We start from the raw sequence: 72,089 nt of genomic DNA on the forward strand, positions 1-72,089 counted from the left end.
TTGTAACTAACCTGTGAACATTTTGTTGTGCATCATTACCAAGGATTCAAGCTGTTCATGAGCACAATAAATAAACAAATGAATGAATGAATGAATTTTACAAATCAGTGCGGATGTTCCATATGGCTGATCTTATGGATCTGTAATATACACCTTTATTATCTCAATCCGCTTTTCTTAAAAAAGTGTTATTCGTCGTTTTTTTTTTCTTTCTTCTGAAGCTAATGAAACATTTTCAAGTTTATGAAAAGATTTTCTTTAAATATAGTAAAAAAAAAAAGAAATAAAACTAGCTTGCCTGCGCAATATCGTTATTTCAGTAATCTTTGGGTACATTGAAATGCACTTACCTTTATCAGAGACCATAAATCTTGCTAGAAAAAGAAAAAAAAAGAGAGAATGGTTAACGTAAGCATTTCTTCTCTTAAAAGGGCACACGGTAGCTGCTGTTCTGTGCACCATTTGCCACGTTTAATTTTGACGCAGTCGGTGTGGAGGAAGATTTAAAATTTATGTGCCAACCGGAAGACGAATTAGCACTCGGCGCTTTCCAATAACTTGCTCTATTTTCAATCTTCTATTTTATTTTATATGTTCGTAATATATAGTGATGGGACGAATCACCGGAGATTCGGATTCGGACAGATTCGGAAATTTCCGAACTTCCCGCGACGAATATTCGGCAGATTCGGAGATTCGTCAGGTTCGTCGCTGGTTGCAGTCGACAGCGTGAAACTTGTCGTAAACCTCGCGAATACGGTCAGTTGTGTTTTCTTTTTAGGTATTGTTACTGCATATTACCAGATTTCGTCTTGTTTATTTCAACGTATATTATGCACTGCACTGTTAAACCCTGGCACGCGACCGGTCCAGCTGAGCTGATCGGTGTGGTTGACGTAGGCCTAACCAATGCACAGTCTCGGTTTCTGTGCGATTTCGCGGCGATCGGCAAAATGTAGCGAAAGGCAGTGTATTATTCATAATGTGGCGCAGCGCACAATAAATATATTCAGGTAAGGAAATGATTCGCCTCCTTCTTTAGAGCTGCGTGTGTCTACCTGTGGCGCGAGAGCGAGATGAATGTTGCTCGTCTCAACTTCGACCGCGTACCGGCACGCACGGTTCCGGCACCGGCGGCAAAGGAAAACCTCGCTAATTCGCACTTGTTCTCCGCTCTCGGCAGCAAGTCGGCCGTGAAAGGTTATGCGTTGCACATCTTCGGAAGCAACACAACAGATACTAGAAGAAACGGACAAAGGGCTTAGTCCATTTCAGGTGCGCCGTTCGTGGTTTGCAAGACGAACTATCTGGAATACTAATCTGCATTTCTCGCAGGAGCTTAACCATACTCAATGCTCCTGGAACTACCTGTCCAAGCAAGTGTTGTCAGAAATAAATAATAGTTTTATTGCACTCGCTGCTTCTCTTGCAGAAAAATGAACACGTCGAAACAGTAAAAGTTAAAAGGACTAGGAGTGGTTCATTAACACTTAAACAATCGCCACTCGAAGGTCAGCTTTTCCAGGAATGTTTCTTGCGGTTCAGACTGTTCCAGCTGTGCTTGCCTATGCCTCCATGCCCTGCTCATGTGAATGAAGCTGATGGTGGCCACATTCTGCAGTGTGAGGCGGTTCCTTCTGACGATCTTGACGGCCCCTGCAGGGTAGATACGCCCCCTGTGTACACACACTGATTGGCAGGCAGGCAAGATATCCAGTGGCTAAGGTGTACAGGTCAGGGTACAGGTACACCCCTAATCACACTTAGCTACAACAAGCAGTCCGTGGTTCTCCTGTCCTCCCAGCACCCACATAGAAAGTGCACTCCAAAACGTTGCGCAGTTTGGAAGAACAAGTTCACTGTATTTGTGTTTGTAAGCAGGTGTGCTTACAAATAACTGTATTTGTAAGCACACCTGCTTACAGTATTTGTAAGCAGGTGTGCTTACAAATACGCATGTGGCGTATTTGTAAGCACACCTGCTATGTCGGCGATTAGAGGACGGAAAAACCACGGACTGCTTGTTGTAGCTAAGTGTGACTATACCTGTAGTTTTTTTTCTTCCAGTATAGATGATGAGATTGCTTCGCAAGTTAATTAAGCATTCCACTTCCTCGTCTTCCAGGTAAGCATCAGCTTGTGCACTGATGACCGTTGTGGTTTGTCTCTTCCGTCGTGGCCCTTGAGTAGTGTGCTTAGTTTTACTGCAGTTGCCGCTTATCGTTTGCAGGAAAATTAACAACTTGAAACAGTATGTTGTAGGCTATTGGGAGTGATGCAAGGGCACTTTAGCAGTCGCCACTCTCAAAGATCATCTTTTCCAGAAAAGGCTCTTCCGGTTCAGACAGTTCCTCCTCAGCTGCGCTGGCCTGTGCTGTCTCTGCTGCACTGCTGAGGCTGTTGGCTACTCTTGCAGGCAGAATGTTGGGGATCCATTCCCTGTTCATCCGAATGAAACTGAGGGTGGCCACATTCTTCGGTGTGAGACGGTTCCTTCTGTCGGTCACGATGGCTCCTGCAGAGCTGAATACCCTCTCGGAGTACACACTGGTTGGAGGGCAGGCAAGGTATCCAACAGCTACGGTGTACAGGTCAGGCCACAGGTACCGCTTTTTCTCCCAGTAGACGGTGGGATTGCTGTGTGAGTTGTAGCATTCCACTTCCTCGTCTTCCAGGAAGGCATCAAGTTGCGCCTTGACGACCGTTATGGTTTGCCGCCTTTCCTGTCGTGGCCTGGGAGTTGTTGTGCTCGATGTCTTATACCATGAATGAAAATCACTGGGTGGTGAGCTGCCTGAGGAGGTGCTGGGGGCGCTCTGGGGTGATGATTCAGCCACACTCTTGTCCTTGCATGCCTGGCTATGGACATCCTGGAGTCTCTGCTGCAGGTAGCTTCGCACAATTTCCAATTTTGGGGATGCAGAAACCTCTTCGCTTGTGTGAGTGGAAAGTGTGTCCCTGAAACGAGGATCCAGTAGGGTAGCAACCCAGTACTGAACATCTGTCTTCACAGCATTCAAATGTCGACTGAGGCTCAGTTCATTGAGCAGACATGACGCAAGGCAGAAGGCCGGGGTGTCCAGCTCTGCACCTGTCATAGTGTGGGTGACTGTTCTCTCGATGAATGTGAGGAGGGGCAACACTTGTCCCAGCGTCGACGTGTCCATGCAGAGGAGGCGTGTTGCCTCCTCAAACGGCTTCAAAACAGTTGCCATGGCCTTGAGCAGAGCCCATTGCCGTGGCGCAAGGTAGTGCTTCGTGCTGTCTTCGAAGAACTCGCTGACAGCTCTCCGCTGCTCAGAGAGTCTCTCAACCATGTAGAATGTGCTGTTCCATCTCGTGGGAACATCTTGCAGAAGTTTGTGAACTGGCAGCCCGTGACGAAGTTGGATAGCTTCCAGTTGCCTCTGGGCACTCGCAGAGTGTCGGAAATGGCCAACAATGGCACGTGCTGCCTTGAGAGTCTCCTCCAGCTCTGCACCAGACTTGGTCAGCGATGCTTTTACTACCAAGTTAAGGCAGTGGGCCATGCATGGTGCGCGCTTCATCCCTCTGTCGTTCAGTGCTTTCACCACATTTTGTGCATTGTCGCTTGTTACAATGCCCACTTTCACCCCCAAAGGGACTAGCCATGTCTCTATGACATCCTCGAGCTTCTTGCCGATGTTGTACGCCGTATGCTGCTGTCCAAACCCGGACATGTCGAGGACGGCATTGTTTCTGGTCAGGGATCCTTTGGAGTCTGGAGCTATCCAGTGTGCCGTCACAGACATAAAGTCATTGACTTGGCGGCTCGACCAAATGTCGGTTGTCAGGTGGACTTCCCCCACGCACTCTTTAAGTTGTACCTTTAAAGCCTCTGCAATGACAGTCTCCAGCGCTGGGATGGCCGAGTTTGCAAAATAGCCCCTGCTCGGAATGTTCCATTTCGGAACACAGAACCGCATAAAATCTATGAATGCAGGGTCTTCAACCATGGAGAATGGCTTCATTGACTTTGCTATGTATTCTGCCAGTTGCTTGTTGTGCGCCATTGCCAATGGGTGCGTCGAAGTCCAGCACTGCTTGCGATTCATGGCCTCTAGTAAGGTCAGCTGGGTTTGGGGTGATTTTGCAACACAGGATGTCACGAATGATGCTGCTGGTGTTGATGCAGACGTTGCTGTTGGCGCAGCAGGAGTCCTCTTTAACAAGTGGGGATGGTTTCGCTTCATATGATTATGAAGTGCAGTTGTTCCAATCTTTTGGCATCCACCTTCTTTTCCAAGCCGTACAGTCTTGCGGCATTGTTTACATACTGCCTGATACTGGCCTGTTCTCTCGAAATGGACCCATATTGATGATTCTTTTGCACGCTTGGCGGGTGGGGGCAGGTTCCGGTCCTCGTGGATATCTGGACTGGGTCCACTCTGTGGCGCTCTGCTGCTGGAACTCGGTGTTTGGTCCACTTGAGCGTCCACTGGAGGTGTCAGCGTTGGATCTGATAATTAAAGTTTAAAAAGAGTAACAAATAGTTATGTAGGTGATTACCATGTACCTCATAGCTACTGTTTTTTTGGATCACTGCAATTGGATCTACACAATTTTTGCATAGAGTAACGCTGGTGTGCATGATGTAGTTATGAAACTTCCATTATTTGAGTGCCTGCAGTTCCATATTTTACATAGTGAATAAGCTCCTCAAAGACAAGAACAGAAAACCAAGACGACATTGAGCACTACTTACAACTGTATTGTTTATTGAAAAACGCTATCTGTACACAAAACTGGGCTCCTGGCATAAGGCGAACTCATCAGTTAGATGCAGCGACGATGCACTTCTGCCTACCGTGTTTGCTCACTAGTCAAGCCCTTAAAGCGCAGAAAAAATTGCAGTCTAGAGAAGCAAAGGCTGACTAAGAATAATTATGAGCAAGAATCAGTTGCCATTCTAAAAAAGAGGTTACGCTGATATCAGGCGGTAATATCTTGTGTGCTGAATTTACGCCCTAAGCAGTTGTGTCGATTGGCAGCGTACATCTAAAAATGAGATCTGATGAAATATAATTTGACTTGGTTACTTTTGGTAATACAGCTTTAATATTTTTATGAGTTTTTTGGCATATCAGTATTAAAGAGGACATTTGTGTAGCCTTGACCACCACCCTGGGTGTGCGAGCTCACAAGTGCCCGTAGCTTTGACTACACCGCCAAGAAAGTTGTCCCCAAGTATAGACTTTATTCTAGCAGCTAGATGTATGCAAAATATATAATACCTTGAATTATTGCAATCTCGAAGCCCTCCAGTCCTTCTATTCCTCTTAAGACATACACAGAACCTTGGTTGGAACTGGTCTCTTGTGCAGGTTCAGGAGTTTCAGGAGGCCCCGTTGCTTTGTCACTCTCCGTGGCTTTGTCAGGAATTTCCCTTTCAGAATTAAAAAAGTTTTTTTTATTATTTTAGTATAAGTTGTTTACACAATGCCTATGTGCCACATCAGTCACATTTTAAAACAACCGAAACATACTTTGGGGTGGCACAACACAGGTTATTCTGCAACATGCATTGCAACATGAGAAACATTGTTGCACCATTACAGTGTCCAGACAGAGAGAGTTCGGAATAGCAGGGTATTTAGACATTCCACTTAAATGTGCCCGGAATATGACTGAGGCCTGTTGCAGAAAGGTGCCATGTAATTCAGGTTAGGGTTGCACATCAAAATATCCAGATAGTTCAAGTAATCCTCAGCCCACCGCCTGGGCGTGCCAGATGCCCTTAGTTGGTTTTGCATGTAAACCCCAAACCTACACTGTATTCCACTTAAATGCATGACGAATAATTACCCATGCTGCATATCTTTTCCTCTTCTGAAATATATTCATGTAATCTCAATGCCAAATTTGATTGAATTTAGCTGAATAAATATAAGACTTAGTACATTCTTTGTCTGGAAGGTATTAAAATTTACATTAATAGGTACACCCAATGCCGCCCACCTCAGTCTTGGGTACTTGTTGCTCTATTTAGCTTCCGAATATAGTGCTTTGCGAGCATGTTGTTTAGGAGGTAAGTTGAACCACCTTTGTCAGGTTAAGGTATTTAACGTTTATATTATTAATTAATTCACTTATTTATTTATAGACAAGCTACCAAGCAGCTACGATCGATGTAGTTCTGGCAATAAAAATACATTGCATTAATATAATTTGAGGTGAAAACGACCGCATTTTTGTTTAGTTTCAATTGTGTGCACATGTTATTTTGTGCGTACTTAAACTTCAATACGACAATTTTCCCACATTAAAATGCACGTTTAATGCTGCACACCTGTTCACGTACCAGTTATGCTCAAATAAAAAATTAAAGCTCATTTACTTACAGTAAGATGGGGGATTCCCTGTCTGCCGAACGTCCCGAAGAATCGTGTAGCTCCATTGGCTCCATCCTTGAAGTGCGAAACCGTAATACCCGCCGAAGTCGGAGCAGTCAGAGCTTTGGGAAGGGGAGGAGGAGGAGGAGGGGGGGGGGGGGGGGGGGGGGGGGGCGCACTTCGATGGTTTTCTATGCGTGAACTTTATTTGATGAAAGAGAAACACAACACAGGGGTGTCCAACGCAACTTTATTGTTCGGAAACAAACACTAACTAAATCGGATGTCATTAACCAGAAAGGTACAAATGCAGTACAGGAGACTCCAACACTACAGCGCAAGGAGTTTCAGATTGTTTCCCGTGTTCCGATAACAGTACCTCAGTGGACACACGATGGAGATAATCGAATCGAACATAATCACTTGCGTGGTGTGTGCCACTATGACCGTAATTATGGGCACGAAATCTGTCCGTACCGAACAGCACGTACGGCATCGATCTCTTGCGGCGATGAAAACATGCGGACATGCGCTTGCATTTCCACCTGCACCATAAGGGGTATTCACACGAGGGAGAAATCTCGGGGATTTCTCCCCGGCACGCGCATGCCACGACGAAAACGCTAGGCTTTGCGATGTGCAAAAGCAAAAGCAAAAGCACCAAGCATGCCTATTTCGGTCGTAATCCAGAACCGAAACCAATTTTCCCGCGATGTCTGGCTACCATTCTCGACAAACATCCAAAATATTATAAACGAAGCGGAACATTTTATTTATTACTATACTAATATATTGCAACATTATTTTGTGCACTTCGTAGAATTTAGTGAATTTAATATCACGAAAAGTTAAACACTCGTCAACGTAATCTGGCAATCATGGCAACGCTCCGAATTTTTCCGAACTTTTCCGAATCTCTCGAGATTCGGCTACTCTTCCGAATCTTTCCGAATCTTCAGATTCGGCTCCGAATCTCGATTCGGATAAAGATTCGTCCCATCACTAGTAATATAGGAAACCCGAGTCACCTTTTTTTCGCGAAGATTGCGTACCTGCGGCTCTATTCGCAAGAAGCTTTATCTTCCAGTGAAGTCCAGCCAACGTTACTAAAACACTCAGTTGGGAAACTCCCATAGAGACAACTTTGAAAAAGTGGCTCCAATCTGTCTCCGAGCACCGAGCTAATAACGAAAACAACGCCACCATTTTTCCCCCAACGGCCACTCGAGGAACTGCACGTGACTTCTATTTTGGCTTTAAGAACAGATACAGCGGTAGAGGTTACAGGGGTGCCACCCCCGTCTCCCCGGCGGACGCGCCGCGTTCAACCGGTTCAACAACCGAAGTTAAAATGCACCTAGGTCTGGACGCGCTACCCGAAAGGCCCGCTGAGACATGGTTGTATGAAAACAATATTAATTGTTCCGCAAAACCTTGCGAACTAAAGATGATAAAAACATCACGCGCCCATCATTTGGTACTAAACTCCAATAAATTTCATACAAAAAGAGTCTTTTCCGTTTGTTTTTACGCAAAAACAGGCTTTCAAAAAGCTCGAGGTGCCCACAGTACAGACAAACGAAAAAGAGTGGCGCTGTTGTCGCATTTAGCTCGGTCTCGGTGGACGCCAGCGGCCCAGGTTTCGACGGCGAGTTTCCCAACTGAGTGTTTTAGTAACGTTAAGTCCAGCCTAAGGCCACAAAATGGGTTACGTGTAGATTATCGCGGATAATCTAATCGTAACCTATTTCCGCTTTCCTTGTGGCCGCCGCCATTTAGGTGCAGAGCGTCCCCCAAAAGGCCTCGCGCGAAGTGCCGTAAACTCAACGAGGTAGAGGGGCTTAGAGTGATAAACCGGAAGTTCGGAAGTGGCACCCCCCCGGTTGCCGCCATATTTTACGCAAATGTGACCACTCGTCACGTGACCTCCCAAGAGCCGTGACGTCACAGGTAAGATGGCAGCGCCCAGAGCTGGCGGATGCGAGTTTATTCGGTGCGCGGTAGCCGTGATGTGCAGCTGCTTTCCGACGACTTCGGGCTTCTTCGTGCTCGCTGACGCAGGTATAATGTGAAAATATGAAGGAATGAGACTTTATACCGTTTTTGCGCAAGATCGCTCTGGATTATCTGGATATTAACGCCTGTGAGACAGCATCAGCTCTGCATCGCCGTACCGGTGCTCGGATTCCGGGATGTGTCCGAGGATCGATAGAACTTTGAGTGCTTTTAACATGAAATTTTCGCATTCTCTTAGCTTTGTTTGAACGTTGAAATATCTGAGAATCTACGCGAAATGTATACATCGCGTTAGGGCCTAAGGGAAGTTGTCTCAGCCCTCCGTCACCGAACAACCATAGCAACTTTTAGCGAGGAAGCTCCTGCGATTTTAACCTTTTGTGCTAATCCACGATTCTACATTCGATCGCTTTTCTTCCTTTTTTTTTGTGTGTGTGTGTGAGTGCGAAGTGCACCCTTATTTTCAGCTACGAGGTTGGCGTTTTATTGAGTATGGGGAAGAATAAATCGTTGCAGGCACCTGCTTCAAAGCTATTCGACTTGCTATAAGAACAACTGTTTTGGTGCATGCAGAGATTAACTGCGCATTTTTCCTGTTTTGTAGGATTTATTGCAGCTATACTCTTTTCCATCAAGAGTGCATTGTATTAGTCGGTCAATTATTTAATTGTTCTAATTACCTGGATAAGATGATTCATATTTGTGTTCATCCCTTGCCTGGAGAGCAGTCTTGTTGAAAAATGTTGACTACCATTCCTTTCGGTCTCTTCAATAGACTCTTCTTAAAAGTGTGGGCTGTCTATACTTCGCATCACCGTAACTTGGAAAAGGCCAACCGCCACAGCCCCCTCGAGCCAATCAGAGAGACGGAGCGAAGGTGTGTGACAAATCTGTGCAGACGAGCACTCTGGTGATATGCTGTCATGTATGCCTCTCTCCAATGTGTGTATTGACTCACCGAGACCGTAGCCTTTGCCGTCTGCCAAATTCTGATGAAACAAATTACAGTAGCTACTACTGTAATTACCCCAGGCTTTCATACTTTGGGTATTTGTTCGACAAGAATGTTATGTCCGCCATCCCTGTGAATTCGGCTCAGCACCTATTGGACTCGAAGGCTGCATTGGCGTTAGACGTGAACTGGGGCCCATTCGTGTGCTTTGCGCCGAAAAAAATGGTGACGGTTGTGTTGCTTGATAAGGTTCTGCAAAGGGTCTATTGTGTCATACATATAGGAAGTGTCATGCTATATAACAATGCATCCACACATACTATTAAACTATATGCTCAGAGATGTGTTTGTTTTTCCAATTAACAAGTTACAGCAGCGTGCTTTAATGCTATTATCATGTGTGTAGTTTTAAGTATCCTCTCTGCAATGCCTACGAAGGCCCCTGGAAGGAATAAATTAATAAATAACATTTTCACATCACTGGAGTTGGTTTTTGGATGCACCACATGTTCAGGAAAGGTTGAACGAGTGCAGCCCCTTGCAAGAAGTCTGCCAGTCTGGTATGACCCCTTAATTAATATTGAAGGGTCAGAGAAGCGAGTGTCCTCGTAAGGTTCAGAGCGTGCAATGGACACAATTTTTGGTGTGTAGACTCTCAAGGCATGAAGGCAAGCAGAAATATGTTTATCTGGTTAGTGTATCAAATATGTTTATTTCCACTTGATTACATAATTATTGATTCTTAGTAAATGGTTCCATAACGAGTTCTTTCTGCGACAGTCTCGTGTCAGGCGTTCAGTCGTAGTACCTGTGGACCTTGTTGTCGGATGACGCTCCTGGCACGTCGGTGTTCAGTTTGGTCGAGTGGCAACTTTGACCGACTGATGCTGTCTTGTAATCATACGTCATGTGCACTGAAGCTGCAGGGCTGGCTTCTAATCCGAAAATTTTCCTGGTAGTTTTCGGCATCAATGTAGCAAGCTCGGGCATGTATTGCTTATGTGGCTGTGCCTTTTGCTGTACCGTTGACTTGAAAGCTGGCAACAATTTTTGTTTGCTATCCAAGTCTGGTGATGCTTGCAGTTCACTTTTGAGAGCAACCAACCATTCTATTCCTTCAAGTCACTCAGGGGCATTCTCCCTCAAAGTTGGAAATTGTGTGCTTCGTGGAGTGGACACAGAAAATTGGTGTCAGCAAATTTTTAGGTATTGTCCTTGGACGACAACCGACACCAAATCCACTGTCACTGCATCGCCGCTCACCTGCTTTGTCGTGCTTACCTCTTGTTGAGTGATGGACATGAGGAGCTTTGGGGTAATCAGGGATTCAGAATCTTCGATTCAGCACCTTCGGCATCAGGGACAAAGGTCGCCGAAGGTAATCCTTAATCTCCCGTGGTCGCTCCTCGAGACGTAATCGAGGGTCGTTTGGCACGAACCCTCGCCGACCAATTCATTGGTACGGGCTGCTTTGGTAGACATGGTCGGCTTCATGCAGTGGTAGCAAAGTGGTTTTCGGTCGCACATTCGCATCACCTACGTTTTCCTCGGTGTACTTTGTTGAGCACAGTCCTACACACGATGTCGGGAATGCTTCGGCGTTAGAGTGTCTCATTGAATTGGCATTGAATACTAAGGGGCAGCCGGTGGCGGTCGTCGTGCCATTGTGGCGTAAGTTGCCCTTGGTTTGTCAGATGCCGCTTCGCTCGCAGAAGTCTCGGTTGAAATACCTGTCAAACTTGTTCCGAAACAATCTCGGCAATCAAAATAAAAGCCGGGCAACTGATGGCAGGAAGTAGCTTCCTGATCTCCTCCCAGACAACGTCGCGGGTGATGTCGTGGATGCCTGGGAGGCTGGCGTCGAAGTAGTAGCTGGAGAACTTGAGTGTCGAGACGCCGGGAAGTTGTTCATAGTGGCAGGCTCGGGCATGCAGTGCACATTCCATGTTGGAAGCCTCAGTGATATGAACACTTCGACTGTTGGGGGGTTGCGGACAAGGCTGCCGAAGGTGTTGTCCCTCACGTGAGGCGCATGGGATTCTTAGGTTCTTGTCTTCTGTAGCATCAAGGTCGGCGTGGGCGTGGGCGCTCGATCAAGCGCAAAACATCCTCCACGAGTGCGGTGGCGCTCTCATTGGGGCAGTGTCCTGGACAGAATCAAGAATGCGGCTCTCTTTCGTTGATGTTGGCTGACGGATGCGCGCTTCAGCTTGATCTTGCAAACTTCCCATGACGTTAAGGAGGATCCATGGTTCTCAGACCAGTGCCGGCAGTTTCTTCCACGAGAAGTATAGGTTCTGCAGGAGCTGGTTGTCTGTCCACCCAATGTGGCGGGCGACACTGTCATATTGTTCAATCCAGTCCTTGACGTCTTCATACAGCTTGCGTGAAAAAGCGTCGGAGTGCGATTTGCGACGGGCATGCAAACAATGGTGGGAGGGGACACGGTTTGCTGCTACAGGTTTGTCATTGTTGGCTTAGTCAGCTTCGGATTTTCTGACAGGAGACCGAATTCCGGTAATTTTTTTTGGTAGCAGCAACTGGCTCGGATTTCAGGTGCTTCGTGGTGTATTTCCGAGGTTACTCCTTGTGGTACTCGGTCGTCTTGCGGTTGTTCTGCCAGGCTCGGGTCAGGACTTTGCTTACGGCTCGACAGGGGTAGAAGACGCAGAATAGTCCGCCAGCCGTGTCCCATTATCGGGTAACTCGGCTGAAGAGCCGCCGGGTTCACACAGAATGAAGGGCTACGGGTAAAGTGCCCAGCACCTCCACCTGAACATACGATTACAGCTGAGCATGACCTGCAGTGTCCCAGAATAGTGAATATTGATAGAAGATAGGACTGGAACAAGGATCCGTGACAGTATAACAAAACTAGCAGAAGAGAATCTATCCTGACCACTGAAGAAGCTGCATTGCTTTAGTGGCATTCTGTCCGAATAAATCCTCTCCTTCGGGGTTTGGCGACTGCCGTGGACGAACTGAACTGAAATGGATGTGGGACCACTTTTCTGGTAATGAGCCACTGCAGACTGTTGCCACAAAGCGGCGTGAGCTGGGTACGTAACACGCTCGGTGAAATGTCCGGACAGCGCGTAACGAGTGTGGATGAAACGTTTGTGTTGACGAAACGTGCGACAGACCAGCGGGATCAATGCCAACTGCAATACCTGGGCTCCGCGAAAGTGCACGTCTATGCCGGAACAATTTCGGAAGCAGCACAGCATCACCTAAAGCATGGCACAGGAACTACCAGCTTGAAGGCAGCTCTTTGGTGCGCCGCACACCTGCGCTCCGTGAAAGTGTACTTCTACGCCGGAACAATTTGTAAGCAGCACAGCATCATTCAGCACGGCACGGGAACTACCAGCTTCAATGCAGCCTTCCGGTGCGCCGCACAACCGAAGTGAGCCCTCGGTCATTTGATCGAAGCTGCACCACGATTGCACACCGCCAAGCACGACTCACGCAATTTCCGTCGCTAAACTGTCTATCCAAATATATTGCACACGCTTCACTGCAAACCTCGAAGATTCCGATGGTCAACGAGAGCACAGAAACGTCGCCTTAAATTTTATCCTACCGGTATCCGAATCAATCCGAGGTCCGAGCAACGTAGGTCAGATTGTCTCTTCCGTGGCAATATCCCGGTCGGTCACCAGCGAAATGCACACCGTTTCTCCGCATTTTCACGTTATACCTACGTCAAACACAACGCTGAACTCTGAACTCGCTTTCGACCGGCCTCATATGACGGCTTCCGCGTCTGAAATCAATTCGCCGAGACGAACGACAACCAACAAAGCATCCGACAAGCTCCGGCCCAGCTGGGGCCAGCCGCTGCATGGGCGCTGCCATCTTTCCTGTGACGTCACGTATTTGGTTTGGTCATGTGACGTGTGGTCAAATTTGCGTACAATGGCAGCCTCCTTATGGGGGTCACTTTCGAGTGCAGACCGGAACCCCGGTTTATCGCTCTAAGCCCCTCTACCTCGTTGCGTAAACTCCTCCTGGCCCCCACTGTATCTCCACGTGACACTGAAGGCCTTTTCCCCCGAAACGTCATCCACTAGTGGAGTCGCGTCGGCGTCGCCGCCAGCTCATCTCGCAGCGTCTCACAACGAGCGCAACGCTGCATGCACGCGGCGACGCCAGACGCACGCGACTGCCGCTTTGCGTCGCATTCTGGTCGAGCTTCACAGCGTGGTTGCCGCTTGGGGCGGGGTCGAGGAGCCACTAACGATGACGTCATGCGTAGGCCTTATTTGTCTTTTAGGTTGTATTGGCTTGTCCGCTCGCCGTGGCCTCCAAGGCCGCGCCCCCTGTCGTCTGCTAGAACCGGTTTTACCTAGGGTTCCCGGCATTCCTTTCGGCGCCGCGAACGGCGCTGCACCAGCCTTGCGAAACATCTATTTACAATCGTTTCGATATGAGAAAAAAAAAAAAAAAAAAAATGGCCGCGATCTTTTATTTTTAATGTCCTTTATTTCATTAAAGGGAATTGGTGTGTCACGTGGCGTATATTTTCCCGCTAAATTTAGCGGGGAAGCTGAATGGTTGTATAGGTCACGTGACGCCGATTTCCCCTGCTAAATTTAGCGGGGAAACTGGATTTGTGTCTAGGTCACAAGACGTGAATTATCCCGCTAAATTTAGCGGTCAAATGAATTGATTGGTGTATAGGTTACGTGACGACACTTTCCTCGCTAAATTTAGCGGAAAATGAGCAGACGGCCGGGCGGACAGAACATTGGGATTGGGGGTCGCGTTAAAAGGCATTTCGTGCTTTAATAGGACTTCCCGGAGGTCCGAAATCCATTTCCTGTGATAAGAGAGTGCACTTTCAGCCAACACCACCCAGATGAACTCAAAGCCTCAGCGCTCCGAGCGCTGACGCTCATTACGTCACGAAGACAGGGAGCTTTTCCGATACATTGGATTCCTCATGACGGGTATCGCCTTTTCGACGAAAAGCCATCGCCGCTGCGTCGAAAAGCAGTCTATGCGGAGGGCAAGTTCGTCTGCTTCTTGCGCAGGGGGTAGCGGTGACGTCAGAACGCCGAGTCCTGATTGGCTGATCGCGACCCCCTATCTGAGCGTCGTCTGCTCCTTTGCTACGTCGTCTGCTCGCAACGTCGTCTGCCTCTGTCTTACCTTTCCTGCGACTTTCGGAAGTGCAGAGGCCAAATTTACGAAACGATCTTACGCCAAAAATGTGCTTGAGACAAAACTTAAGAACAAATTCGTATTCGCGTAACGAAATTTTCGCAAGTTTTGCGCAGGTTACGGCGAAATCCTATGACAGCTCAACTCAGCATGGCCGACAGCGTCGCGGTCGCGACGACCCACGGACGTTTATTTTTCTACGTGAGCTTCTGACGCGTCCTGACTTCAAGCAGCAAGAAAAAAGTAAAAATTACTTGAAACAGAGCACGATGAACAAGAACGCTGGATCCATAAACACCCGGGAAAAGCTCCAACGGCCCCGATTCGACCGAACGCGACCAAACGAGCTGGGCAGTTAGGCCTAGCAGGCACTCCGCGACACGGCGACCGTCTGACGTGCTGAATGGAATATGCCCGCGCGACCCTTGTGAACCCTTCCCGTGTTATACTTTGATCGCTGACCTCAATTTTAGATTAAAAGGTCAATTTGTTCCTCTTGTTATCTCCTTCTTTGTCGAAGCAACGGTGACTCGCCGGTGAAAAAGCGGTGAATCTCCGACAGACGCAGGAAAGGTAAAGCAGCCATCGCTTTGACTAGCAGACGCAAAGCAGACGACGTTAACTGCGCCAACCCGCCGGCGCCGTTAAAGAGTGAGGGGTCTCGCCGCACACGAATGGAGGGAAAAAGTATTTGGGAGGGAACTTGCGGACACTAACACGCTTCACTCTCGGTTCTAAGCAAACAAACCTCGGCGCCCCGGGACACCTCGCCAGTGAGTCCTTTGACTTCCCTCCTTGATGCGCGTCTGCTAGTTGTTAGACAAAAACAACGTAACGCTCGAGTTATTTCGTCTGCCCTCCCTTAAAGGCGAAGTCGAGTTCGCTCCAAAGTCGCAGGAAAGGTAAGACAGACGCAGACGATGTTGCGAGCAGACGACGTCGCGAAGGAGCAGACGACGCTGAGATAGGGGGTCGGGATCAGCCAATCAGGGCTCGGCGTTCTGACGTCACCACTACTTCCTTTCTCATGCGCAGAAGACGAAAATGAGCCCACTTGCGAGGCGTATAGTCATTCTCCGTTTCGCTGGCTGCGGTCACGCAAAAATGGGCAGTCTATTCGTTTCAGACATTCATTGCGGCTGCATGACCTTTTTTTGGTGTTCTCGTGAAGCAAAGGCGTTCACGTCGGCACGTTTTTGTGCGCCTTTCATGTGGATTACGCGGACACGTGCAAGCGCTGCTCCTAGATTATTTGCGTGTGTTTTACTGGCACAGCGTACGAGCTATTGGCGTCTGCAACGTCCATGAGCGTCTCCCAGGATTAGAGCACTGCACGGGCCCAGGCCAGCCCGAAAACCCGAGCCCGGCCCGGCCCGCGGGCCGGGCTCGGGCCGGGTAGCACGCATTTTCTCGGGCCCGGGCCGGGCTCGGGCTTGAACAAAATATTATCCGGGCCATGTCGGCCCGGGCCGGCCCGGGCCGTGGCTGAGCGGTCGTGTGCCACAAATTTTAAATTGTTGATAACAAAAAAGGTGCTCATTGATCTTCTCGGTTCAATGAAAACAAACAAGCGAAATGCAAAATTACTAGGCTGCTGGAAAGCTTTCACGTGGATAAATGGAAACGAATGGATTCCTCCACCATAGTGGGAAAGTACGGTCAAGGAACCGAGGGCACTCCAGTCGCAGGGTACAACATGAGTGTATTTTTCCCCTGCGTTTCAAACTGAACATGAGAAAAACAACGTGAGCTTGATTTTGCTTTTGTGCAGGGAGCCTTACTATGCCGCCAAAGATAAGCTAACTAGATATTTTTATGCTTATACAGCTTTTTGAATATGCACTAGCGTGATTCTGATTATTTCTTCACAAAAACATGCAGAGAGGAAAGTTCTCTGAAACGAATCGAACAACGAAAAGCCCGATATCTCTTCAAGAAATGCATAAATAAAGAACACGGCACTTTTTTTCTTTAAATCACTTATACAATGCATATTTCACCAATATTCTTGAAAATACACCAAGTCGGGATATTTATTGTGTCAAAAAATCTCGATTCAAGTCCAAAAGAAATTTTAATCAAATATGCTCACTTTATGCTTACACTTTATGCTTAGGTTGAAGCCTGCAAACTTTTTTGGGCTCATGAATATAAACTGTCGGGCCCAGGCCGGACTCAGGCTTATATTTAAAACATTTTTGTCGGGCTCGGGCCGGGCTCGAACTTCTGTCTAAAAATTCTGCCGGGCCCGGGCCGGGCCCGTATGTCTCTTCCGGGCCGGGTCGGGCCGGGCCTAGAAATTAAATATTCTCTCGGGCTCGGGCCGGGCCCGGGCCGTGCCTCTGCCGGGCCCGGGCCGTGCCTCTGCCGGGCCGGGTCGGGCCGGGCCTAGAAAATCCGGCCCGTGCAGGGCTCTACCCAGGATTACTGCGATATGACCATAGTAATATCAACATGCCGCAGAAGTGTAGTGGGCCACATGCATTGTTGCGCGAGCCACAAATCGGGAACGAAATGGCACTTGTTTTTGTTGCCCGACCATCGGAGAAGCCAGGAAGACTCTTCCAGTGCCACCTTCGAAGTTCACCAAGGAGGACAGGAACCATGAAGACGCCAATGAAGCTTCATCAATGGTACCCCCACCCCATCCTTCAACAACTTGCTCCTTTTGCGGGTGGAAATGGGTGTACCTGTACCACTTGATGTAAGTGTCCAAGCATATTAAAGGTTTGGACCCGAACCCGATGAGGGACAGCTGGAACGCGGCCCTCCGCTGGAGCGATACGGGAAGCCAACACTGGTCAGTACGGAGAGCGACGGTGGTGCAAACCGCGATTGGAGCTCCGGACTGGGTGCACCCTACCAGACCTGATTCCTCGATCAAGGTCTCATATCTCTTTCTAGTCCCCATCCCCTTATCCCCTTCCTTTCCTGAAATAAAAGATGTGTTCAACAACAACAACAACCGAGACGAAGATTTTCGGAAGGCTTGGATACGTGATTTACCTCGAGAGGATTTCGTTCTGTCCAAGCACACAAAGGTGAGCCTCATTGTGAGATTTGAGGTTTTTTCTCGGAATGCAAAACAAGTAGCAGTGCAGACTGTGCAGTCAATGCAGGAGTAGTTAACGACAACGTAATAACAAGAGTGCTCGCCACATATTTTATCACACCTGCCAAGGAGTTAATTGTTATCCATACGAAACAAAATTATCTTAGCAGGTGTGCGAGCGTCATTTCACGGATGACGACATAGTTCGAGCGGCTTCATATGTGGACAATGGTACTGGGCACCTGGTCACTGCCCCTTTGACAGATTTCTGCCTTCGTAAAAACGCAATCCCATCTAAGTTCTTCGAGTGTTCATCTTGCTTTTCCAGAAAACGCACCAGAAGGCAGGACCCAGAGTCGAAACGACACCGTCACATAGAACTAAGTTGTTCTTTAACAATTGTCAAAAGTCTCGAGGTACACCTAAGCACTTCTTATGAGTTGTGAATGCGAAAGCATGTACGTCCTTCTTGCGGGCGTTCTCGGGAAGGGGCCGCGCCGCGCTCCGGTGTATGCTCGAGCGAGCTCTTTTTGGGAGGTCCCGACAGTCAAACGCTTCCTTTTCCCGGCGCGGCTTTATCTGGCGCGGGCACGTAGCGCCACGGGGTGACTCTCCTTGTAACTATGACGCGCGCCGGCCAATGGGAACCCTTATCCATGAGATATCGGCTTCACTTGGAGAAGTGAATTTGAAGCCGAGCCGTTTGGCTCAGCTTCAAAGCTGGGATGCCTCAGATCGCGGCTTCACTTCGCTCCATTGGGAGAGGGGAATTTATCTGCCGTTGGGCGCGGCAGCTGATGATGTCGGCTTGCTTCATGGGCCAGTTAATGCTTTCGCATTAAAAAAGTCGAAGTTCCTAAAAATGAAAGCCGTTTACAACTCCCTGTAATGCCGAATTAGAGCGCAGCTCTTGAGGAGGAGGAGGGAAGGGTACTGGGGGGTCAGTTGACCTCGGAAGGGGGAGGGGGGGTCACGTGACCTGGGGGGTCACGTGACGATGACGTCATCAGTGACGTCACTGATGACGTCATCGGCATCCGCATCGTTATCGTCATCATCACTGAGGACGTCACTGATGGCGTCATCGTCACGTGACCCCCAGGTCACGTGACCCCCCCCCCTAGGTCCTCCCGAAGGAACCCGAAGTGCTCCCGAGGTCCTCCCAAAGGAGCCCAAGGTCCTCCCGAGGTCCTTTTGAAGGAACCCGAGGTCCTCCCGAAGGAGCCCGAGGTGGTCCTCCCGAGGCCCTCCCGAAGGAACCCAAGGTCCTTCCGAGGTCCTCCCGAAGGAACCGGAGGTCCTTTCGAGGTCCTCCTGAAGAAACCCGAGGTCCTCCCGAAGGAACCCGAAGTCCTCCCGAGGTCCTCCCGAAGGAACCCGAGGTCCTTCGGGAGGACCTCGGGTTCCTTCGGGAAATTTTACCCATAATGCACCGCGCGGTTACGCCGACAGCGGCGACGGCGACGGCGACGCCGACGCCGACGCCGCTCAAGCCGGAAACGGGCGCCTAAGAGCTGCGCTCTAAAAATTACGAACCAGCGCCAGCTTGTCGCGAACCTGACATCGGAACTGCTACCCAAAGAGAACTCTTTCGACTTCGACGCCTGTGAGGACGGACACACGAGCGAGCTGGGGCTGAAGCATGTGTCGTGGTGCAGCGCAGATATTTTGCTGAACATCTCCTGTTGTAGAATGGACGACAGGCTTGTTGAAGCGAATGACTAATCTAAGAAGCGAAAAGCTGAAACTCTAGGAGGCAGAAAAAACTGCTACATGATCAATTCTAGTGTGTACATAATCATATTCGGAGGTTGTACATATATAGTGTTTGTATACAGTGCAATGTAGATAACCATACAATTCTCACACGTTATTTGTCCACAATCATAATATTGTTTAAAAATAATCATGTACAATTTGCGTATAGAATATTTTGTCCTTTGTAAAACATCGCATGTGTATGTGAATGATTTGTTCATCCTGTGTGCCTCACATCTCACAGATTAAATTTAACCAGGCTTAATTAGTGCCAAAAAAACAACAAAAAAAAAACAAAAAAAAAACAAAAAAACTTGTTTCTCGACGGAGAATTTACGCGCCAGTGCGGCTTCCGCAAATGCTCCCACTCTTGTGACATCACGAGAGGAGCGCTAATGCCTTGAGTTCATCTAGCCCCTAGGTGGTATAGTGAGTATTCACTGGCGGCCATAGCTGTGTGCGCGACTGCTTAGCGCGTGCTAAGGGCGAGCTTCCACAGTTCTTTTGCAACCTGCATTGCATACCATCAAGATTGGCGGTCTTAGCAGCCTATTAATGTGAGCTTGTTCTGAGCATGCACTCTAAACAGCACGCACAAAAATGGCGTCCAGTGAATACTCCCTATTAATTCAGCGCAGCTGGAGGGGGAGGAGGGAGGCGGGGGAGGCGTGAGGGAGATGCCGAGACAATTGCTATTGCATTTGAAAGAAATTAATCTCACCCTTCCTGCCACGTGGCAGAAGTCCAAATCCCGTTCATTGAAGCACTAAGGAGATAAGAGCATACGGGTACACGCCATTACAATAATAACACGACGCGTGCCTTTGGGTCTATTTATTGGAAAGATTTAGAGAAGGGGTCTCAACGCACTTGGGGGGCCCCCAAGCAGCTTTGGGCGTCGCACTGGGCATGCGCAGAACGTCTGTGCACGCACAGCGTGACGCTCCAAGCTGCTCGGGGTACCCAAGGTGTCGGGGCCCCTTATTCGAAAACTCTCGGTTGGCTAACAACTTTTCTTTATGCAAAATGTTAAAAAAAAAATGTACGTTTTTTGTTTTTTTGTTTTTTTTTATCCCAAAAATAAGCAATACGCATCACCGAATGACCAGCCTTCACCTAAGAAAGGATGAAAGTGTTTAACTTTTTTTTTTTGTTTCGCTTATATTGCTGAAATTTCGTATACTGGTGTATTTCTCAGTGGCGATTTCAGATATGCAATTAGTTTGCAGATAGCTTTACTAGATCTTGTGTTATCAATAAATGTGTCATTTTTATTAGGTACTGCTTGCAGGAATATATAAGAAATTTTTATAGAATTGCATCTTCCAATACATGTTTTGTGCGCTGATGCTACTTTTGTTGCTTTATATGTCATACAATAATTTTAATTAAATAGTCTCAAAAAGATATAGCCTCCAGTTTTGTGCAACTTGGCTGCAAATGTGTTTTACCAATGTAATATAATAAAACCAGGCTTCAAATAGCATCACAGCACAAATAACGCATTGGTGAATGCAATTCTATAAAAATTTCCGATATATTCCGAAGAATTTTACGCTACCGAGTCGACCTGCGAGGGGGACCTAAATAAAATGACAAATGTATATACAACGACCAGGATCTAGTAAAGCTATCTGAAAACTAATTACATGTTTGAAATCACCACTCAGAAATACATCAGTATACTAAATTTCCGCACGATAAACGAAAAAAAAAGGCTTTCGGCCTTTCCACTTCGGCAAAGAAAGAAGACCAGCGGAGCTGTACAATTGAAAGCAATGGCCGGCCGCAAGTCGGCAAGCCAGAGTGGAAAGGCTGGCGCCATCTATGAGCGACGGCGGCAACCATATCCGCGGCTTGCTTCCGTCGCTCATAGATGGCGGTAGGTGTCCAGAGTCCAGTGTCTTCATTTTTTTGCGGGGGACACGATCCTGGGAAAACTAGCCCTTAACAGCTCCGCTGTATTAAAAAAGTTAAAGACCCTCGTCCCCCTTTAAATGTAGAGCTAGTGGTTAGGACCAGACGCCAAAGTTTTAGAATTTGCCGTTATCCTATTAACAAGTTATAGTGATTTTGGGAAATTTTAATGGTAAAACGACGACCGACGGAGCCCACGAATGCATAGAGATGTATGACGTCAGCTATCGTGAATGGGCCCCATTTTTTCATTGAACGTTTGAGACAATCACGAACAAGCTTTTAATACAATAATGGTTCGTTTTGAAACTTAAACGCCTGGCTCGAACTGCACTAGCGCTGTACGTTTAGGCGAAGACTGAGCCTTTGACTATAGTTTAGAATAAAATAATATAATAAAAAATAAACAATATAAAACTTTCTTTTTTTATCGGGTGCGCTTTGTATACAGGAGCTAATGGGAAATTTCAGGAAAATACACACATTATACTTTATGACTGTTAAGTTAAAAAAAAAATATTAACACGCAAGAACCGTACTCACGAAATGAGGTATTTTGCGGATACAGAGCCTTTCAGTCACAAAGGTTCCATACGACGAATTAATTCTGTTTTTTTTTTTTTAATTATTAATTTGACGGACAGGCGCCGTCCTCCTCAGTCGAATAAGTATTTTTTGCCGGATAAAAGCAAGTATTTGGAAAAGTCGAATCATTTTCCGGGATTTTTTTAAGTTTTTCTTTTTTTTTCATTTCCCGACTTTTTTAATTTCTACTTTGCGATTGTTCAGCTTGTGTGTTTATAAAACCTGTTGCGATCGGCTTAACTGCGATAAGAGCGGTGAGTAATGAGTTATTCAGTTTTAGAACAGTCTAACACTTTTTAGGCTTAGTAAGGTACGTTGTTGGGCTAGTTGGTTCATCTTAGTAAAACATAAAATAGCGCAACAGAAACAAGGACAAGAAAAAACATAGCGCCTGTCCTGTTTACTTCTTGTCCTTGTTTCTGTTGCGCTATTTTATGTTTTACTTTTTAGGCTTAGTCGAATTGTATACACATCAAAATATATTTCAGTGTATATATCTTTTTATTTAGGTAGACATCACAACTTGGCAAAAAGTGCCTCCTGTCAACCTATAAGCGGAAAATAACGTATCGCATTGAATGCGATGTAATTATTGCGATTGGCTGTTTATGTGTGTACAAAACTCACCGAATCAATCCCATAAACGTTTGGAAGTGTAACGTTTACGCAGTTTCCTGGAATGAAATACAATGTAATTGTTTGATTTCTTCCATTGCGGGTCACATCTTTGAAGTCGGACGGTTTGCTGATCATGATGCCGTATACAGCTGCACTGCTACACATCAAGCGGGACTCACCCACTGATCAGTGTTCTAGCACGGCTAACGATTTTACGTGAGAACTCCGTCCGATTTTTGTCATTGAGGAGTTTAGTAGATCGTTCCAGTGACTCCGATAACGATACCCGATACTCTGCCGACGCTTTGGCGCATGAATCCTATCGTTATTGAGTATCGTTAACTGAGGTAATAGAACAATCTACTAAAACTCTCTATTAGGAAGTTTCAGTAGATCGTTCCGGTAACTCCGATAACGATACCCGATACTCCACCGACGCCTTTGCACATGAATCCTATCATTATTGAGTATCGTTACCGGAGGTAGTAGAACAATCTACTAAAACTCTCTATTAGGGAGTTTTAGTAGATCGTTCCGGTAACTCCAATAACGATACCCGATACTCGCCCGACACCTCTGCTCATGATTCCTATCGCTATTGAGTATTGTTAGCGTAGGTAATAGGACAATCTACTAAAACTTTCTATTAGTGAGTTTTAGTAGATCGTTCCGGTAACTCCGATAATGATACCCGATACCCCGTCGACCCCTTTGCCAAAATTGTATCGTTAATTAACATCGTTACCGGAGGTATCAGAACGATATACTAAAACTCTCTATTAGGGAGTTTTTGTAGATCGTTCCGGTAACTCCGATAACGATACCCCATACCCCGTCGACCCCTTTGCGAGAATCATTTCGTTAATTAGAAGCGTTACCGGAGGTATCAGAACAATCTATTAAAACTCTATATAAAAGGAGTTTTAGTAGATCGTTCCGGGAACTCCGATAACGATACCCGATACTCCACCGATGACTTTGCGCATGTATCCTATCGTTGTTGAGTATCGTTAGCAGGGGCATCAGCACAATCTACTAAAACTCTTCATTAGGGAGTTTTAGTACATCTTCCGGTAACTCCGATAACGATATCCAATACTCCACCGACGCCTTTGCGCATGAATCCTATCATTATTGAGTATCGCTAGCGGAGGTATCAGAAAAATCTACTAAAGCGCTCTATTAGGGAGTTCTTGTAGATCGCTCCAGTAACTCCGATAACGATACCCGATATTCCACCGACGAATTTGCGCATGAATCCTATCGTTATTGAGTATCGTTAGCGGAGGTAATAGAACAGTCTACTAAACCTCTCTATTAGGAAGTTTTAGAAGATCGTTCCGGAAACTCCGATTACGATACCCGATACTCCACCGACGAATTTGCCCATGAATTCTATCGTTATTGAGTATCGTTAGCGGAGGTAATAGAACAATCTACTAAAACTCTTTATTACGGAGTTTTAGTAGATCTTTCCGGTAGCTCCGATAACGGTACCCGATACTCTGCCGATGCCTTTGCGCAAGCATCGTATAATTACCGAGTATCGTTATCGGAGGAGTCAGAGCAATCTATTAAAACTCTTTATTAGGAAGTTTTAGTCGACCGCTGTGGTAACTCCGATAACGATACCCAATATTCTGCCAACGCCTTTGCGCATGCATCATACCGTTATTCAGTATCGCTACTAGAGGTTTCAGAACGATCTACTAAAATTCTCTCTTGACAATACTTCCTTTCACTATTATTGGAGTATTGATATTTTCTTCACGTGCTCCAATTCGGGAGCGCTTTTTCGGGGTTTATTTTGTTTACTCAAATTTGGTGTCTTTCTGCTTCTATTTTCGGTGTCGAATTAAAAATCTGCCATTATCGCGCTTATGTCTAAGAAAAACAGGACACAAGAATGGAATTCCCCGAACTTGAGTTCCTTTTATTCGAGGACAGCTCCGATTCGGGTGTTTATCGGTTTTTTTTGATAAAACAAACTCTGGGGTAAATTTTAGGGGTTTATCGGTATACATACCGAAGGCACGGAACCCTTCTTGCAACACAACACAGAACATGCGTCGGACCTACCTAGGGACATAATTTTGTTTCAAAACGAATCATGTGATAGATGTTGCCATCGTGTGCCTGTCGAGACGAGTATAGGCGCGTTCGATTTACCCGCACCAACTACACCGGTGCAGAAAAGTCTAGGGCTGTGAACTTCCGGTCGTATCTCAATACTCATGCCGGAAGTACACCGCCCTACACTTTTCTGCACCGGTGCAGGAGAGTGGCAAAACGATTTATCTTTGTCCTTTTCTTTGGAAAGGTGCCATTGATTAAACCTTCTCTGTAATTTTACTTCAATTTCATAGCTTTACGCGTATTCTCTGTGAGGGACGACTGAATAATTTGTCTTCGCACCTGACTTTTTTTTTGTCTTCATTTAGGATTTGTGCCGCTTGTATCCAGAATAGCTTAGATACATCTCGTTTTGGCTATAAGCGGTGCTCTGCGTATCGTCTGAAAACTGTATACCGGTATGTATGGCCGTATATGGTCATCATATATGAAGCGAAATTTAACGAAAATAGGCGTGGCTACGAAATGTCTCCTCCGTCTCTCAGCCAATCAGAAAACCGGAAGTAATGGGCGCCATCATTTAAATACTGGGAAAGCAACCGCGTTCTTTTTTCCAATATTGAAGGGTGCAACTCAGTATGAGTGTGCGTTGGCAGTGTGCTTCCACAGAGCGTTAACTTCGCACCGTCACGGTTGTTTTTCGTAGCAGGGGATAAGTTACTTTACCCACAGCTCGAGCACACACCCGAGTATACCTCTACACACATTTTCCGCAAGGGCACTACCATCTTGAATGTCGTCAATTCTGGTATGCGTTAGAACATCGTTTTGATCTCTCCACGCCGCTGGAAGATGTTTACGAAACATGCGTGATTGTCACATGTTCTCGTTTTACCTCACCTATATTTTCTCTCATATTCCAAGTTGAAATATCCTATTACTATTCTGTCCGGCATACCAGATGCGGAATCCGCGTTGATGAGATCGCAAGGGGACAAAAAAAGTTTATAGTTAAGTTATGTTGGTATTGCTACCCCTAAACTCTGGGGTGCTGGTTAGATAGATGCCTTACCAGTTGCAGCGTAGGATGGAGAATCAAAGCTCAGCAGGCAGGCTACGAGGGAGATCAGCAGCGTCCTCATGGTCGTTCCCTTTACCGCTAAATGAAACACAGTGTCAGTGACAGGCAGCCGCCACGTGCAGCTTTGGTGGTTGGTTTGTCTGCGTTCAACTTGCAGTTGTGGTGCTCCAGCTGCAGGATATCCGTAGGTAGGTGCGTCACGATGTAGTAGTGCCAACGAGTAGTGCCGACGCGAATGCTCGCCGGTTAGCACTTCCTGTGACAGGCATGCACACCCGATAAGCTGCGCGCCTAAAAATAAACTCAAGTTCAGAGTGGTTCTAAAATAGCGTTTCCTGCTGCAATGTCATCATCAGCCTGTAGCGTCCTATACAGGTAAGCTGCGATGGAATTCCGTTGAAGTAAAGAGGTGAACAATTTGGGCAAATGGGAGAATCATAAACAATTGATGTAGACCATGTGCCGTTTTTGAGCACTTCAGCGAAACAAAACAGCTGTGAAGTCGTTAGCAACATAAACAGTATCAAGTAAGCGTCAGAAAAATGCACTTAATCATAAGCGCCATTGGCGCCAGCGTGTCCGTGTTTTCTCGTGTGAGATCACAAGAAGTCGCCAACTCATGTTTACAAACAAACCTGAGCGCCCCTAGCGGACGCCACCGGCGCCGCGCATGCGCGATGGGTTGTGGGTAAGAAGCTCGCCGTCGCCCGTAAACAAACCATTGGAATGCGTTGTTGTCGGCGTCGGTATGAGTCCCCCTGCCCTTTTTCGCGTTCGAATTGTTGATTCTACGTCTTCCTGGCGATATCTGACTACTTGAGCGGCGTCAGCGAAATTACCGAGGCTCGTTACACCACAAAACTTCGTGTGAATAATGTGACATGTGGCGATTCATTCCGCGTGGACGCCGCAGTATGTACGCTAAAGCCTGATTCGCATGATGCGATTTCGCTCGCAATTTTCAGTCGCGACGCCGCTTGGGCTGCAAAAGCCTGAACCGTAGCTGAGATGGTCGACGTCGATACTGAAAATCGCAAGCGAATGGGACCAAGTAAATTAGGGATAACAAGTCGCGACTTGTTATCCCTAATTTACTTGGTGACCATCACCGCGGTGATGGTCACTGGTAACAAAGATCAACATCTCCTTGTATCTACTGTTTACATCGAGCCTGCAACTTTCAAATGTAAGTTTTTTGAGGCCTGCACTTACTTCTTATCGCAAGTACAGGACCAACATTTGGTCCACGGGCCGGCGTCGTCTAAGAGCCGGCGTCGTCTAAGAGAGCAGACGACAAGCAGAAACGTTTGGAAGAGCAGACGACAGTTCGAACGATCAGGCGGCCGTTTGAACTTGAAGACGCACTGAACGTAGTCCACAGGTGGTCCGCACAACTTGACGGTTTTCTGGCGTTCATGTTGAAACAAAGCAAATAAGTCTGATGACCACAAGTATCCGTGAATTCAACCCATGGTGTTTCCCGCCCAAGCAATCGTTGTCCGACGGCGTCTGCTGTTCCTTTTTCACGGCACATATCTAGATTCTCCGACCAACCCAGCACGTGAAAACTGACCTTCAAATCTTTCTCGACACTTTTGGTACGGCCCTTGTCACGGCGTTTTGACGAAAAGGCAGGTTTTTGTCTGGTTCCTTTCAAAACAACGCAGGAATACACGTCTGGCATGGGGACTTCTGCCCACAGCCCCAGACCGGAAGTGCGATCGATGCGCCATCACCGCGCCGTGACGTCACAGAGTTAAAGCGGAAGTTTGTGAACGGTCCTTAACATGTGCGGAGCGTGGCATTGACAACGCCAACAAGCGAACTCCCATTTTCTTTTGAGCCTGTTTGAGAGTCGAGAGGCTGTCATCATAAACATTGTCAGTTCATAGCACAAGTATAAGCGTCTTCTTTTTTTTTATTTGCATTATTTTTAAGTTTACAGGAGGCGCAAAAAGAGCCGATGTTGTGAACGCGCAAACTGCGTGTGTCGCATCGCAAATTTCTCTGAAATCTCCTGGAAGCTACGTAGTTGCACATACCCGAATATGTTCATTGAATGTAAAAAAAAAATACCTCCTATTAATTAGAAGGTTTTAGACATTTGGTTTGACCAATCTCGGATTGCCCAACCTTCGACTTTGAAGGAAGTGAATCCTTCCTATCCGACTCGATCGCACATTAAAAAATAAGTACACGAAGCACGTCCAAGAAACGACTGTTCACAAAACCATTCTCTTTATTTCAGTACCCTATTCATTTCATCCTTGTTTAACAGCATGCAAACAAAGGCAAACGCAACCCCAAGAAGCACGGAATTCGACCATGCATTGGCCAATGGCTGGCGATGGTCTTTTGGCCAATGTACAAAGAATGGCCATTCATCGGCTAACGCTTGGCTGATGGCTGATGGCCAATGGCCAGAAAAGGGCCAGTCATCGGCTAAAACCTGGCCACTGTCTGACCACTGGCCAAAGGACTAATGCCAGCTATCGGACAATGATTGGTCGAATCTCTGCTGCATGGGACACTTCTTGATTACGAGGAACACAACGTGCAAATAATAAAAAAGTTTATAGCCAACGACAACTTAAAAAAAAAAAATAGAGCGTGGTGAGCTTCGTGTGTTTTATTATCGCTCTATAGTCACTGAGCTTGCAGCGTTAGCCGATGATAACGCCAAAATCTTTCAGCCTTTCCGCTCTGGTGAAGAAGGATCGAAGACCAGCGAAGCTGTACCATGGTGGGAATGAAGTAATGGCCGGCCGCAAGTCGGCAAGCCAGAGTGGAAAGGGTGGGAAGGTTGCCGCCATCTATTCGCGACTCCAGCAAAACGGACGCCGCCAAGCGGGAAAACCGGGAACCAGTCGGTCCAGGTCGCTCCGCGCCCCGCCGCGTCTCTGATGGCTTTCGCGGACACGTGCTGTCGGCGCGGGATTGAGCAATGTAATTTGACGAGGGTCCGGAAATTTCTTAAGTTTGCCTGAGTGTTTATTAGTGTGGTGAAGCCTCAGTAGATAGTTTCTTTCCATCAGGTGTTTGAAAGCCCGTTTACTCCACAACACAGGGTCGCGTGCTTTCAATTTTTTGGATGAGGAGGAATCACGGAAAGACTTTTGATTTCTCGTCTGTCTCTAATCACATTCAAAGTGACGACTGCTTGATAACTGATAAGTGGTTTCTTTGTAAGGATGTAGAACAGCGGACTGAGGTCGACAGACGAAGTGTTTCACTGGGGGGAGCACCAATGTTGTAGTCAAGTGAATGGGAAGGTTCGATAGCTGCTTTCCTTGAGTTTGGTTGTGCTCGATTAGCTTCAAGTTAATTTGAGCCACTAACGCCGGCCGGTGCGTTGGCTATTCATCTTGGCGGCTTTTCGACGATAAAGACCACATTGAGGGAGTTGGGCTAATTTCGCAATTACTTGATTCAGAAAACCTGCCGGCTGCATATGATTAATGAGGGAAATTATCTGCTTTCAAAAGGTGGGGTACGCGTCTCGCAAACTTTGAAGCTGTCTCGTCATTAGGATCTATCGCGCCCTCCAATATTTATATTATAACCCCTGTCGAAGCCAGCAGCAATATACGTCTACATGCTCAGGTTGACCGGCCACAAAAAATACTAATTTTATCCGTTCAGGATTCGAAGTCAAGTGCGATGCAGAGAGGTCTGAATGAATCTCCGATGAAGACTCTCCTCAGTTTGTCCGCATTCGTCTCCGTTCTACCGGCTAGAACCATTTGGCTAAGTTTAAGTAGTATCTCTGTCGGTCAAATATACTTTTATTCAGCAGTTCACCTAATAGTTAGTCAACTAAGTTCATATTTCAACCCGAAGAATATACTAATATCGCTTTAGTGGGACCCCCATAGTACGTAATATAATACATCATCCTCATATTCGTCAAAATTACTTCTCGATTGCTACTAAAACCTGAATTGAAATACGAGTATCAGCTGCTTAGTGAAGCGCCAGCGAGGTGACATGCTCCTTGGCTCAAGAAGCGCTTGCTTAATTTTCGTAATTTTGCTGCAGCCTGTGTTCTTGACCGAGCACACGACTGGAGCTGTTTCTTGAAACGCGGACAGGCACAAAAGCTCAATTTCGCGGACAGATAAGTCGCACGGTCGAGGCATACGAGTTAGCTAAAAATTACTCTCGGTGGAACAATTTTGTAGCCCTCGCCGCTTTCCTTAGATGATAAAAACTAATTAGAGTCTATTACCGTTTCTCCGGAGCCCATAGTTTCGGTTTTGATTGAAGTCTCCGAAACTAAAGTTTGACATAAAAGGAACAAAAAACACCGGCAAAACAAAACTATGCTCGGCAAGTTTATGCGCACCGGCTACACTTAACTGTCTCAATTCAAATACCCATAAATTTGGGCATTGAACAAAAGAAAATTTGTTAAATTGAATGCGCCACCCATTCAGGCGGCCCGGCCGAGCCGACGCGACCTGGACTCAGCCGCCATGTTTGTTTGGTGGTGACGCCCCCTATAGGTCGCTGGAGTCGCGAATAAGCGACGGCGGCAACCAGACAACCTGCAAGCCGGTTGTCTGGTTGCGTTGTCGCTCATAGATGGCGGTAGCTGTCCGGAGTTTTGTGTCATCATTTGTTTGCTGGCGGACACGATCCTGGGGAAACTAGCTTTGAACAGTTCCGCTGTAAAAGCAAATGGAAAAGCAAGAATCACGAGCATATAATATTCCGCGTGCTTCATTTTTGAATCTGTCGATGACAATATAATCTTCTGCAACCCGATTCGGGCAGATGAATAAAAGTTTCTCGTCCGATTAAACACTCGCGTTATTCGCACGGAACATCTTGGGTAAATAAGTTTTGGTCGCCCGTCTTTTTTGTTCTCGGTCTTTTGCGCCGCATTCCTAATTTGTGTTCACCGAGAGCATTATACATGGTTAAAGTCGGCGAACAACGTGAGGAGTTTATGTACAGGAGACAGGAAAGGTGCCACACAAAGAGCGTGCGGCGTTTCGTGCCCTGGCTCTGCTTGCCGGTCTTTGTCTTAGCGTGCCTGTAAAGAAAAAAAATAAGGGGGGTTTGAATTTGTACAAGACAACTCACTCCCCCCCCCCCCCCCCCCTCAAAAAAAAAGTTTTTGTGTTTAATTTTTCGTACGACACTAAGACAGCAATCAGGACGAGCAATGGAAGGATCCCAGCGAATGAGGAAGCTCGGAATACGACCGTCGTAAAAGAACGAGTTTACGCCCATTCCGTAATAAACGCACACCCCTCAATTGCGTAACATTTGAAAAACACACGAAATAGGTATATTTACACATTGTTTGCATAAGAAGTGCTCATCCGCCAGTTTTACAGGATTATTTTCACGCATCTATGTAACGTTTGGTTCTTTTATGCCGCTTAGAGCCCACAGATTGAGTTTATGGCCATAAATAGACTATATCGCAGAAAGTGTTCTAGTACCCCTTTAAAGTAAAGCGGAGCGTAAGGGCGGGGCCGCAATGAGACGCCCGGAACCAGTCACGCATAAACGAAAAAGATTTAACCTTATAAGAAAAAACTCAGTCAGTTGGTGCAATTGTTGTCTACTGCTAAAACGGGGTGCTCTATACATGCGAAGGGTACTCACAGGTGCCTGAGGCTAGGAGCTGAAGCTTCACAGTGTTCAGCTGCTCTTCAACCGTGAATTGAGTCAAATCCAGTATGCTCAGTAGGTACCCGAGGAAGCACGCCACGTCATTGTATATCTCTCCGCTTACGGACGCCGACTGGAGATTCGCAACACACTGCACCAAAAGCAGAAAAAAAAAGAAAAAAAAATGGCGACGCTTGTTAAACCTTTTTTTGGTAAGTCAATGATGGTGGAAAATTGTATGAGAGCTATAGATGCTGATCGTAATCGCACACACTGAAAGCTAAAGCTGCAGTCGCCCTGCGTGTACATGATGCAAGAGACTTTGTTTACTGCGAAGTATTTTTGCTGCATATATATAAGTATGCTTGAAGGCGGGGTTACGCAGCTTATAGGCCCTTTTTGTTGTTTACAAACATGAACTGCCGCTTGCGTCCCAAGCGACTAAAGCGCGAAACACATGTACGACGAAACCTTCCGATCCGACGTGTGGACTGCCGGAATGACCTTGGGGGGAGAGGGTTTTCGTAGCATCGGAGAGCATTGAAAACCCTCGCCTCCGACCGTCGTATTGCACGGTCGGACGTCGGATCGGACGGTTTCGTCGTACATGTGTTTCGCGCTTTACGGTCGCTCCGTTTTTGCAAACCTGTCAAACTTGCGTATGTCACCAGTGCTATAGAAAGCAGAAATGCTACACGAAAAACAAAGTTGGAGGTTTGGCGTGTGTCTTCTACTGTACGCTTTAGCGTCTTGGAGGAGACAAGTTGGTTTACAGGAATTAATATTCGAAGGTAGTAACTATATTTCGACGACCACTTTCAAAATAATATTGAATATTGTTTTGACGTCCGTGACGCCACTTCCTGAAGACGTGAAGATATTTTTAAAAAAGTTTGGCGTCCCCCGTAAAAAATATATTTGCCCTTATTTCGACGTCTCAAACTTGGAGCTTCGGAGCCCGGACTGGGCTTGCAATCAAAAATGGTGGTTAAAAAAAAAAAAATTTTGCTTGCAGGCAGTGTCGCGGTTCGACACACATTTTTCGAAAACAAATATCATGCAGTCGAATGATTTTTTTTATGACCTTTTACTTAATGTAATATACAAAAAAAAAATCTTAAAGTATATTAGCTATTAGGCCGCACGTAACGTTTACTTGGTTGTGCCCAACATTTCAGAATGCGGCACTGCTGCATTTCACGAGTTATTTCCCGTGATTTATACAGACGAAGGATCTGAATGCCGTGCCATAAAAGTTGCAATTGATTGGAAAATGCGTGTATCTTGTACAACCGTTAAAATCCCCAAATTTTACTTTTTTTTCTGTTTGTACGTTCTCTAGCCTTTGACAGCGATCTTACTTGTGGTGAAACAATGTAATACACTTGACCCGCTATCTCTCCTAATTCATCTGTTCATTTTTCATACGGCTAATCAGTGCTGCACAAGCAAACATGCAAATGTCCGAAGCAAAAAAAGAAAAGAAGAAAATCAAAAGAGAAGTAGATTTTAAAAACAACACGAAACCAGAAACATACCACACCTTTAAAAAAATAAACTTACCACAAATTCGTTGGCAATGAAGCGACTGAATTTAGGCTAGAAAAATAACAGAAACAGTATAAGCACAGGTGCAACGTCTTTTTATTTGAGATTAAAAATCGGCTCTTATTTGCTCAAAAGAATCGCGTGACAAATGGAGCCCAGTTCACACACTCAGGCAGCGCAGTGTCAGAGCTGCTGCATACAGTCCCTTTCACACATTTGCGACCTCTTAGAACCGAGTGCCTTGGAACCTCTTAACATCTCTTTCGACGAGAGGACACACTGGCGCCATCTTTTAGGTGGCAGTGGAAACTTGAGGGTCCAGCATGTTTTCTATTTTTTCTCGCGCATTATCCTTTCTTTTTTGGCTCGAAAAACTTTTGTGAACGTTATAAACGAGCCTTTCTTATAGTTATAACGCACATTTGACCTCGGAACTCCCGCAAAACCTTCGCTCTTGTGAAATGCAGTTCCAGGGTCACCGCATAGATGGCGCCAGCGTGCCAGTGTGTTCTCTCGTCCTGTGAAATGTTAAGAGGTTTGAACAGGTCTCGTCTCTCTCGGTCGTACTCGGTTGCAAGTGTGTAAACGGGCTTTACTGGTACTCCTGTCTGTTCGACCTCGGCGCCGAGCTAGCTTGTGCGTCAGCAGGAAAAGGCAGGGTCGCACGGAGCGATGTGGCGCTACGCTCTGCGATCACAGGCCTTATCAATAAGTTCCAATACTCCGTTTTATTTTAAGTCCTACCGCAGCAGACGCTAGGACTTGAAGGAGCCAATCAAGCCGCGCCAAAAGTGCGTCGTCACTGCGCTCCTTATTTTGTTGGGGTTCGCCATCGTCGACCAAACCAATGACGCCTAGTAAATGCGCCGCAAACCGGCCTATTTTTTTCTTTTTTGGCGTGATTGGTTTAGTACGTGATAATTAACAAACCTACACAAACAAGGAACGCCGTGACGGTGCACTTTTAGCGCTCTTTGCTGGCTTTGTCGGATGGTATAATAGACCTTTGCATCGCTTATCACCCGAGCGAAAAATGTCGAGTCACTGAGCTGTGGACGCATGTGCAGGTTCTGATCTACCGCACAGCAGAGCAACAGCGCATGCTCAGAAGGCGTTCCGTGGCGTAGCAGATGAAAATGGCAGCGCGCAGAAAGCTATTTGGCGCATTAACTATCTTTACACTTTTTTAAAAACATGCTTTTCGTGTAAGGCTATTCAAATTATGAGGCGCTGGAGAAAACCAACCTTCTGCGTTAAGTCCTTATTTCGAACTCTTTTTTGTAGGCCATTTGTCCATTGAAAAGTCTGCGGGAAAGGCCTCAGTGCGCACCTCGTATCGCTGCGTCGCAGTGTTCTTCCGCTGCATAAAGGTCGTCTGCTTTCATCGCCGTCACCATGGCAACGAACGCAAATTTTCCCAACGCCGTCTGCTTGCCAAAGTTGAATAGTTTTTGTAAGGAGTAGCCGTAGACTGTTGCCGCGAAGCGGCATGAACTCAGGCGGTGGGTTGGGTTAACACGCTCCCCAGTGATACACGCGCCGTCCGAAAAGGTCACTCGGCGTTCGTTACCATGGTGACGGCGATGAAAGCAGACGGCCTTTATGCTGCGGAAGAACGCTGCGGCTGAGCGATACAAGGTGAGTGCTGAGGCGCTTCCCTCATGCTTTTCAATGTGCGGAACGCGAATAAAAAGAGTTCGAAATAAGGACCTAACGCAGAAGGCTGGTTTTCTCCAGCGCCCCATAATTTGAATAACCTTACATGAAAAGCGTGTTTTTTTTTTTTTAATACGTGACATAGGTCTAAAGTATCAAACTGCCGGTGACTTTTCCAAAGGTCTATAGATTCCTTTCGAGAAACTGCCCTCTGTTGGCAGCTGTGGGATCCCTGCACGATGGCGGTCTAAAACCCTAACGTCACGACGCACTGAAAAAAAAAAAAAAAAGAAAAAGCTGAGGAGCGCGGTGACGTTGCATTTTCGACGCTGTTTGATTGGCTCGTCGGTTCATGGTGTTGTCCACGCTCCGACGTTCGCTATCTTATGGAATGACTTGCACGTCCCTCGATGCAGTTGTTCCAACGTTGTGCATGCAGTGGTTCCGACCATCTAATAATCGGCACGTGACTTTCTAAAGGGGTTTATAGACCTTTCCAGCTCTTATCACCTGGGCGAAAAATGCTGAGTCACTGAGCTGTGGACGCACGCGCAGCGTCTGATATACCGCACAGCAGATCAAGAGCGTTCCACAGCCCAGCAGAAAAATATGGCAGCTCGCAGAAGGTGATTTTTGCAAAGGTCTACAGCGGTCGGCTGCACTTGGGAGTGAAACGAAGTATAACATAACAATTGCGTATGGGCCGTTTGGATTGAGCTATTTTTTAGGACGCATGTCGAACCTAACTCCGCCATTAAGAAAGAACGAACTTACGTCGGTCGGTAGCACGCTCTGGCAGGCATCGCTCTGCTCACACTGAAAGGATAGGTTCAAACATTTGAAGCGCTCATTAATGGAATCTCCAAACGTTGTCGGGAGGGGGCAAGACTTGCGAGCGCGTGAGAACGCTCGTTCTTTCACTGCACTAAGTTCGAGTTTATTTTAACTCGTCATGCTGAGGTGGGTGTCTCTCAATTAACGAGGTTGCGTGTAATTAATGTGCACAATTGTACACGGTATAGCAGATTTAGTGCAAAATCGTTTACCGAAGGAGTCGAGCTATAGAGCTTTCCTACATTGTTTACGTTCCCTCCCGTAACTCTATTCGTAACCCTTTTACTATCCACAAGAGCATCTAACCGTCACGCCCCTAGCGGCTAGGTTTAAACCTAAACCAGTGGGGACATCAACATGTATTATTAAAGTGCTTCTTAACGAACCCTCCCCCCCCCCTCCCCCAAATAAAGAATTTGAACCCTTCATCAGTTCGTACATTTCCCGCTAAATTTAACGGGGAAAGTGACATCACGTGACTTAGTACCATTTCATTTTCCGCGCTATATTTAGCGAGGAAGTTTCATGTCACGTGACTTGAGGTCACACGATCTTTACAATAATATTGTTTCCCCTCTAAATTTAGTGGGAAAACTAGCGTCACGTCACCTAACTACGTGACCTGCGCCAATTCAGTTTCTCTGTCAACTTTGGCGGAAAAACTGATGTCACGTGGCCTGCCGTCAAGAAACCTACCCACGGATTCACTTTCGCCGCTACATTTTACGAGAAACCTAGTTACCCTGCCAAATGTGGCGGGAAAAGTAATGCCCCGTGACCCACGCACCAAGTCACCACGTTCTCTTTTAGAGAAACGCGTACAGCATTGGGCAATGCTTTACCTGCGCATCGTTTCCTTCTGGTACGGGCACATCGAACACAATGGGCGTGCCGCAGGTGGCGTCATCGATGCTCGGGTCGACTTGACAGAACGCGTCGCTGGCGTGGGAGGCATCGTCACAGTACGAAGCGAGGAAGTCCATCGCAGTCACTGTGTGGAGGGACGGGGGAACAACGTGTTCGATTAATACCACTTAGATGATAAGGCCTGCGAGTGACGTCATCGTTGGTGGATCCGAGACTCGCCCCAAACGGCAAACAGGCCGAAGCTCGGCGACATCTGCCGTTCGCGGAGCGAATGCTAAATTAAAATTTACAATGTTTTCACGACTACCCAGGCAGCACGCCGACACTGGGCCAGCGTCGGGGGAATATTGCTCACAATATTGGCCCAGTTTCGTGTTTTTCACCACGGCCCAGTATTGGGCCAATGTCGGTTAACGATCGTTCTAAAAATGGGCCAGAATCGGCGATATCATTCGAGTTCTGGGCAGAGACGGGCGAATATCGGTTAACATGGCCGCGGCCGCTGCGGTGTCAGCGGACTTGGGCCAAGCCAACGTTACTATAGAATTAACCGATCAGTTAGGAAACTGCAATAGAACCTGCTCTGAAAAAGCGGCACCGATCCGTACTCGAGAATCGAGCTGATAGCGATCGCAACGCCGCCATTTCTCCCGCACCGGCCACTCGAGGAACTGCACGTGACTTCTATTTCGGCTTTAATCGGCCATTTTGGCTCAGATACGGTGGAAGGGGCTTCATGGGTGCCACCCCCGACTCCCAAACGGACGCACCGCAAATTACTGCCGAAGTTAGGATGCGCCTAGGTCGGGACGCGCTACCTGAAGTCACCTCTGTGACATGGTTGTAGAAAAACAATATTAATTGTGCAACAAATTTTGTAAACTAAAGACTTTAGAAAACATCACGCCCCCCCCCCCCCCCCCCCCCCGTTTTGCACTAATCCCCAATAAAAGTTACTACAAAAAGAGTTTTCTTTTCCGTTTGTTTGTACGGGAAAACCCAGTTCCAGCCGCGGATTGCCCGGCGCGCCCTCGCCGCGATTGGCCGGCGCGATTGACCGCAATTCAGTATTGTTTTAGAAAAGGTCAAGAATTCCTAATACCGGCCGATGTAGCCGGTTCAGACTCGACAAATTACCGGAAAACGGCGCTGGACACTGTATATCAGCGTGGCGTTGGCCGACCCAAGTGATGTCCCGCTGACATCGGCTATATCACGGTAATACTGGCCCGATATTTACGATTCAGCGCCAATATCGGCAGTGTCAAAATGATAGTGGCCCGATTTCTACGATCTGACGCCAATATTGGCGCAATACTGTATGCTGCCTGGGTACATACATTGAAATCAACCTACACTCTAACAAACGTTTAAAAATAAAGTGCATCTGATTTTCCTTGAGGCGCCGGGGAAAAGCAATCGCTGCGATCTATGTTAAAAAATGAAAGCCGTTTACAACTCCCTGTAACGCCAAATTAGAGCGCAGCTCTTGAGGAGGAGGAGGGGAAGGTACGGAGAGGAAGCTATGCCCCTCATCCTCTCCTGCTCGCCTCCCATTTAGAGGAACATTTCCCGCTAAATTTAGCGGAAAAAATTCCCGCTAATTTTAATGGGGTAATTTTTTCATAATGCACCGCGCGGTCACGCCGCTCAAGCCGGAAACGGGAGCCTTATGGTACGTTTACACCTGAGAATAAATCCGCTGCCGCGGGAGCGGATTCGCTCTTGGTGGCGGCGGCGAAGAGCGGGTTGTGTTTACATCTATTTCCTTCGAGGGGCGGCGGCGGCGCCGGCTGCGGCAGCTGCACTTGCACTATAGAAAGTATTGAGATAACGAAAAACTATACTCACAGTTCTGACCACTTCTTCCGAATACTTCTGCTACTAAAGGGTAGATATTGTAAAACTGGTAACCATTGAAGCCCAAAGAAAGGATTTTGGTCGTGACGCACTGAAATCAAAAAGAAAGCTTTATATATCATTATTTTTTAAAGCGAGACTTCTGTCGGTGGTTGTGCGGAGTCGCTCCCAAGTGTTTTCCAACTTCTGCGATAAAATTTCAAAAGTGCGGCTTTCCAAAGGTGCGGCTTTTCAAAAGTGCGGCTTTTCAAAAATGCGGCTTTTCAAAAGTGCGACTTTTCAAAAGTGAGTGCGGCCATCTAGTAGCCGCTGCTCCAACTATCCGAGTCCGCCATTGTTTGGGCACATAGTGAGCGTGTATTGGACACGAGTGCATCGTCAGCGTTCGGCGAAGACTCGGATCCAATCACACGCTTCGTGACCAAGAGATGGTGAGCAACAATGTTGCTCGAGGTACCTTTGAAAAGGGGTCAAGTGAATCGCTTTACAGCGGTGTTTCTTATACTGTGCTGTCCTGTGTCCCATCAACCAAATATTTTAATTTAGTTACCTTACAGGTTCTCTCGGGCATTACATATGGAGGAAATCAACGCAACAAACGATAACGTGATAGTATAAAGAAAAATTATATGTTATCGTGTCGCGACCACCTTTTTTGCGCTCGGACAGCCAGTGGCTTAGAAAATGTATTAAACTTACCATAAAAATTGCAGACACGTCCTGGAAAATTGAAACAAAATACAAAATTATTTCAGTTTTTTTATGTAATCGTGTAGAGCTGTATGATGCTCAGTTTGTGAAAGTATTGATATATTTTCGATAATTTCTATAGTCACTGACAGCATTTCCAATTACCGTAGATTGATTGATTGATTGCATCGACGCTTCTGGCTTCGTGATTGGTTTTTGTCATTCTTATCGGCCAAATGCAACAATCTCATTGGCTGCGGAACCGTGTTCTCAAAATCCGCAACGCACGGCGTTTTTTTTTTTTTTTTTTTGCGTGTTTTAATTGGCAGCGTTTAGCATGAATTTAGGTCACCTTCACTTTCGCTAGGGATACGTAGAGTTACCTATAGCTCCTGACAAGCTGGTTATCTTGTTTCTAATCTTGAACATGCTCTTGAACATCATGATGTATAAAACTAGCATGAACCTGTCTCCAAGCACCTTAATATTCTAGCTGTTGTCGTAGACATAAACTCGCAGGCCAGTCCGACACGAAGAACAAAAGTAGTTATTGAAAGACAAAAAAAAAACTACAAATGTTTTTGTTCACTTATTAGCGTTGTGTTTTCTTTGGACTTGGGATACTACGTTTATTTTCAATAAGTTTCAAAATATTTAAGAGATTTTTTTTCTTTGATGTTAACGCAGATGTGAAATGTCTATTCTCATGATGTCCCTTATACCCCTTCCGCACCATTTCAAGATTAAGAACATCACAGTCCTAGGTCAGCTTAGCACAATTAACGAGCACTCGTTTCATGACATGCTAGAGCTCCGCGGTTTTGATACACAGAAAATATGTTTCAGGAATGACTAGGCGGCTGCACAAGAAAAAGGCTTACCGACACAGTCTTGTTGCATAGGTTCCGGTTATTGTCGTTGTAGCACTGATAAAAAGAGACACGTAGTTAGGAACTGAGCACTCGCGAAGGCTAGCAGATTTTGTGACGTCAAAATATAACGGTACTTCAGCCCAAACATAAATAGTGTAGACCAAAAGCGAGAGATGTCGCCACTTACGCCGCGGTGCCACTGCTCATACATCTATACAAAAGGCAGTCTTCAGACATTGGCTGAGGCGTGCTTTTTCCTCGTTTGAAGGCCCTGCCACGATGTCCTACGAAAACTGTCCGCAGACAAGTTCGGAGCATACATGCGTATGAAGCAAGCATGCTTTCAAGATAGGTATCTCCGGATGTAATTCTCCTATCCTCTCTGCAACAAACACCCTGTTTTTGTATGATGTATAATCAGGGGCGGATCCAGACCTCCATTTTAGGGGGGGCGGTTCCTTGGTGTAAAACGGCGGGGGAGGGGGGGGGGAGGGGAGTGTTTATATTTTTTGTGGAGTTATCGTTTTTACTAAACTCTGATAACATAACATAATTTTGAGAGCTTTAGTATCGGTTTACCTGTCGTTGATGAACTCTTTGAATTAAAACCTTTCGGGTGACCACGCTAAAGGTAAGTATCTAGAAAATTGTGGTGGCACTATCCTTTCTGAAACTTGGGTTTCAGACCGACACTACGTGAGCAGTCGATATAGGGCAGCTTAAAGACATTGCCTTGGCAGACATTCTGGTTGGAGCTAGTGCTCAACTGCTGCGGCAACGGGAAGAGCGGCTTAAATCAATGGAGCAAGTACGTTGCAAACAAGCGACAAAAATGGCCCGCGGGCCATTTTTGTCGCTTGTTTGCAACTTACTTGCTCGCGGCGTCAAAACCCTGTTGACGCAGCGAGCGAAACGAAAGCTGCCAGGCAAGTTCGTCGGTTGTTCGCCGTATATTTGGAATGTCCAGAGCGCAGCACATGCGGCATTGCCAACCCAAACTCGTGTATTCACATGTTCTGGAAGCAACTCGAGAGAACGAAAGCGAATAATTGTTGAATATTTTTGAAAGCATGTTGCAGTTCGGCAACTATAACTTTTAAACTTAGACAAGACCTTGAACCAGCAATTGATCCTTCCAAATTATATTCAATTGCACTTCGTCTGGATATTTTCTGTATGAAAGGAACACTTGTTTCTGGGTAGTTAGCTCATTCGTCAGGGGTCGAGAGGACAGGTGCAGAGATATGATAAGGCAGAACGGTTGTCCGGTCGGCGAATCTCAACTCGACTAAAGGCCGATCACGACTGCAGCATGGATGTTTGGGAGTCGGTGTTCACTCGAACGGGCACAGGCACTGTCTATTTAATTTATGTATAGTCGCATCTTTGAAAGGGCTAGTTTTGCCCAAGTCCCTAGGTAGGGAATTCGAAGCCGCAGTTGGAAACCAGCAAGCCCCGCCTCTGTTCCGTTCGATACACACATATTCGCTCCTGCAAAGCCGCGCGAAAGCTCTGCCGTCAATCCACAGAAGCCGCGTTTAACTCGAAAAGTAAAGACGGCGCCAAGGGGAGATAAGGGGTAGTGGGCGCCTTTCCTAAAATATGTCCCGCCACCCTAAGTTGAAACGGCATTGTATACGAATAAATGCCTACGGCGTCGGCTTGAGGACCCCGTGTAAGCAGCCTCCAGCCTTTAGGGTGCTCCTACCGTTTATCTTTCTTTTATTAGCTTCCCGCCATGAGAAGTCGTACCGCAGGCAGTATGAAGCCCATTAGAGGAAACATCTCCCCCTTCTGGCGCTCGTCGGCTTCTTTCTGTATTCCGCGCTGCGGCGCTGATCCTCAGTGAGGGATGGAGGCGAGGACGAAAGCGGGCTTATGTTAAAGACAAGGTCGTGGGGAAGTCCGGAGCGTCTTCAGGAGAAGCTCAGACCCAGACTACACTGTACCCAGAGCATTTGCTTCCTCTCTCAGTTGAGAAGAAAAGCAATTGGTCACCTGGTTGTACAAGCTGCATCCTGCGTCGATTGCTTACGTTTTTTCTTCGAGCTGACGAAGAACCCCGGGGGGGGGGGGGGGGGGGGGGGGGGGGCCTGGCGAAGCGTTTGGGGGGGGGGTGCGATCGCCCCCACCGCCCCCCCCTTGGATCCGCTCCCACTGTGTATATTCAGTGTCACTGCGGCTTTGCTACCGGGTTCAAGCAGGCGGCCTCGCGGCCAATTATAGAGGAAGGCTCGAGAGAAACGCAGAGTTAATGCTTCTGTACCACTAATTGCACAGCCGCTTAAGTTGATCTCGCTGTGCAGGTAGCGCGAAAAAACTTCGCATTAGAAAGAGCTTAGAAAACGCAGATACAACGCCTTAAACGCCGTGAGTTCGCGGCTATACAGGCGTGGCGCAGCGTCCATGCAGACGCTATTTAATCTTGAGCTCAGCATACTTTTTGTCTAGGTAGATTCGTGGGAAACAGCCGCCATACACGCATACATACATCTATCCTACAAACCAGCAAGTCACGTGGGATCGGACTTTTTGGAGGCGCAACGGGGGACAGCGGGTGCATCACTGGGTCGAGTGTCAACCCACCCACCCCCCCTTTACACCGCTTCGTGGCAACAGTCTACGGATGGTTCCTTAAAAGTATTAACCCACTTGGGCCACCCGTACGCGGCGCTTCGCGGCGCACCACCGGCGGCCCAAACCCCTCTGTCCGCCATTGTCGGAACTTCCGCTCCCATCGGGACGAGGAGCGATGCGTCGTTTTAAGTCGGACCGTAGCTCACGCTACGAGCTAACGGAGCCAGTCAAGTTGCGCCAAAAGGCCATCGTCATGGCGCTCGTCGTCTTCGTGCGTACCTTCTGGACCAATCACGCACTGTGGATGCGTCATATCCTATACCTTTGGAAATGCGTTAGAATATTGCCCTTGTGTATGGAGCCGTCTTTGGTTTGTACGGTCGTGGTTTGGATTGGACTGAACCGGTTTCGTCCAATCCAAACCACAAATATCTAAACCACAATTTATTCTAAAGAATAAATTGTGGTTTAGATGTTCAAAATGTTTTTCGTGATATTCAGCTGTAATAGTAGGCCGATCGCACTGTGGATGGTATTAAATGCTTCCGTGGGCACTGTCTTCTTGAGGTTTTCTTAGGATTTGGCGAAAAACCTGAAGCGAAAAGGCGCCTGTTCCGGCAGATTTAACAAATATTTGGTTATGTATTTATTAAACGTAGCCTGCGGCGTTCAGAAAGCATTATCGCAGGAAAACGAGACAGGCAAAAATATTTGAATGTAAAAAAATAGACACAAGCATTAATAAACTTGACTATCAAGAAAGCAAAAAAAAAAAAAAAAGACATCACAGAAAAAAATAACATTCATCTCTTTCGATTAACAATGGATGACAAATATATGGATAGAAACGTCATAGGAACCTGAGTGACTCTTGGATCTTATGATTATTTTAAAGGGGCGATGCAACAATTTTTGTACTTTGCGCAAATACCGCTTAGAACGGATCCCTGACGTTAATGACATATAAAATAAGCGTTCGTTATTCACCCCACGTAAAAGAAGTCCCAGAAACAAATTAAAGAAAAACGAGCAGCGTTCACCCCCTCAACTCGCAGCCAGAACAAGCGGCCACGCGATCTGGAGCCGATTATATGCCGCCAATGTTGATTATATAGCCACGTGCTGGGGTTGGCAAAGCGCAGGACACGCGCTGAGTTCCAGACATGGTTGTGGCTCGGCTATTGTCGTCGTTGCAGCGATCGATTGGACGGGGGCACTACCCGAATGCTTCTTGAACTATAGTAATAATCACAAGCCCAAATCGAGTGCCAACGCAATGCTCGGGTCCAATCTATGAACCGCATTCAAATATCGTCACATGGGTGTACTGCGATCCCCACTTTACGTCATCAAATTTTGAAAAGAAGAGATTGATTGAAAATGAGCGCTTTTTTCCTTGAAATTACACCGCAACAAAGGAGTTTCGTGGCCAGTGGCGTAGCGTGCGAGTATCCTTGAGCCTGACTAGTGCCAGTAAGCTCGTGTAAAGTGAAAATCATTCCAATTGAAGATCGTTGCACCGCTCCTTTAAGGTGAAGACTTAGCTCTATAATCTTTTATTGTGTAATATATTTAAATTCAGGAGAAAAAAAAAACTAATTGTCTAATACACGTATAAACTAAAAATATGTTTGTATATTCTTTGTGACTAAACTTTTGCGTCGTTGTTTTTCACTGCGTCCACGACGTCGAGATTACTATAGTTCGTCCTCGAGCAACTTCGAACGAGTTCCACCGAACTTATCTTGTAGCTGGCGTTGTATTCACTTGTTGTCGTTAAATGGTTCCGTGTGAGAGCGAACAAATTACACACGGGGTAAATCTTCTCACTATAAATATTATTGCGTATTATAAACACCTTGAAAACCCTAAACCCAGGAAGAAGAAAAATGAGGAGCTACACACAGAGGTCCCTTTTTTGTTCATCGATCTTGGGTCTCTAAGGTTCTTAAAGTTAATCAGTTTGTCTCCATGTTATCTATATGTTTTACCGTTAATATTTTTTTGCGTGAAAAAGATTTCAAAAGTCATCGCTATATTCAGTTTAACATGTCTTTACTATCATTGCGTTTTTTTGGTGCTGTGTAAAGGCGCTTTTTGCTCTGTTCTCGAAGGGCTGATGTGTAGCTGACAAAAAAGAAAAAAAAGAAAATAGAAAGGAAGGCCAGGAAACACCCTAATTTTCTTCCTTCCAGTCGCCACAATTGTTCCCGCCTTGAATTATAATGTCCACCAAAGTTCGTGCAAACTATACTCATTAAATCTCAAAAAAAAAAAAAAAAAAACCGAGCAGAGACGGTAAAGCATACGTCCTTTTGAAAATAAGTTCGGTACGTCAGCTTCTAATACACACATATATATATAACCCTATTGAAAACCTAACATCTTGGCCTTCCACAGTTTACCAATACATCTTGAAACATACAGTTCGGTACCCTCTAAATGATGAATGAGATATTAATTATATTACCATAGAAGATATATATACAGTAGGGTACGACAACAGTAAACTCACCGAGTCGATTCCATAGACGTTCGGAAAGGTCATACTAGTGCAGGCCCCTGCAAAAAAAGATATTGCTTTTTTTGGCCGGGAACTGGCAAGGCAGAGTGAAGATATCGGCCGAAGACGATCGGCTCGACGTCTGGGAGTATACAAAATGTTTAATATAAATTCGTATTTTTAGTCGTGAGTTATACGGCGAGTGAGACATAATACAAGAACAATAAGTCGAATAATTACCTAAAATTTGTTAATTGAGGTTTCAACTAGTTGAAATGAACATATTGCTTCATCATAGCAGAAAAGAAAAAAAAATTGAAACTAGGGACCAAAAAATAAGACAACGCCACACCGTTTTAAAACTCAAGGTTGTTGTTTTTTTTTCCCCACTATATTCGTTCACCAGCTCGCCTGTACAGAAACCCTTATTTCACGTTGTTCCAAATAGAAATTTCAAGAGCCTCGTCGAAAACCCACAGATGAGTAAATATTAGAAAGACCTTAGCGCGTGGGAAGCGCGATGGCGCGCTAAGGTTACCACTGGTGCAACAGGCGTAAGGCTGGCTGTGCTAAAAACGCGGAAGATAAAATCTTATCCGTTCTCGTCTTTTATGTCCTTCCCTTATTTATATCTTGAGATTATCATCCGCGTTTTCTGGGGCCGTCTAACTTGGGACCGTTTTGACCTACGACGGGTCTACCTCTCGTGCGACAGCTCGCCTACACTCATCATCGAGGTTGATACGTGTGAAGAGGGCAAGTCGTCTGCTACTTTTGCACGGGTTGTGATGACGTCAGAACGACACTGAGCTCTGATTGGCTTTCATTGAAAGGATAGTGGATAGACCTCAATGCTAGACGCCTCGAGGTCTACCCACTATTCTTCAATCAGAACCAATCAGCGCTCGGCGTTCTGACGTCACCGCAACCCGTGCAGAAGAAGCAGACGAACTTGCGCTCCGTATAGGAACGCCGCCATCTTGAATTGTCGTCACTTCCAGTATGGGCGAAAACATTGTTTTGACGTCGCCACGCCAATAGAATGCATTTAAGAGAACAGCGTAACCGTCACCCATTTTCGTTTTGGCTCCCCTCTATTTTTTTTGCTAGTTACAGGTTGAAACGTTTTATTATTTTGTCGTCGCCCATAGTGGAAGTGACGACAATTCAAGATGGCGGCGCCCCTGTGGAAAATGTCTATAGGAATCGTGTAGCAGACGACGCTACTTATACGGCGTGCAAGTCGTGTGTTTGTGTACCCCCGACATCGACCAATAACGATGCTTGCTTGGCTGCCTCGTCATCGTGCGTTCTCTACGCGTTCTCTATGTTGTCCTTTGATTGGTGTGCTCCTCCTTGCGTTCCGACGCGCCAAAGACGCATTTTGGAACACTTGCTCGCCGTATTGTCGCCAACTACTGCGGCAGACGCAGTCGATCTTGACGCGAAAGAACTCGACCGTTCTAGAAAACACTGCCTCCGTGCAAAGAGGCCCGTTCACACACCTGCGTTCGCTTACGACCGACTTCTCGTGATCTCTTACGAGGAAAGAACCCACTGGCACGTTGGCGCCATCTATAAAGGGACCCTAGAATCGCAACCCTACCGAAAATTCCGGTATAACTTTTCGCTATCCGGATTATGGAACCGGAAATCTATCTGGATTCTATCTGGACTCTATCTGGAATTTAGGTTTTCAGAAATTATTCCTTTGTTCTCAATCTGGATTTCGGGTTTCCAGTAACAAATTTCCGGTTCCATATTCCGGATAGGGAAAGGTATACCGGATTTTTCGGTAGGGAATAGACCCTTTCCGGAATTCAGTGCCATCTGGTGACTCAAATGGCAGTTTATCTTTTACTATACTAATGGCGGCAATGAACCTGTGGTCTGCAGTATTTAATGAAGCACCGTCACTTAAAGGTCAACGGTAAATGAGAATGTGCACTTCACTATGATTATTTTTCAATCTCATATAGTGTCGATGGTGAAACAAACGCAGCCAGTCGGAACGAAGCGCCAACCCACATAGGCGCCTTGATAGAGTCCTATACATCAAGGGGCTTTGAAGCCGAGTGAGTGCTACTAACAGATTGACTGGGACTGAGTTAGAAATGAACGCTTACGCAGCTCTTGAGTCCAATTCCTGCTTCACGTCGCACTAAAATCTAGAATGTATAGGGCCTCGAATCATCTGCTTAGGAGCATCTTAAACTTCTTCCTTCATCAGTAAACAGAAGGCCGCCATTAGTATAGCGCATATGGCGTTTTCACATGATGATGATAGTAATCAAAGTGGCCAGACTGAATTCCGGAAAGGGTCTATTCACTAGAGCGAAGGTTTTTGCAGTATTTGAGAGATCGAATGCACGTACTATGAGAGAATTCGTCGCTTATAATTTATACAACACTGTCAGAAGTTTTTCCAAGACAAAGAACAAAGCACGATGCGATAAAAAAAAGAAATGGTCGTTTATAACATTGTCAGAAATTTTTCAAGCAAAAAAACAAAGAACGATGCATGAAAAAAAAAAGGAGATATGCTAAAACTGCAAATGTTCCACGGCTACCCGAGAGATGGCGCCAGCGTGTTTTCTCGTCGTAAGAAGTTTCAAAGGCCCTTCACACACAACCGAGTAGGATCGACTGAGACAAGACCGGTTTTTAAGCCTCTCGCAACGGCGTAGGACCTGCTCCGCAGCAGCACGTCCGGTCCTGAGCCGTCGCAAGAGGCTTAAAAACCGGTCTTGTCTCAGTCGGTCCTACTCGGTTGCAAGTTTGCAACCGAGTAGGACCGCCTTGCAATCCCACTTAAGGGTCTACCTTTTTGCGGTTTCCACGTCTCTTGAAGTTCGGGCAAGCCAGCGAGCACGGAGAGAGTCTCTAAATATCAGTGCGTCATATTTTAACCGGACGACGCGGAAACCTCCTCCTCCTACGGGGACGCCCCGTGGTGACGAGCGCGCGCGGCATGTGATGAATTCGTGACGTCGTTGGTCCCGGTCAGCTTCTGCCTTACGACTGGTCAGAGCCACTAAAAGCTTCTTTTTTAGTCGCAATACAAAATATAAGTGGCGGAAACCGTTTCAATAATTTATGAAAGTAGTATTTGTTCAGCATCTTACATGAGCAAAGAAACAAATGCAGTTTAGGAAATACGGAAACAAAAACAACGCGCGATGACCCACCAACATACACACCACCAAGCGGTGGAAGAGACGGAGCAGGCCGGCGCAGGGCCCCCCGCGGATCCTAGTAGCAGACGTCGCACGACGCCGGGGAACACTTTGCAAGAAGCGGAAGTACGAATTTGTCTCCTGTGGTCTTGCGCCACACGAGACACACACCCGGAACTTGCCCGGAACTTGCCCGGAACTTGCCCGGAACTTGCCCGGAACTTGAGCGTCCTCGAGTTGGGTTGAGAAGCTTCGTACCAGGGACGTTATGAGGGAGGTTATTTCTTGCCTGTTTTTGTCATTTTAGTTTGCCTATACCTTTTAAAATAAAGCGAGTTTCAAGAAAATAAAGGTTTCACTAAGTTACTACGTTGCGTGCGCTCAGGTTCGGTGCAAATTAAAATCCAGTCAAAAACTCGTTGCAGGGCCCCTTTAAGAAGTTTTAAGACACACGGTCCTAACGCGAGTGTGCGCACCAACCTTGAAAAGACAAACTAGGGTGAAAGTTGATCACTCGGCGAGGTTTTGAGCCGGTGGTACGTCACGTGAAAGCGCCCTACGGTAACGAATTGGACTGTGCCGCACTCCATAGCAAGGTCCACATAGGACCCATCTCTGTTGTTGTGAATCCTTACCTTCGTCTAGTATCTCTGTTTTCGCACCTGCAAGCAAGGTGAAAAAGATTAAAATGTGCTTTAAGAGTTTCCATATGTTTATGAGTTTGAAATTATTCATGTTTATGGTGTCCACGATGCATCCCTGTGTCCTAAAACAAGCCGCAAAAATATGCGCCAGCACGTAGAAATCTCGACCCTTCTCCAATTGTGCATTTAGGTTATGCATTCTTACGTGGTGAATTTTCAAGGCGTAGCTATCTCTGTGTGAAAAATGATTCGAACAAATTTGCCAGCGTGTGTTCGCAGACGACCGAGTTTGCGATGGTTATGACGCGTGGCGCCATCTGCCGATAATTAAATCGGGCGGTCTGCATGCTGCACCTATCGAGAGATGGCGCGGAGCGTTACAACCATCGCTAAGTCGGTCGTCTGCGAACATGTCCGCCTTATACCTCAAGTTGGTCTCCTTTTTCACAGAAAGGTAGCAACGTCTTGCCATTTGCACATTCGGTGAAAGTTTGAGCTTTTTAAGTGCAGGCGCCGAATTTTCCCCCTGGTTTTTGAGCCAGATTCATTCTGAACACCCTACATAACAAGTTAATCCAAATCACTTGACACGAATGTCTTGCAATGATCAGATATCGTAAATCAATCATGCTCTTTAATTAGTTCTAAATTCAGAAGTACAATATGACAGCTTAAAGCTGTGAGCTACAGCGCGTCCCCGAAAAAGAGAATTACAAAATTTTGTTTTGTTTTGTTTCTTTGCGGTTGGCACCTTTCATCTACATCTAATCGTGATTTTTTTTCTTTTTTTAATTTTTTATTGACAATTTTTAGAAATAACATACTTCTTGATAACTACAAGCTCTGAAACTTCATCCAAAGATGCCACATGTGAACCGAAGAACCAGCAGTGAAACAAATCTGGCATTTGTTTGGCCATTTATGCCAAAAGTTGCACTCGATACTACCAATGGTGAAGCCTAACCTTGATGGCACTCGTTTGGTGATGCAGGACCAAAGATGTCAGATGACAACCCAGTACCAGACGCGAAGCTTAACTTTGGCACTTGTAAGGCCAAGATACCCAGACTCTGGCCAAACAAGGTCAAGTTTGGGTATACCTTTGCTTCTTCGGGCTTTTTAAGGCCATAAACATTTCCAGACGAAAGCCAAATTTTGGCCCAAAGAATTGTGCTACCTGTGTCCACATAGTTTCGACCAGCACTTTTGAAAAACAAGAATTGAGACTCACCCCTCCGAGCTTCTGTGAGACAGCTCAAGCTCAGGCATAGCGCAACGGCGAGCAGAAGGGTCTTCATGGCTCCACCTCTTGCACCGGGAAGCGTAGTCCTGTGTGGGCACTCTTCCAAGCTACGCTGTTTAAATATTCTACCTGGCGCTTAAGTTTCGTGCGCTTGTTTTCGAACAAAGTTGGTACCATTTGACGTGCATCCGGCTCATTCCATGAAGGCACTGGTGTAAGGTCATAGAACTCAGACATCCTGAAATACTGCTTCCTCTTGAGAGCACGTGGCGGTCGTAGAACAGTGAGTTGGGCGACATATGATGGAGTTCGTCGTTTGAGTCCTTGTCCGTTTCCTGTGTGTTCAGCTTAAAAAAGCATGTGCAGTGTTTTCTACATTCCTAACCTCTTTGCCTCTCTCTCTCTCGCCCTCTGTCTATCTCTGCACCATGTGAGAAAATTATTAAGGACTAACAGCTCGGTGTTTAGCCAACACGAGGTTTGTGGACTGGATTCCTTGCGTCGCATCCCTAACTTTCTCGGACATAAGCGCCTGGCAGATGTCCAACCACAACCGAACAACAACAAGCGTCGCAATGTTCCCCGGGAATGTTTTCGATGACAGTCATAAAATAACAATAAGCAGTAATTAAACTTTCGGACGTGCCTATAGCTTCTATTCCACGGCTCAACAGTTTCTTTGTGTCGAATCATATTCACAAATTTATTAGTTTTCTGCTTTTCTTGGCAACATGTCGTAAAGCTCCCGAGGTCTGTAATTTCCTGGGTATCATTAGAACGCAAATTAGATTAAAATGTTGGTATTTTCTTGAAATTTTTTATTCCACAATATGTCTCAAAAAGTCGACCAAGTCCTTCTCGATCAAGCCAATACCACCTAGGAGACAAGGCCTACGAGTGACGTCATCGTTAGTGACCCCCCGTCCCCCCCAGGCGGAAGGCAGGAGAAAGGAGCACATAAACACGGTGTGTTCCAAAGACGCGTCGTGTTTGCGTCGCCGCATGTAAGCGTCGCGCTCTTTCTCGTTCTGAGACGCTGCGAAACGCGCACTGCGAAGTACGTTTGACATACCCTAGTATTTACTAGTGATGAACCGGATCTGCCGAAGTTAAGATTCGGCAAGGTTTGAAAAAAAGTTCGACAAAGATTCGGAAAAATATTCGGCAAACGTCTGCGCACGTGCGAGCGCGCGACGGGGCCATGGATTGCGAATGAACTCCGTGCGGTCGTATGGTCACCATTGTACGGGTCCTACAGTGCAATACTGGTACCAGTGGTTCCAGTTGTACCGGTACCAGTGGTACCAGTGGTTCCGGCGAGGTGCGGATTAGGCTTCATGGTAACTGCGTGTTTGTCAGCCTTCGTGAGTATAGTTCTCTCCAATATTTTCTGCTTCAAGAACAGAATATCGACCAGGAATTGACGCAGTCCACTGCGCAAGTGACGAATGATGCGGTACATTCTGGATAACGTGATTTTCACTTGACCTTTCCAGTGATGCAAGGAGGTAGATGCAATGTTAACTGACCAGTACCTTAAAGCACCCCTCGCAATCACAGTAATTTTGTTCTCGGCTCACAAGTAGTTTGTCCCAAAACAAAATAATACTGTTTTTCAATTGGCGTTATTTCGCGATTTTCATCTATCCGTATAAAACTAAACACACAACTATCATAGTCCGACGATGTACATCTGACATTCCTAACCCTTCCCATCTTCCTAAACGTCCGCGTATGTCCTAACATCAGAAACTGACATATTAAAAGTTAAAAGCGAGATGTTGCGAGTATTGGACGCACACTCTCATGCAAAGCTGGCGTCAAGTGACTCAAATGCAGAAACATGCATATTTACAAGAATATTTTTTATCTCCTCCGATAAAGGCTCAGTCTTCATTTTTTTTGCGCACGAAGTGGTAACTCGCAGAGAAGGTAAGAACAGAGTGTTAGCGCCTTTATTTTAACAATGTAGTATACGCACTTGCAGGCTTGCGCTGGTCAGGCCTCAAAACCGAAACTCCCCTATTGTCACGTATTGTGACTGCGGTCGCTACTACCCAACCTCGTTGCCACACCACTTCTGCAAAGAAATCGCTGTAAAATTGCCAGTAAACACACAAAGTTGACACATATACAATTATCTTGCAGATTATTATCTTATTTAGTAATTACTGTGTCAATATGCATTTAAAAAAAGCCTAAAAACGTATTTTTTTTTTTCACCCCAGAAAACGAAATATTAACTTTTTGATCTGGCAACAATCTTTTTTTTTTTTCTTTTTTTTTTTTGCCGAATCTTTGCTTAATTTTTAAAGATGTGCGGCAAAACTTCGACTTTGCCGAATCCCAAGATTCGGCGCGGAATTTTCGATTATGCCTATCATTAGCAAACACAAAACAAAACAAAAATTTCTTCCGTAAACAAATTGTTTTGGTCGGAATCGCCGCAGAAGAAGACGTTTAGAGGGTATTCACACGGGGGATGTTATTTCGGGGAGGGACGGACGCGACGTCGGTGATCGACGAAACCAGTGGGACTCCCTCCCCGATTAGCGGTGTCGCGAACCGGTCAAGGTTCGAATTCGACCAGGTTTGACTCTTTCGAACTTCTCGTGAAAAGTTCGACAAAGGTTCGATTCAGGTTCGACTGCTATGCGCATGCGCGACAGGCTTGCCAGTTGGCTTCGGATTGGATGGTGATGGCTAAGGGATAAATTAAGTGCAACACTGATAGGTTATTTCAGTTAATACAGCACAAAAAACGAAGTTATTAACTTCTTCAATGATTATAATTAGTATCTTTTAATTTCAACTATTCATAAAAATAACCATTTGCATAAAATAAAATTCTCCAAACCTAGACATGCTTGTATCAAGGTCTGACCACACTGTCCACAAAGTCGAACCGGTCGAATCTGGTTAAAAAGTCGAAGGTTCGTCGAACCGGTTCGAACCAGTCAAACCCCGAAAGTTCAACCTAAAAATCTGGTTCGACAAAAGTTCGCGACACCCCTAATTCACACAAACGGCGGGGAGCAGAGACGGATGTCAGTGTTATCGGACGCATTTAGCGATTGCTTTCTTGACAACAGATCTCGGTGCTCGCTGACAAGAGTAGAAAAACGGTGTACAACACATGAAACGGCAATACGCGATTATGGCAGCAGCGATGTTAGATGCGGAAGACGACGGACTGCTTCCTGCTAAAAGAAAGATACTTGTTCAATGGGTGGATGCAGCACAAGGGACGTGGACTCAAAAACCAGGAGGAGCGGCATTGATGAATACCGAAGGCACCCGCGGGCGCCTCGGACGACATGCGCAACAGCGCACGCCACAACTAGGGGTGTCGCGAACTTTTGTCGAACCGGATTTTTAGGTCGAACTTTCGGGGCTCGACTGGGGTCGAACCGGTTCGACGAACCTTCGAAACTTTTCACCAAATTCGACCGGTTCTACTTTGTGGACAGTGTGGTCAGACCTTTATACTCGCATGTCTAGGTTTGGAGAATGTATTTTTATGCAAAGGGTTATTTTATTTTGTAAACAGTTGCAATTAAAAGAAACCAATTCTAATCACTGAAGACGTTAATAACTTAATTTGTTTGTACTGTATTAACTGAAATAACCAACCAGCAGTGCCCTTAATTCATCCCTTAGCCATTACCATCCAAACCGAAGCCAACTGGCCAGCCTGTCGCGCATGCGCACACGAGTCGAACCTCAATACAAGGTTCGTCGAAATTTTCACAAAAAGGTCGAAAAAGTCGAACCTGGTCGAACTCGAACCTCGGCCGGTTCGCGACACCCCTGGCCACAAAAAGTTAGGCGATCCTGATGCCACCGCCGGTATCTCGCCGAACAAAATCTGTGAAGTTCCAGACACGCGGACAAAATACCACCATCTGTCCATCTCCAGGGAGATTCCACGCCAAGGCGGTGAGTGTTTGTGTAGCCCGAGTAAAGGTTCCCCCATCCCCCTGGGATGTCCGCGTCAGCGCGGCTCCGGCCGCGCAAAAGCGTGACGTTGTTACCACGTGATACGCATCCCGGTTAGCAAAGGGAGGGATTCCTCTCCCGCGTGAATACCACTTTAGAGATAAGAAATTTGTGTGGGAGACAGAGACAGAGAGAGAGAATTAATCCTTATTAAAATAAAACGTTCAAAGTGGAGATTTTAGCCGCTGCAAGACCAGCACCGACTACCCCAAACCATAGGTTGAAACTATAAGCAGCATATAAATTTTACCAAAAAATATATATACTTACATATATACATTAAAATAATCATTTACATATGTACACAGTCACAATACGTCACAATACGTCCACCCATCCCTGGTGGAAAGCACCGTCCCCGGACTAAGCACCCGTCCTCAGTATGAGCAGGTATTCACGCCATGTGGTCGTTGGACCGACAGCCTCCGAAACGGTGTCCTGTCTCCTCCGAAAATAGGCCGCAGCTCAGCGACGGCAAGCCAAAAGCGCATTATACACGAGATTTGTTTTCTTGTAAATAGTTCTCACTTAATTTTGTGGCCAGATAATCTTAAAGATACCCGATCACAGTTTGTTGGAACCTTAGTGTGTTTCATGGACCAAGGAGTGTTGAGAGGGACAATGGGTGGTATCGATGGTGGACATTAGTTGTCGAAGATGGTCTCGTTCATCTGTTTACCTTTGGCAATTAGTGGGTACGTGCTTTGCGTCTTCTATATTTCGTCACATGTGATGCACAAAGGGGAGTTAACTTGTCGCATTCGATGTAGGAAATGTTGTCCAAAAGGAACACCCAATCGAAGTCTTTGTATCAGAGTTTCAGGAGCTCTTGAAATATGTCTCGGCATCCAAAACTTCATGCTATAGGGTCAATCCGTTCGAGATGGGAGTTATGAGGAGCGTCTCTAAAACAAGTAGCCTGGGATCTTTGTCTCGATGTCCTTCACAGCAGGTTTAATGAGTTTCCTTTTGTGAAAGTAACTGCAGTCTTGGTATCTAGATTACGAGCCTTTTTGGCTGCCTCATCAGCCGCTTCGTTTCCTCGAATCTCTCAGTGTCCAGGGATCAGTTAGTTGAAGACTAATTTGATGTTTAGTTTCAATAGCCCTCGAAGTGTGGAAACAAATATTAATGGCAATAGATGAACTTTTAGGTAAAATGCATTTTATAGATAAGAAATGTAGTAAACCTAAATAATTTTTTTTCTTTTGTCTTAACGTTTAATGTACTTTTTTTCAAGAATTCGCGCCATCTACTAGCGGGTGCACCAATTATCCGAGCCCTCCATTGTTTTGGGCAAGTATATCCGGAGCATGCATTGGACACGAGGGCTGTGTCAGCGCTCGGTGGGAGCTCGGCTCCGCTCGTATCAAAAACGAGCGTGACGTCAGCGCTCGGTGAGGACTCGGATCCAATCACACACTCGGTGTCTAAAAAATGGCGACAGCAAATGTTGCATGATAGAGTTTTGAAAAGGGTCCCTTAAATTCAGTTCAAATGAATCTGATTGACTCCATCATGGAGGTAGGAAGCTCCTAGAGGCGACATGACGCCACCCCAGGTGAAGCCGATGGAGACTTCCAGCTTAGAGAACCCCCCCCCCCCCTTTCCCTCCAAACGATGACCAAAACCAAAAGACGCTATTGGATGAAGTTGGGCACCCAATTGGAGGCTATTGCATGAACTTGGGCACCCTTGGGGGCGTTCCCCCCGACCGCAACCTCTACTTCCGGCTTCTCTTGGCATTTTCTCGCTTGGCTGGCACTAGCCGGTGTGTCGCCTCGTCTTATTCCTACCTTCATGAACTCCATAGTCATAGAAAATAAGACGGAAAGCGACTACACGATGAAGCTTAACATTACGTCCCTCCTCCCTGTGGGAACGTGCTACAGCCATGTCTCGTTAATATATGGAGCCCGTTAATATATGGATACTCCGCTATATGGACGCCACTTTCGGGAACAAACTGGAAACATACGTGCATTTTTGTCTCGGTATTATGGGCAGCTCACAATATAAACGATTTCTTCTTTTTTTTTTTTTTTACTGGAACGGGGGTGTCCATATTAACGAGACATCACTTATTATTTCAAATTCCAAGTTAATTGGTTAAAAAAAATCCTTATGTTTTGTGCGATTTCTAGTATGAGCCTATAAAAACGTCACAAAAGTTATATGCACCTTTTGGAGCAGCTTCCTCTGTTTTACGAATGCATATACACTATATTTTATCCGTACAAACGATAAGGTAATAAAACCAGACGTTTCCTTTGCTATTTGCTCTCTACTGCGCCATTTCCTAGATGCTGCAGTCATGGACATAGAAAATAAAAAAAAAGCCGACCCAACCTGCTGGTAACGCTAAACGCATAAATCAAATCACCCCCCCCCCCCCCCCCCCTCCGAAAAAAAAAAAGTTTGGTTGAGCACGGCCGGGTTAGGCAGCTGCGTCATTTTTTAAGGCCTTTGCGCTCGCTCGTTAAAAGCAACGGGAGTTTTTCTACCGTGTCGAGGCGCGACCACACCACCCCTCCTAACGCCCCCGTGCGTTTGCGTTTCCTTTAACCCCACCACCGGGATTAAAACTGTGTGCCAATGCACTCATATGAAACATCTGTAGTACTTACAATACGTAAAAGCTTGCTTTTATTAAAAAAAAAAAAAAAAAAAACTTTCAGCCTTTCCACTCTGGTGAAGAAGGAAGAGCAGCGGAGCTGTGGCTTCCGTTCTCGGCGGTGGCTTTTCAGGCGAGCGATCTGCTCTTCTTTCGCAACAGAATCCGCTCGACGCAGTGGAACTTTAGGCGATAGCTGCCTCGCGGCGGTTGCGCAACCATTCGCGCAGTTGCGCACATCGCCGCTCGTTCCGTTCCCGGTCTTCTTCCTCCTTAGAAACGTTCCCGCCATCTATGAGCGACGTCAGCAACCAGTTGTCTGGTTGCCGAGGCTGGAAAGGTTGCCGCGATCTATGAGCGACGGCGGCGAGCAGACAAACCGGCGAACTCAACACTCTGGACAGCTACCGCCATCTATAAATGACGGCAGCAACCAGAGTGTTGTGTCGACATCTGTTTGGTACCGGACACGATTCTGGGAAAAGTAACCCTTAAAAAAAATTGAGAAGACGAAGTGTTTCGCCTAATTCTCTCAAGGCAGGTGGCCTCAAGCCTGTAGATATAATCAACGTTACGAGATCAAAGTCAGTTGATAAGCTTTCTGGAACGCCTTCCGCCGTTTCGTCACGCGTGCGCTCGGTGGCGCTCGCTGCACTATTGGTTCCTACGGGAGCCAGAGTTGCGCGTTCATCCCCGTAGCGCCGGCTTTCCTGCACGGCATTCGGAGTCCGCTACTCACGTGACTGAGTTCGGCAAGTAACCGCGCCGTACGTTCGAGGCGCGCGACGCGCCCAAAGCAGGGGAACGTACGCCGGGGCGCGCGCAACGTCTACTTTCCTGCGCAGCATTTCAGTCTGCTCCTCACGTGATCGGATCTCGACGAATAGCACAGCGGGTGCACGTGGAAAACAGACGCGCAACTGGCCAGCCAGGGTGGAGTTGCCAAAGTGGCGACGCCGCCAGTGCCGCATATTTCTGACGTGATTAGCTTGCGAAGTAAAAATGCGCTGGGATGGCATTGAAGGATTCGCGTAGCGCGGTGCAGAGAGTTTTGGTTTTTGGATGATGCTGAAAGTACATGAATGTATAATTGTAAGAGATCGGTGGAAAAGGAGAGTTTAAAGGTGCTGAGCGCGTTTACTGAGCCAAGAAAGGTGATATTGATGAGAACATTTTGATGGAACTTGAGGCGACACTGCGAATGTAGGGTGCGCGTTCGGAGTTTGGGTCAAAACTCCTTCGAGCACCGAATCCGCATTTTTGTTGTTCACTTTGCCGTGGCTGGGGTCGTGGATATGTGGTCAAAAGAAGGTTTGAGTGCGTTCTGAATCTCGCCATGACGACAACGTCACGTGCGTTGCCCTTTTAGTTACAAAGAGTCGCACATTTCAACTCTAGCGTGCTGAAATGAAATATTTGAATGCATCCTTACCTAGAAATTGTGACTGGAGGGTATTTGTTAAGCTCATTGCCTCCGCTAGGGGAATATTTGAGACTAATAGTGGTTGGTTGCAAAGAGCTGTCAATCATCGTGGCCAAGGTCACTGGAACCATTTCGGCCAATAACGTGCACTTATTTTCGCCCAATTTTTACGAATTAATGACCAAACTCTCTAGATATGCGGATCTGTATCAGCCCGCCCAATGGACAGAAACAGCGAAACCGGTGGATCGTTGGATTCACACTAGACAACCGTTTCTGCACATCCGATACGGTACGATGTGCCCTCCGGTGCGAACTGCGCATGTACTACCGCATGAAGAATCGCACATTTGCAGTTCGTACCGGGGGGGGGGGGGGGGGGGGGGGGGGGGCTATTGTACCGTTAAAAAAAAAACGGTTGCCTAAAACTCTCCATTTGGTGGAAAGAGATTATCTCCCGTGGGCTATGAAAGTATGAAAGATGTCTCTTCGTATTGTTTTCTCTGCCGGGCAGCTTTTATCGCGCACTTGTTCTCAAAGATATCGAGCGCGCGGGTGATATTTTGAACGTAGAACAAGCAGCTTCGCTCAGGGCAGAAAGAATAAAGCGGTACTTACTTATTTAAAATTGGAATAGATTACGTGGCCTTCAATTTATTTTGATCGTACATGCACGGCGAGTTACTGATCCAGTGTTACTGCGTAGTTCTTGCCGCCGCTCTTGATTTTCCAGATTCGTTTGGCATGTATGTCCCCCATGCTGGAAATTTCCGACGCCGCGTTCGCGCTAACAGTGTCCGACAGTGCACATAAATACACATAGGAAGCGAGCAAGCCGGCCGTGTCGCGGCGGTCGCCTATTGTTCGCCGCGACCTAGCGGTAGCCGCCGCAGGAGCACCGGGGAGCAATGGCGACGAACAGCTCGGCAGGCAGTGTCCCCGTCGTGATTACGAAGGAATTTAAGGCAGTTACGAATTCGGAAAGTTCCTTCGGTAGCCGGTGCCGTCGGCGCAGAATCATCGGGAAATAATAGCAACGAACGCCACAGAGGACAGTGGGCGATTACGAATCCGGAAAGCTTCTTCGGTAGCCGTTGCAGAATCATCGGGGGGAAGCAATGGCGATGAGCAGCACAGCGGACAGTGTTCCCGGGTGATTACGACGGGGTTTAAGGCGGTTACGAATCCAGAAAGCTTCTTCCGTGGTACCTATGAAAAAGGGAAAACTCCTTCGTGAATCTGGCCGCGTGTACGACGTGAAGGAGGTCCGTTTCGACGGACAAGTGGATGTCACGGCGCGCTGTGTTGGCTGTACTCCGCTAACAAAATTAAGCGCGCCCGCAAAAAAATGCAGTTGGCGTTGAGTGGACTGTGGTAATTATGCACGTTTATTTCTGAATCAGCTTGACAATAACTAGGCGATTTTTTGAGCGCCGTTCCGTGATTCCCACTACTATCTTCCTGTAGGCTGATGGAAACATCCAAGGGTAGGCTTAGGTTGGCGACCGCATTCCGCTTCTCGATTCCGGTGAAGTATTTGCCGCATACTTTAGAGTTTGCCGTCGGTGTCGATGCTGTTGCATCGTCGCTAGAATAGAAAAAAAATTAATTGTATTATTCGTGAGCAGCTTAAACAAAGCGCGAACTGAAAGGTAAGAAACGCCACTAACCTGTATGGACGCACAAGTCGCACCCAGGCCGCGCAGTACTCCGCCTCGTACGGCTCCGAAGGGACGATGTAGTACTTCGTGCCGTGCGCGATCTTCGACGTACTGTTGCAGCCGACCACGCAGCAATTGTTACGGCTTTCTTGGAGCGGAATAGCTATCTCAGAAATTGCAGCGCTTACCCACTACAACGCACAACCAACGCAGCGGCTGGCAGAAGCTCCCCGATGCAATGGACCCGTTTGCCGCTAGGGGCGCCCTGGTCGGGGCTTGAATTAGATGCGCACGGTTCCTATACGAAGCCGTTTTAGCACCGTTTTTAATGCGAATAATTCGAAAAAAAAAGTGAAAGCCGTTTACAACTCCCTGTAACGCAGAATTAGAGCGCAGCTCTTGAGGAGGAGGGAAGGGTACTGGGGGGGGGGGGGGGGGGGGGGTCAAGCAACACCTCCTAGAAGACAAGGCCGTAGTGCTCTTCTCGTGACGTCGCAAAGGAAGGCCATCGGGGGCGCGCGTCGAAGCGAATGCAACGCGCGTAGATCGACCGTCGTAACGCGTTTTTAGTCACATACGCGTGTCATATTAGCTAAAATGAAAGCTGCACATAGCAACGGGTCTAGAAAACATTTTATTACACGAGCAAAATATTACACCGCTAAATAATCGGTACGAAATGGCACGAGGTATGCGTACAACACGTCTATCGAAAAATGTGATTGTTTTAAGTGGAAAACATTGAGTCATGCAATTATTGTTGTAGGAATGCATATTTTATACAGAAATACTTTGACAAAATGGCGAGACACGCAGTGATTTTCAAACAGCAAAACAGAACAGTTAAAAATCAGGTAGACATAGTCAACGCGGACAAGGCAAGACAAGCGTTTCTCACGATCATGTAAGCGACGTTATTGCGACCAGTCACTGAATTCTTGCATCATACCCCGGCCACATGGCAAAATTAATGTAATTTCGATCGAATGACATTATAGGGTCGACAAATCCGCTTGCGGCGCTCGTATAATCACTCAAGACCGCGAGCTGATTAAATCCCGTATCACTGAACGAAAATATATTAACGTTTCCCTGTGGCAGGGGTACTAAACTTACTACTTAGTTTACTAATTTACTTCTCCCTATGGGCTCGAGCTGCCTTAGAATAAAACATAACTTATTTTGTATATAATAATACTATCACCTTAATGCAGTTAAGATTCTAGTATAAACGCGGAAAAGGCAATAAAATAACTTTAGTATAAATAAACACAGAACCACAAACAACTCACTTTCAATAATCACACAAACTTGATTTTCATCTTCCAGTGAAAACTAGATTAGCACGCATATTTACAAATGTCGACGCAACTGCATACGAATAATGACAAGGAACAAAACTGCAATTTATCATGCGATTGAAAAAAAACGATTGCAGCATCTTACTTGCGTCCTACATGAACAAGAAAGCCCGTAATTAAGTTGTTTCTCACCTGTCGATCGTATCCATACGTCCCACAATATCCGTGACGAACACATTTGAACACGAACTCCAAGAAGCCTCTCTTTGTCGAGAGAGAGGTCTATCGATTAGTCGACCAGAGCCTTCGTTGGCTAGTTGTCACACGTCACTCAAACCGTAGCAGGACTTGTTTCACGAATGCACGTAAATGCCGTAATATCAAGCGAACACAAAAAAAAAAAAAAAAAAAAAAAACTACCCGAGACTACGGTGATGACAGAAATACGACGGGAAACAAGTCTCAAAAGTACCACACACGAGAGCAGCGGCGACGAAAGGCTTAACGTTGTCGACCCATCTCTTGCTGGTGTGCGCTCCCTGCGACAACGACTGGATTTCTTTTCTGTTTGCTTCCCTTCTGAGATGTCTCAGCGTTCCTTTTCAGACAGTCAGGGGCTCACACACAACGTAAATTTACCAGAATCGGAGCCATGTGGCATCAGCAGCATCGCAGCCGGTCCTTTCGAAAAGTGTGGGGTGCTGCGGAACTGCACGTAGTCCCGCGGTTACGGGAATACTCATAAATATAAATTTGGTACTCTCAACCTTGGAAGCGCGTTGTATATTACGTTTATATTATATATATAATAAATTGTAGAAGACTGCGCCTTTAAAACGTATATTAATGTCGGATAAACGCGCATGAACGAACACCACCGCGCCGCTTGTCGAGGGACAGTGTTTTCACGTCCATAGCGTATTCTCACGTAGTTGCGCCATGGACTTCCTTCCTCCGCCATTGTGACGTAACCTCTCAGAGCGCTCTGGCCTTCTTCTCTAGGAGGTGTTGGGTCAAGTGACCTTGGGTGGGGGTCACGTGACCTAGGGGGTTCACGTGACGATGACGATGCCGATGACGTCATCAGTAACGATGACGATGCGGATACCGATGACGTCATCAGTGACGTCACTGATGACGTCATCAGTGATAATGACAATGACGATGCCGGTGACGTCATCAGTGATGATGACGATGACGATGCGGATGCCGGTGACGTCATCAGTGACGTCACTGATGACGTCATCAGCGATGATGACGATGACGATGCGGATGGTGATGATGACGATGCGGATGCCGGTGACGTCATCAGTGACGTCACTGATGACGTCATCAGTGATGATGACAATGACGATGCGGATGCCGGTGACGTCATCAGTGATGATGACGATGACGTCATCAGTGATGATGACGCTGACGATGCGGATGCCGGTGACGTCATTAGTGACGTCACTGATGACGTCATCGGGGGTCACGTGACCCCGGGGGTCACGTGACTTGGGGAGCCACGTGACTGGGTGTCACGTGACCTTAGGGGTCACGTGACCCTGGGGGAGGGGTCACGTGACCTTGGGTGTCACGTGACCTTGGGGAGTCACGTGACCTTGGGTGTCACGTGACCTTGGGGTCACGTGACCCTTGGGGAGGGGTCACGTGACCTTGGGGTGACCTTGAGGTCACGTGACCTTGGGATGACCTTGGGGGTCAAGTGACTTTGGGATGACCTTTGTTACGCCGACGCCGCTCAAGCCGGGAACGGGCCCCTAAGAGCTGCGCTCTAAAAAGCGCCGTAACTGACCAATCATTTCGTCGGCCTGACTGAGAAATGTTCCAAGCTACCTAGTACGTATGAATTATTCGGGATATTTGCTCTTATAATCGAGCACAGAGAGAAAATGCACTGAGCAGCTGAGCGGAGAGGGCCGCCATTTTCATTCATTGGCCCGGCGGAATGCATGGGATCGACATCCAAATTTCGGTCCTTTACTTTTATTTGGCAGGCTGTGGCAGGCTGTCTCGCGGCGGGATTAAAGCTTCTTGGCGCGCCGAAATGCTGCGTCTCTGTGCCTTCGCACACTTGGATACTGACCAAGAATCGACGCCGTGTGGATGTGCTTGGCGAGTGCAATGTGTGTGAAGCCGTATGTAAAGGCACAACTCGTCGAAAGCAACTATCGCCGGTCTCGCGGCCTGATCGAAGCTTCCTTGGCACGCCGAAGTGCTGCGTCTCTGTGCCTTCGCACACTTGGATACTGACCAAGAATCGACGCCGTGTGGATGTGCTTGGCGAGTGCAATGTGTGTGAAGCCGTATGTAAAGGCACAACTCGTCGAAAGCAACTATTGCCGGTCTCGCGGCCTGATCGAAGCTTCCTTGGCACGCCGAAGTGCTGCGTCTCTGTGCCTTCGCACACTTGGATACTGACCAAGAATCGACGCCGTGTGGATGTGCTTGGCGAGTGCAATGTGTGTGAAGCCGTATGTAAAGGCACAACTCGTCGAAAGCAACTATTGCCGGTCTCGCGGCCTGATCGAAGCTTCCTTGGCACGCCGAAGTGCTGCGTCTCTGTGCCTTCGCACACTTGGATACTGACCAAGAATCGACGCCGTGTGGATGTGCTTGGCGAGTGCAATGTGTGTGAAGCCGTATGTAAAGGCACAACTCGTCGAAAGCAACTATCGCCGGTCTCGCGGCCTGATCGAAGCTTCCTTGGCACGCCGAAATGCTGCGTCTCTGTGCCTTCGCACACTTGGATACTGACCAAGGATCGACGCCGTGTGGATGTGCTTGGCGAGTGCAATGTGTGTGAAGCCGTATGTAAAGGCACAACTCGTCGAAAGCAACTATCGCCGGTCTCGCGGCCTGATCGAAGCTTCCTTGGCACGCCGAAGTGCTGCGTCTCTGTGCCTTCGCACACTTGGATACTGACCAAGAATCGGCGCCGTGTGGATGTGCTTGGCGAGTGCAATGTGTGTGAAGCCGTATGTAAAGGCACAACTCGTCGAAAGCAACTATCGCCGGTCTCGCGGCCTGATCGAAGCTTCCTTGGCACGCCGAAATGCTGCGTCTCTGTGCCTTCGCACACTTGGATACTGACCAAGAATCGACGCCGTGTGGATGTGCTTGGCGAGTGCAATGTGTGTGAAGCCGTATGTAAAGGCACAACTCGTCGAAAGCAACTATCGCCGGTCTCGCGGCCTGATCGAAGCTTCCTTGGCACGCCGAAGTGCTGCGTCTCTGTGCCTTCGCACACTTGGATACTGACCAAGAATCGACGCCGTGTGGATGTGCTTGGCGAGTGCAATGTGTGTGAAGCCGTATGTAAAGGCACAACTCGTCGAAAGCAACTATCGCCGGTCTCGCGGCCTGATCGAAGCTTCCTTGGCACGCCGAAATGCTGCGTCTCTGTGCCTTCGCACACTTGGATACTGACCAAGAATCGACGCCGTGTGGATGTGCTTGGCGAGTGCAATGTGTGTGAAGCCGTATGTAAAGGCACAACTCGTCGAAAGCAACTATCGCCGGTCTCGCGGCCTGATCGAAGCTTCCTTGGCACGCCGAAGTGCTGCGTCTCTGTGCCTTCGCACACTTGGATACTGACCAAGAATCGACGCCGTGTGGATGTGCTTGGCGAGTGCAATGTGTGTGAAGCCGTATGTAAAGGCACAACTCGTCGAAAGCAATTATCGCCGGTCTCGCGGCCTGATCGAAGCTTCCTTGGCACGCCGAAGTGCTGCGTCTCTGTGTCTTCGCACAATTGGATACTGATCAAGAATTGACGCCGTGTGGATGTGCTCGGCAGTGCAATGTGCGTGAAGCCGTATGTAAAGGCACAACTCGTCGAAAGCAAGTGTCGCCGGTCTCGCGGCCTGATCGAAGCTTCCCTGGCACGCCGAAGTGCTGCGTCTCTGTGCCTTCGCACAATTGGATACTGATCAAGAATTGACGCCGTGTGGATGTGCTCGGCAGTGCAATGTGCGTGAAGCCGTATCTAAAGGCACAACTCGTCGAAAGCAAGTGTCGCCGGTCTCGCGGCCTGATCGAAGCTTCCTTGGCACGCCGAAGTGCTGCGTCTCTGGGCCTTCGCACACTTGGATACCGATCAAGATTCGTTTCGGCACCGTGCAGGTGCGGATCCAGGGGGGGGGGGCGCCCTTTCCCCTCCAAACAAAGTCGACCCCCCTCTCCCCCCCCCCCCTTGTCGGAGGGCAATTTGACATAGGCGGACTCCCCCGAAATAAAACCGACTACCGGCCTGCCAGGTGGTAGAAGGCTTGGTACTCAAGGCAAGGGTTCAAAATAGCGTAGGTCGCACCCTAGCAGGCACACTTGTACTCTGAACTTGGAGAACTACTCCGTCGCTTCAACGCACGACTTGGGCCATTAAATTAAAGGGGCCCTGGAACAACTTTTTACTGGTTTTTAACTTGCACCGAACCTGAGCGAACTGAACGTAGTAACTTAAAGAAACTTTCCTTTTCTCAAATTTCACTTTATTTTAAAAGTTATAGGCAAATTCGAATTACAAAAACAAGCAAAAAATAACCTCCTTCATGACGTCGTAAGTCCTGGCTTGAGTGGCCGTGAACTAGAGGAAAAGTAGTGAGCTCATCGAGCGCTCACGGCTGCCGCACTCCGTGTCGACGACTCGAGAGGGCGCCACTAAAGCACGTGTTGGATAGGCTGTATGAAACCTGTGGCCAGGGCGGCTCGCATTGCATTTGCTGCGCGATTAAAGACTAATTCGGCATAACACTTCATTGACCATAAACGACAGCAAACACGGGGTAAAGATCAGTTCAGAACGTTAGCCACTTCGCGCTGCCATACCGCCAAAGAGCCAAATCGCCAGCCAAGCCCGCGCCGAGAGCCTTCGGAACGTTCGGAACGCTCGGAACGCTCGGAACCGGTCGGATCCTCGAGGCGGTATACGACCGCAGCGCCGCCGCGTACATCCGGGACCTTTCTACGCCTGCCGTTCGGCGGTGCGTCATCCCACTAGCTCTTTCAAGTATGCGCCTGTATTTCCGCCGCTTGGTGGCGGGTATGTCGACGGGTAATTTCTTGTTTCCGTACTTTATAAACTGCATTTGTTTCTTTTCTGATCTAAAAAACTTTACAAAAACTACTTTTATAAATAATTGGAACGGTTCGCGCCACTTATATTTTGTATTTCGACTACGAAGAAGCTTATAGCGGCTCTGACCAGTAGTAAGCCCAGGACCAAAGACGTCACATTTTGCGCGCTTTCGGTACCGCGGGTCGCCCTCGTCGGTGGAGGAGGTTTCCGCGTCCTCGGGTTAAAATATGACGCACTGATATTTAGTTACTCTTTCCGTGCCCGCTGGCTTGCCCGAACCTCAAGAGACGTGGAAACCGCAAAAAAGGTAGACGCTTAAAGGGGTACTCCGCCGATTTTTGAGCTACCTCAACTAACTATATTTTCTGACTCCCAGGCCTTTACCCTTTCTGGAATGCTATTTAATATCGTGAAATTCATAATAGTTATTGCGAAATCGGCAAATGAAAATGATGCAAAAACAGACACTCAAATATACCCGCCCTTTTCAGGGCCGTGACGTCAGTGGAAGTTCAGCTTGCCAGTCGGGCGAGCAGTCTAAAAAATAGAATATGCCAATTATTTGTTCCGTGCTGGAGCGCGGGGACTGGAGCGAGCTTCCAAGGCATTCATTTGACACCATGAAACTGCTTCAAATCAGTTGGGAACAAATTCTACAGTCCAAAGAGTGAACCCCTGCACTTCCAATGACGTCACTTTTTCATTGTTGCCAATAGAGACTTGCAGTTTGAAAAACACGGTGAGGACCAAAATTGTAAATTCGATAACTTCGTGAAAAAAAATTATTTTGACCTAATATTTGGGATACTATTTTGGCGATATTGTTTGGCGAGTTTAGCAAAATTTCAAGCAAATCGGGGACCATGAAGAAATCGGCGGAGTACCCCTTTAAATATGATTGCAGGGCCCTTAAGTCGGTGCAGCGGCGCACATCTTGGGGCCATCGGCGCAGTGTAGTTTTTAAATCTTCCCGACATCGTCCCTGCTCGCTTTTCAGTGCACACCGGTGCAAAAGAAAGAATGGCAGAATAGCATCCTTACAAACTCCCCCCCCCCCCCCCCCCCCACACACACACACGGAGTTCTGGATCCGACCCTGGCGCCGTGTGGATGTGTTTTGCGAGTGCAATGTGCGTGAAGCCGTATGTACCACTAGAGTAGCGTTTCACTTTTATTCTGACTACTGTATTTGTAACTTGCGGCACTCGCGGTCCAGAAACGAGCTTGATCCAGTGTCCAGTGGCGACGTTAGAGGGGGGAAGGGAGGGGAAGGGGGCGGCATCAGCGGCGCGTTTTTTTGTTTTGTTTACTAGACAAATCAGTAGAATAAAATCATTAGTACAAAAATCTTACAGAGACGCAGTACTTCGGCGTGCCAAGGAAGCTTTAATTACGCCGCGAGACCGGCGAAACTTGCTTTCAACGAGTTGTGACTTTTTCCTGCTGCACTGCACTTCCATAAAACTTTTCACGTGGTTTCAACGGCAAGTCTCAACCCTTACACAGGGTTTTAAAAATCTTCTTCGACATATAACGACGAACGAGTAGAAAATGTGTCTTCACCACGCTGCAGCCAGGCTCTGTGACGCTAGCAGAATCGTAAATCGTCTACAAGCAAGATGGCCGTCCAACGTAATTAAAACAAAAAAAAAAAACGGAAATTTGATGCACGAATTCCGTCCTGAAACGCAAAAGATGGAAAAGCAATTTTATCTAATACATTTGTCGAACAGTGTTCATCATGTCGTTCTTGACACGACACCTATGCGGCGCCGGACGGCCGAACTGGCCGAACTGGCCGAACCACAGTTGCCACAGTCCCACTAGGGTGGGCCGAACGGGCCGAACGACCTAGCGAGCGTGGCGAGCGAGCAGCATCAAACACCTACGCTGAGCCTGTCGGTCACCGTGGTAGGCATCGTGCTGCTTATCTGTGCCCCGTACCAGCCGAACTGACCGAGATCTGAAGCTCGACACCTCTTCGGTTCTTCCGACCAGCGCCGATCGTTCCGGCGTTTTCAATCTGTTGAAGCGGGTGGCGAAAGCGACGATGCAGGAACAGCAGTCATCTGATAAGCGTCTGGCGCTCAACTAGTGTGATCCGCTTTCGCAAGATATGCCGCTGTACTGTTCAGTGGAGGACTGTACGAACTGCAAATATTACAGTGGCAGGCTTGTGCATACGTATCCAAGCGAGCCCACGTTACGGAAGTTATGGATTCGCGCCGCCCGCCCTTCGCAGCCAAACTGGCTGCCCTCGAAAAGTGACTGGCTCTGTAGAGACCACTTCGCAGATGAAGACTACCGCACGAACCCGACGCTACTACAGAGCCTCGGTCTGCCGACGAAACATGCCAGGTTGAAACCTGGGGTGGTGCCGTCGCTGTTTACACGGAAACGCAATGAACAACAACTCGATGTCAACGAGGAAAAACGGCGACGGAAAAAGGTGGGTTGTTTTCATAGCGGCTGAAACATATTTTTGTGCTCAAGTTCGACTCCGAAACTTTTTTTTTGGTTCGTTTTGTTTTTGCTAGCAAGAGCTGTCTTATAATAATGATTTTATAAATTTCACAGCATGGATACACTAAAGGGCCCTGTAATTAAAGTATTGTTTGTGATGTACAATTGTTGCACGTTTCCTAGAACAGTACTTTGCTCTACTTTGCACCAAAATGCTCTGGGTGCTTACACACGCGAAGTGTTTATGCTTACCATTTCTAGATTATTGACGAGTTGTTGGGAACGCTGCCACAAGCAACAGCCGCAGACACTGCTGTTGAACAAGTCGACATGCCATCAACCTCTTCAACTACTAACAAGGCAAAGCAAAGCCCTGACCCTCGACATCAGCCACCGCACGATGAAAGTGCTGGCATCCAGGAACCTTGTTTCAGCTCAGGTATGCACGCTGGCTGAAACTGCTCTGCCACCAGCTCGTTTTAGACATAATTCAGTCACTTTCATATAGGGAGTTAAGATGGAATGCCAAGTTGTTTCATTAGCCAACTAAAAGACACTATGCAGGAATGAAAACCGTTTCTACCACCAGTTTTATTCTTCTTCTGGCTATAGACCCTTTCCATGTTTACAAATACAGGCTGCCTCCTGAGTCCCAATGAACTCCCGGTCCGTCGTTTTTGTCAAGCGTCCAGAGCCTCGTTTTGCCATGAGTTCTAGGATGCTTAAATGATACACAAATGGCAACGTTGGAGATTTAGCGAGGGCATTCTGCCGCTCTAGTCAGCATATTATAGGCACCCGGTGGCTTACAAGTGTATTGAAAAGTCTTCAGGTGTTCTTATGGAAACCAATCATTTATGCGGACATCGTAATTATGGGTTGTTCGGCGTTTCAAGGTGCCTTGTCAGGATGGGAACTGTTTCGCTTCTGTTTCAACCGGTAGTTCGCTGGGACGTCAACTAGCAAAAGCCCCACCTTGCGGAGTAACGCTGGATAGGGTCTATACTTCCAGTGGCGTCAGAAGTGTTTCGAAGGTTGAGGGGCGTCGGATAGCTGAGCTCGGCATGCCCCCTTCCTTGTCACTTGCATTGTTTACTATAACTGTCTGAAACTTCGAAAAAGTCGAGCCCCCCCCCCCCCCCCCCCCCCCCCCCCCTCCCCCCTTTTGTTCCGACGCCACTGTATACTTCTTTACTTTGTTTTTGAGGAAACCTCTTACTCTGGTTCTTGCATCTGGCAACGAAACCTAAAATTTCAACAGACAACATTAATGCAGTGTACGTGATTGGGTCAATTTGTATCTCTTTTCAGTTATAGCCACACTCCCTTTGGAACAAAATTGAGATTGCCTAGACTTCTGCTGAGTGCACCTGTGAACGATAGTTTTGTATTGAAATGCACACTTTTATTTTCTTTGCTATGGACAGCCTCCTCCCTCAGTAATGCTGCACAGGCTCTACCTGATCTTCTGGATGCTGCTACGCAGTCCTCAGACCTCTACTCTTGCACAAACACAGGTATGTATCTATTAAGAGAAGATTAACAGAATTTAATAATGTTGAGACCATTGTAACACATTCCAATGACACTTGCAGGCACACAAGTCATCATCAAGAATTCGTCACAATACAGCCAAACTGATCCTGTCCTTGTGATGCCACGTTGCTCATCACCAAATCACCTCCCCCAGGCACAGTCAGATTGGACGTTGCCTACAGGGCTGACACAGTCGCCACAGCCTCCAGTGCCGCCAGAATCATCGGCGTCACTACAGCCAGAAGTGCCACCACAGCCGCCAACAGTTTCTAACGAACCAGCCGTCCCAGAAGATTTTGACGGGGAGTCTTTCACGGAGCTGCCAAAGCAACATTTGGAAGCGGACACAAGCCTTCCGATGACGTCAGGCACCGGCCTTCTAAGGTTCGTATCTGTACAATACATGTTATCTGTAGTATGGAGCATGAAAGCATGGCTCTTGTCGTGTATTCTTTCATTTACTTCTCTTTATGCAAATCTTTGCTTTTGAACTGTAGGCCAGCATTCTACTCCGCTTTAGTAGTGAGGATATCATACAATCTTTTGCATGTTTTTCAAATCTGACTTCCAGGGATCACCAGACAAGCACATCTTGTGCCAGCCGACTGGACAAAGACAACAGTGCTGCCAACAAAGACAACTTTTTAGAAAGGAAGTTCTTGGTTTTTGAATCTTGCTTGGACGAGCTCCTTGCTAAAATGTCCGGAGTGTACCGCACCCTGCCACACCACAAATAAGGAAGTCAGGGGGACGTGCCTCACAGTGCGGAGAGTCTGCAACAATGGCGATGTGCACTGCTGGAGCAGCCAGCCGATTGTGAACAGGCAGCGGCCGCTGGGCAACATACTCGTCTCTGCAGTGACCCTCTATTCCGGAAGCATCGTGAAGAAGGTCCTGCGGCTTCTCACCCAGATCGGAGTTCCCTGCATCTCGTATAGGACATTCTTCAAGGTCCAGGCTGCCTTCCTTCTTCCAGCTATCAGACAGGTTTGACACGTTTCTAGTTGTTACTGACTTCATACTTTTGGAAATAGGAGTTTTTGTCCCAGATGTAAAAAAAATGCTGGGCTTGACAATCGAACTGGGAGGTCGTACAGGATAAAACGGGCTGGAAACAGTCGGGTCAAGATGCATCCACTACACCTATAATGATACATCAGGTCGGCTTGGCCTCTGTAGGAGGTGTTTGCACAGGCTTCGCCTGCAACAGTTTGAAGCGGTGTCTTTGAACTGAGTCCGCCTGCAAACTGTCGGCTTACCTATGAGGTGAGAAGTTGGAGAAGCAACACCTGTACTGCAACATGAATTACCTGTTTGGATTTTGGAGCACCATGTTTAACTACTAGGAGACATTAAGTATCACCCCATTAACGTTTGGCAATGCATTGCTGTTGCCGTAAGCAACAGAAATATCTGCTATTTCGCTTTTGAAAGGACTATGCCCAAAAAGATTTACCAAAAGCTTTGATGCTCGTGTTGTTAGCATAAATGCTGAAACATGTAACACAGCGTTCAGATTCCTGAGGGGCGTTGGGTCGGTCATCACGTTTTATGATATAGTGAACTGTAAAGTGGAAGCGACGCCTTGACAGTACAAATCAAATACTGGCTGTCCTCGTGACAGCGATCTTCGGAGTGTGTGTTTTCCCACCAGACAAGCGAGCCAGGAATACTTCCTTGTTTGCTGCAGAGCTGCTCTCAAACAGAGCCTATGGTTGTTGTTCCCTAGCTGGCTATTAATGTCTCGTAATTGGAAGGAACAAGTTGCCCATTATCTTGAACATATACCTGTCACAATTATGGTTTGAAAGCTATTGAGAAAAAATAGAAACTACAGCGGGCTATCTCGTAACTGAGAGTAGGTGTAAGAATGAAGTGATTTGCAGGGTCGCAGGTGCTAGTGCAGTCCGTGTATTAGCGAGCGCACCCCCCACCCTCCCCCCGGGCCCATCCCTAGCATTGTCAAGAACTAGGCGCCCAAAATCCAAGGCGAGCTTCCATCGAGTGTCGGCCATTGAATCTGAATGTATTGAGTCTCCATTCAATCGTCTTCTACCTCGGGCCCCTGTTTCACGGCGTTCGTAGAATCCTCAATCTGACCGCGTCGGAAGCTGAGCCAATCCAGCGCTGTGAGAGTATCACGTGACCTTCTGATTGGGTGGAGTGACATACGGAGCTCTAGATCACATGACACTCTGAACGCTGAATCAGCTCGGATTCCTCGTAGCGTCCGCCGCGCTCGGACTGAAGGTGAAACAGTATAGCACGCACGCCACAGTAACGACCAGAAAACATATGTACCAACCTCGTGGCGCTACAGTATCCAAAATCTATGGTGTGGAAAGC

At 47.1% G+C, this 72,089-nt stretch overlaps 2 protein-coding genes and 1 pseudogene across 2 annotated transcripts; 1 reads left to right on the plus strand and 2 right to left on the minus strand.

Moving 5' to 3' along the window:
* Window positions 1-2,288: 2,288 nt before the first annotated feature.
* Window positions 2,289-4,034, minus strand: LOC120840560 (zinc finger BED domain-containing protein 4-like). Its single transcript, XM_040211121.1, has one exon. The coding sequence runs from the start codon at window positions 4,032-4,034 to the stop codon at window positions 2,289-2,291; it is 1,746 nt and encodes a 581-aa protein (XP_040067055.1).
* A 26,117-nt stretch (window positions 4,035-30,151) lies between these two features.
* Window positions 30,152-39,616, minus strand: LOC115311108. Its single transcript, XM_042294592.1, has 8 exons — window positions 39,533-39,616; window positions 38,661-38,681; window positions 37,953-38,052; window positions 36,077-36,225; window positions 35,175-35,216; window positions 32,760-32,795; window positions 31,191-31,347; window positions 30,152-30,609 (listed from the first exon to the last, which is right to left on the minus strand). Exons 2-8 carry the CDS (start codon window positions 38,661-38,663, stop codon window positions 30,521-30,523), a joined length of 576 nt encoding a protein of 191 aa, XP_042150526.1. The 5' UTR covers window positions 38,664-38,681; window positions 39,533-39,616; the 3' UTR covers window positions 30,152-30,520.
* Window positions 39,617-67,688: 28,072 nt separating this feature from the next.
* Window positions 67,689-72,089, plus strand: part of LOC8042314 — an 8,951-nt pseudogene continuing 4,550 nt past the window's right edge.

Source organism: Ixodes scapularis, unplaced genomic scaffold, assembly GCF_016920785.2.
Source record: "Ixodes scapularis isolate PalLabHiFi unplaced genomic scaffold, ASM1692078v2 PGA_scaffold6__148_contigs__length_123643588, whole genome shotgun sequence".
Lineage (NCBI taxonomy): Eukaryota > Metazoa > Arthropoda > Arachnida > Ixodida > Ixodidae > Ixodes > Ixodes scapularis.

Bases quoted from the DNA above. Each gene is read 5' to 3' on its own strand.
- LOC120840560 (XM_040211121.1), bottom strand. From the start codon at position 4,034: ATGGCGCACAACAAGCAACTGGCAGAATACATAGCAAAGTCAATGAAG.
- LOC115311108 (XM_042294592.1), bottom strand. The intron at 36,226-37,952 runs GTGAGTATAGTT...CCCTCCACACAG, and splicing joins CGGAAGAAGTGGTCAGAACT to TGACTGCGATGGACTTCCTC. The intron at 35,217-36,076 runs GTAAAGCATTGC...CTATCCTTTCAG, and splicing joins CAGAAGGAAACGATGCGCAG to TGTGAGCAGAGCGATGCCTG.